This window comes from Oryctolagus cuniculus, chromosome 13, assembly GCF_964237555.1.
Source record: "Oryctolagus cuniculus chromosome 13, mOryCun1.1, whole genome shotgun sequence".
Lineage (NCBI taxonomy): Eukaryota > Metazoa > Chordata > Mammalia > Lagomorpha > Leporidae > Oryctolagus > Oryctolagus cuniculus.
In genome coordinates this window covers 18,792,866-18,861,285 of record NC_091444.1, presented here as the reverse complement: position 1 = coordinate 18,861,285, position 68,420 = coordinate 18,792,866, and the positions used below count along the sequence as shown (strand labels likewise).

Genomic DNA, 68,420 nt, shown 5'->3' with positions numbered 1-68,420 from the left:
GCAGGTCTAGGACCAACCCCTTCAGATCCTCGGTGCCCATGCCCTGAGCCCAAGATCCTGTCTCCAGAGCCTGAGGCAGCCTAAGGGATCTGCACCCAGAGCTCCTTCCTGAGGTCAGGGTGGGGAGGGGGTCGTGGCCTGGGCTCCCTGCTCTTCTGCCAGCCCAAACCAGAGCCCTGAGTTCCAGGCCAGGACAAACAGCAACTGCCAGAGTCCTTCCTGTCCCTAAAAGCCACTTGCTGCCTCTGGCCAGGCAGGTGGAGGGGGAGTGACCAGGTGGAGGGGGTGTGGCCATGTGGAGGGGTGTGGACAGGTGGAGGGGGTGTGGTCAGGTGGAGGGGGGGTGGCCATGTGGAGGGGTGTGGACAGGTGAAGGGGGTGGCCATGTGGAGGGGTGTGGCCATGTGGAGGGGTGTGGACAGGTGGAGGGGGAGTGACCAGGTGAAGGGGGTGTGGCCGAGTGGAAGGCGACACACGGAGGAGCCCTGAGTAGCCAGGCTTTTCCACTGCCACCGCTGTCCCTGGACCAAGATCGGGCACCTTCCTCCAGGGCTTAAAACAGCCTCCGGCGCCTTACGGTGTGGAGCTCGCATCACCCCAGCGCTGCTGGCGGGGGTCGTTATTTTCCCAGTTCCCAGAGGATGAAGCGGGGCAGGGGTGGGGGTGGGGTGCGGGGAGGGCGCAGACCTGCCCAGCGACGGGGCGGAGCTGGACACGGCCGCTGGCGCCGGCCCTTGCCTGGGGCTCGGGGTCCCTCTGCCGGCCGGACCCGAGCTCCCGCAGCGCGGCCCCGTTCCAGGCGCCAGGACCGGCCAGGTGTGGGCTCAGGGTTGGAGCAACGGGGATAGCACTCAGCCGAGAGGCCCCACATGGCCGGGAGATGAGCCGAGGGAGGACAGCGCCTCGGCTCTCCTGGGCGGGACTCCCTGCGTTGCTGGGGCCGGCGCACCTGCCCAAATGGCACCACCGAGTCTCCTCTCTGCAGGGGCAGGCTGCGCGGGATTTTTTTTTCTGACTTCCGACCCAAATCTCCTACACCAGCCCAAAGAGACGGGAGCCGTCCCACCTGCAGAAACCTGGGAAAAGACGTCTCAGCCCGTGAGAAGGGCTTAGACTGTCCCCCTGGGTCATTCCCTGGGCTGGGCAGGAGCCCTTGGCTCTCTCAGTGCCACCCCCTTCTGTCCCCTTACTGTGACTTGCTCAGTGTCCTCAGAGCAGGGTGCACAAGGCAGGCTTCCTAGGGGGCGCGGGGAGGAGTCAGTGGCAGGTCTCCCCCCCTGCCCGCCGCGTGTTAATGTTGGTGGACCCTGTTTTTCTGGTTCTTGTGCCTTCCCCACCCCCACACTTAAGTAATAGAATGGGGCGGGGGGGGGGGGACCCCAGGCCGGAGGAGCTCTGGACAGACAGTGGGGAGCGTCCCCCGTCACCTGGTCACCTCCTCGTGCTCCGACTCCCATCTGCAGGGCGGGTGGCAGCAGCTGCTTCCCCCCATCCCCGTGCCCTGACCCAGCCAGAGGACTGGCACAGCTGCTGGGAGGGCCCAACTGCTTGAGGTTTAGGGCTGGGAGGAGACAGCTGGGCGGGGGGTAGGGGAAAGGGCACCGTCCTCTCGCCTTGTGTTCGCTCACCCTGCAGCTTCCCCAGCCGATCAGGGCAGCCTGGGAGCTCTGCTGTCCCTCCTGTCCAGCCAGGGTGGGGTGGGGGACAGGCCCCCTCCTTCTCCCTGTCCTCTGCCCTGTAGGGCCTCCTCCCACCCCCAGCCCCCGCCCCTCCCCCGCCCACGTGCTGCCCAGCTGTCGCTGCCCTGAGCTGGGCACTGGGCTGCCTGGGCCGCTCATGAATCGCCAGCATTCACACCCTGACCCCGGAGCCTCCACCTGTTCCCCTCGCTCTGAGCGGCAGGGCTGGGTGGCCGCATCTGTTGTCCTCCATCCAGGACTCCAGGCGAGGAACTTCGCTTCAAAACCCCCAACTTCCACCTGCCCGCAGCGGGTGGGGAGACGGGGTCTGATCGGGGGCGCACACGGCCTGGAGGGGCAGCCCTTTTTCTGCCATCCCCGGCAGCCTACCCTCCGCGCGACAGAAGGGAAGAGCCCGGTCTCCCCAGGAGAGCCCAGGATTCTCTGATTGCTTGTCGTGGAGTCAGCGTGCGACAGTAAACAGAGAGACGCAGCAGTGGCAACGTTTTCCAGTGAATTCTTTACTAGACAAGTCATAGCTGAATGTAGTTTCTTTGATTACAAAAGGCAAAGGGAAACCATTGCAGCTCAGGCTCATATTCCCGTTGATCAGCCTGCCGCACCAGACTCCCCAACGCAGACCTGACCATGGCCGTCAGCTGCTGTGTGCCACTCCAGGCGCTTTTCCAGGCATTTGCATAATATAAGCGTATTCTATGATTATTATTATTGATAATATACAAGGGCATGTGTCCATAGATGCAGATGAAGTTTAAATACATATATATATACATATCCTCAGAAAATATAGAGCACTGTTGTGTGGGCTTGGGTTTTGGCTATATTTTTTTTACGTGAAAAATACATCACAAATATTCTGCAACCAAACGCACTAAGAAGTGCTCTCTGTGGCTCAGCACAGCCAGCTCTGTGAGTGCTAAGTCCGATTCCCAGCACGCACAATCAGGGTTTATTTAGCCATCTCTCTCTGCCCAGACCATTACACTGTTCCTCATTTTGTCCCATTACAAATAAGGCTTCCCCGTCCCAGGCTGGGGCCCCGCCCACCTGGTCTCGAGGGGTCTGTCTTACTCCAGTGCTCCTATCCTTTGTGAACAAAACCAGCCATCCTTTACTCTTTTTTTTTTAAAGACTTTATTTATTTGAAAAGTAGAGGCCGGCGCCGTGGCTCACTTGGCTAATCCTCCGCCTGCGGCGCCGGCACACCGGGTTCTAGTCCCAGTTGGGCGCCGGATTCTGTCCCGGTTGTTCCTCTTCCAGTCCAGCTCTCTGCTGTGGCCCGGGAAGGCAGTGGAGGATGGCCAAGTGCTTGGGCCCTGCACCCACATGGGAGACCAGGAGAAGCACCTGGCTCCTGGCTTCGGATCGGCATAGCGCCGGCCGTAGTGGCCATTAGGGGAGTGAACCAACAGAAGGAAGACCTTTGTCTCTGTCTCTCTCTCTCTCTCACTGTCTAACTCTGCCTGGGGGGCGGGGGGAGAAAGAAAGAAGGAAAGAAGGAAAGAAGGAAAGAAGGAAAGAAGGAAAGAAAGAAAGAAAGAAAGAAAGAAAGAAAGAAAGAAAGAAAGAAAGAAAGAAAGAAAGAAAAAGAAAAGTAGAGTCACAGAGAGAGGAGGAGAGACAGAGATCTTTCATCTGCTGGTTCAGTCCCCAAATGACAGCAACGGCCAGGGCTGGGCCTGACCCAAGCCAGGAGTCAGGAGCTTCTCCCTGGTCTCCCACGTGGGTGCAGGGGCCCAAGACCCCACTCAAACCAGGGGCCATATGGGATGCCAGCAGCAGCTTAACTCACTACGCCACAGCCCCGGCTCCACCTGCATTTCCAGCATCCCATATGGGCACCAGTTCAAGTCCCGGCTGCTCCAGTTCCAATCCTGCTCCCTGCTAATGTGCCTGGGAAAGCAGTGGAGGATGAGGCCCAAGTGTTTGGGCCTCCGCACCCACACCCACATGAGAGACCAGAAAGAAGCTCTTGTCTCCTGGCTTCATACTTGCCCAGTGCTGGCCATTGCAGTCATTTGGGGAGTGAACCAGTGGATGGAAAATCTCTCTTTCTCTCCCTCTCTGTAGCTCTGCCTTTCAAGTAAATAAAATAAATAATAAAAAGTAGGCTATAAATTTCAAACTACATTATGATTACACCTGTGCAGAGGTGGGCACACAGACAGGAGGGAACCACGCACAAGAGAAGCCAGTCGGGGCCATGGTCGTAGCAGACCTGTGGATGTGAGCGCGAGTAGCCCCTGCCTCCACCAGTATGGATTGCTATAGCGTTGTCCGTGCGATGTGCGACTCGGTGAAAGTGAGATAGCAACAGGAAGAAGGAAGGAAGGGACAGTGAATAAAAGAGAAACGAGAGGGGGAGCAGAACGTGGGGGAAGGAGTGAGAGAGCTGGGAGCACAGAGCTGGGAGCCTGAGCCTGGTGCTGAGCGCCGCGGTGTCAGCAGTGTCGGCTCGGCTCATCGGCCCAGGCTCTTCTTCCCGACCCCTTAGAAGGCAAAGTCTCCCGTGTGCACGGAGGGCGGAGTCGGTCCCCGAGCCCCCTCCCTCTCCTTTCCAGCGTCCTTTGAAGCTCACCAAAGAGCGAGGGCGAGCAAGCTCAGGACCACACTCTCAAGGCCCCAGAGAGACGGCGGTGTGGACAATGAGCAGCTGCCACAGCCGATCCACAACACCCAAGTCCAGACCTGCACCTCGGCCGGGAGAGGCTGGGCGGCAGAAGGCGACTCAGAGCAAGGGACGTTGGCCCTGGCACTGAAAGACACGCAGGAGGTTGTCAGGCAGAGAAAAGGGAGTAACCCTGGGTGGAAGGCACATGTGCAAAGGCAGTGGGGCTCCCACACACACATACCCCACAGAGACTACCATTCAAACTGGTTAGACACAGAGGCAAGCGCTGAGCCCAGAGTTTATCCCCAGCCAATGAGAACCCCTGGAGGTTGCAATCACTCTGCCGTGTCCTGTAGGAGGCTGACCTTTGAAGTGGTGAGGAAGTGGGCAGGGACGGACACTAGGGAGAGGGAACAGAGGTTGTGCTGTGCGGTCCAGTGGACGGAGCAACGCTGGGAGCTGGGTCCGCCAACAGAGTGGGAGTAAAGGGGTTCACTCAAGGCATCCTCGTGTAGAAACGACTGCGCTGCCTTCACTCCCCCGGCAAACGGCTTCTGGGAGCTGCCAGGGCACTGGCAGTCTGTGTCCAGAGGGCAAGAAGGACAGGCCACAGGTTCACCTGAGCAGCGCCAGGGCAGAGGTGAGCCGGGCACATGGTGGGCAGGACTTGAGGCTCGCGCCGAGGCTGGGGAAGTGGCTGCGGCTGACTTGCAGGTTTCTGGCACCTGGTGCACTGTGGCTCAGTTACGGCCCGAGTGGGTCCCCCCGGGGTTCTTGTGTGGGAATTCGGCGCCAGGGTGGGGCCTGGTGGGAGGCTCGGGTCACCGGCCCTTCTCTCCAAAGGCATCCAGTCGTTCTCAGCGGCTCCCAAGGGCCCCTGGTGAGCTCCTCCATGTGTTGTTACGGAAGAGCAAGCCAGAGGCGTGAGCCACGTGTCCCAGCGAGTGCTCGCTCCCGCCGTGGTGGCGTCCGTCCGCCGTGATGTGACTGAGCCAGCGCCACGCTGTTTGGATTTCCCACCTCCAGGGCTGTGAGCTGAATTCACCTCTCTCACGCATCAGCCCAGCCCCGGGCTCTGTTGTGCCTTCGGACAGGAAGCACCTACTTATTTCCCTCCACTCTTACCCAGTAAGGGACCCTGCTTCCGCGTCTTGCTGTGGGCCGCCCCGAGCAGTGACACCCTGCAGCCGTGGGTGACCATAAGGGCGCGTGTTTGGTGGAGGTCTCAGAGTTTGGTGAGCCTGACTAGGCTGGAAGTTTCTGCGTGTGTCCCCTGTCTGAAGCTGGCCTCTCTGGAAGGCTGGCCCCAGGCGCCACGGCAGACGTCTCACATGCACGGATTCAGTTACGCCCCACAGCAAACCTGTGCTTCCGCTAGTGTTCCCATTTCCCAAATGGCAAGACTGAGGCACAGAGAAACTGGGAGGCTGGCCGGTGCCATGGCTCACTAGGCTAATCCTCCTCTTGCGGTGCAGGCACACCAGGTTCTAGTCCGGGTCGGGGCACCAGATTCTGTCCCGGTTGCCCCTCTTCCAGGCCAGCTCTCTGCTGTGGCCAGGGAGTGCAGTGGAGGATGGCCCGAGTGCTTGGGCCCTGCACCCCATGGGAGACCAGGAGAAGCACCTGGCTCCTGGCTTCAGATCAGCTCGGTGCGCCGGCCGCAGTGGCCATTGTAGGGTGAACCAACGGCAAAGGAAGATCTTTCTCCCTGTCTCTCACTGTCTACTCTGCCTGTCAAAAGAAAGAAAAAGAAAGAAAGAAAGAAAGAAAGAAAGAAAGAAAGAAAGAAAGAAAGAAAGAAAGAAAGAAAGAAAGAAAGAAAGAAACTGGGAGGCAAAGACGTCTCAGTGGAAGCCTGGACGCCCATCCTCTCTGCGCCCTCACTGCTGAGCACGGGCCCGCAGCGGGGCTCCGTTTGCACGGGGCTGATTGAGCCGAGAGTGCTCTGCTCCCCAGGAAGACTCAGTGTCCACAGGGTTGTAGAAAGCACGGGTAGACCCCAGAACCTGCGGTGTCCTCTTCTGTGGTCAGCCCTGAGCCCTGAGGCCCCTGCTGAGGGTGGTCCTAGTGGGCGCCCACACGGAGATGAACCCGCACTGAGCACACGCGTGCCCCATCTCCTGTCCTCATGCTCTTCACTCTCAAATGGACCCACACCTGCCGTGGGTGCTGTGGGTCGGGATTTGGTGCAGTGGTTAAATCGCTGCTTGGGACACGGGCATCCCACATCGGGGGGCCTGGGTTCAAGTCCCTGCTCCACTTCTGATTCCAGCTTCCTGCTACCGCGCACCCTGGGAGCAGCAGGTGATGGCTCACGTCATTGAGTCCCTGCCTGGATTGAGTTCTGGGCTTCCGGTCAGGCTTGGCCTGGCTTCTGGGCTTTTGGCTTGGCCTGACCCGGCCGTAGCTGTTGCAGGCATTTGTGGGGTGAACCAGCAGATGGAAGATGGATGTCTGTGTCTCTCTCTGTCTCTCTCTTGCTGCCTTTCAAATAAATAAAAATATATTAATAAAGACTTTCTTTAAAAATAAAAGTGCACTTCTGCATAAATGGGATTGCTCCTACTGCTTTTTCCTAATCCACAGATTTTTCTGGCTAGCCCCACTGCTGTTACTAATTTGGAAATAATGGACTTCCAGTCTGAGGTGTCCCCGCGTAGTTTACCGATTAATCCTCTCCATAAAGACAGCAACAAATACTGGACAAGACATTTAAAACCTCTTTTAAAATGCATTAATACACTGGACAAGAATGAAAGGCAAATTCAGCATCCTGAAGCCATGGGAAAGCAGGTACCGGAGAGGCAAGCCTTCGACCAACCAGCTTCAATGTTTACAACCCTTGCAAGGCACAGGGGGCTTGGCTGTGGCAGGAGCCAGCAGGGGACCACACCCCCAGCATCAACCCATGAATGCAAAATACATCAGTGCCCTACCACCTTGAACCTGACAGTGAGTAGCAGGAAGGAAAGCAGGTCCCCTAGGGACTTGTCATGTTCTCATTGTCTGAAAGGCAGAGATGGGTGGGGGTGGATCTTCCATTTGTTGATCCACTTTCCAAGTACCTGCACCAGTTGGGGCTGGTCCAGGCTGAAGCCAGGAGCCCAGCTGCATCCGGGTCTCCCACATGGGTGGCAGGGACCCAAGTTCTTCAGCCATCACCACTGTCTCCCAGGGGCATTAGCAGGAAACTGAATCCGAAGCAGAGGAGCTGGGACTTGAACCAGGCACTTTGACATGGGACGCAGGCATCCCAGTGGTGACTTAAACACTGTGCCAAATGCCCCCCACCCCCCACACCCATGTAGGCTTGCTGCCCAAATTCACACTACCTTGATGGCTCTGGAAACCTGAAGCCAAGCCCTTGCTTTCTTGTGGTCCCGGGTCAGTGGTGCCCGCGGGTGTCTGGCAGACCCGAGACCTCTGCAGGGCAGGGAAACAGCGTCAGCTCCAGGCGTCGGAAAATCCCCGCAGGCGAGGCTCTGGGCAACAGGAGCGTGCAGTGGGAAATCAGAAAGCAAACACCGTGAGTGGGAGCCCACGGAGCAAAACACCGAGAGCACAGCTATTCACAACCAGCGCCACTGGCCTGCGGAGGACAAGGTTGTCACAACGGGGAGGGTGATGCTGGCGCCCGGCACACAGAGACCCGGGATGCTGCCAGCAAGCTCCCAGGCATGGGACAGCCCCCAGCAGAGACTTATCCGGCCCAGTGAGAAAGCCTGAGGTAGAAGAATCGCAAAGGTGCAGGGGCGGAGCCACGACCTGTGACGCCAGCCCCCCACAAGAGCACCGCTCAGCTTCTGCTCCAGCTTCCTGTGAATGCGCCTGGGAAAGCAGCGGAAGGTGGCCCAAGCCTGTGGACCCCTGCACCACGTGGGTGGAGTTCTAGATGCCTGGGTGTTTTTTTGCCCAGCCCTGGCTGTTGTGGGCATTTGGGCAGTGAACCAGGACATGGAAGATCTCTCTGTTAATCTTTCAAATAAGTAAAATAAATATTTAAAAATACAGAACCATCACAGGTGCATCGCTTCTGGATTGTATAATTCGGGGGAGGAAGTATGAGCATGAATTTAAAGACATAAAAGGGGAAATTTAAAATATGATGAAAGAGCAGAGATTCTATTTTTTTTTTTTGACAGGCAGAGTTAGACAATGAGAGAGAGAGAGACAGAGAGAAAGGTCTTCCTTCCGTTGGTTCACCCCCAGATGGCCGCTATGGCCGGTGCGCTGCACCGATCCGAAGCCAGGAGCCAGGTACTTCTGGTCTCCCATGGGGTGCAGGGCCCAAGCACTTGGGCCATCCTCCACTGCACTCCCGGGCCACAGCAGAGAGCTGGCCTGGAAGAGGGGCAACCTGGACAGAATCTGGCACCCCGACCGGGACTAGAACCCGGTGTGCCGGCGCTGCAGGCAGAGGATTAGCCTAGTGAGCCACAGCGCCGGGCAGCAGGGATTCTATTACTAAGCAGATGTGTGGAAGAACCAAATGAAATTTCTGAAGCTGATTTAGGTAAAACAATTGAAATCTCCATCCAGTGGAGCCACCATTTTTGGAAAACAACTTGAAGTCTAGTAAAACTAAAGAGAAACATAATGTAGGACTCAACCATTCATTCCTGGTAATAACCCGAGAAACTCAGGCACGCGTCCCAGCACACAACGATGTTCAGAACAGCACTGTTGAAAAGACTGCCGCTCAGGCCGGCGCTGTGGCGTAGCGGGTAAAGCCACCATCTGAGGCACTGGCATCCCATAGGGTGCTGGTTCAAGTCCCAGCTGCTCCACTTCTGATCCGGCTCTCTGATATGGCCTGGGATAGCAGTGGAAGACGGCCCTAGTGTTTGGGCCCCTGCACTCACGTGGGAGACCCTGAGGAAGCTCCTGGCTCCTGGCTTCAGTCTGGCCCAGCCCTGGCCATTGTGGCCATCTGGGGAGTGAACCCGAGATGGAGGGTCTCTCTCTCTCTCTCTCTCTCTCTCTGTAGTTCTGCCCTTTCAAATACAAAAATAAATATTTTTTGAAAAGACTGCCCCTCAAAAAAGGGGAAAAAAAGTAACCCAAATATGCCTAGAAACAGAATGAAAAATTGTAAGCGTACGAATAGCTCACAGCAGTGAAGATAAGTGAGCAGGAGGTGCCCATGTGGACCCACCTTCAAACACACTATTGCGTGCCGCAGCAGGCCCGACACGGGAGCAGCAGTGGTTAAAGGCGACCAGGCAAACCAGACCAGACACAGCCGGGCAGACCACGCAGAAAAGCAGAGACGGGGTCACAGATCGCGCGGGTGGGGGTTACCTCAGTTCTGTGCTCTCTCTGGGGAAGTACATTTCTGAATCGTGTTCCTCTTTTCTTCTTTTTTTAGATTTATTTGTTTGAGAGGTAGAGTTACAGACATAGAGAAGGAGAGTCAGGTCTTCCATCCGCTGGTTCACCCCATTTCTGGTTCACTCCCCAAATGGCTGCAATGGCTGAAGCTGCGCTGATCTGAATTCAGGAGCCAGGAGCCTCCTCCAGGTCTCCCATGCAGCTGCAGGGGCCCAAGGACATGGGCCATCCTCCACTGCCCTCCCAGGCCAGAGCAGAGAGCTGGACTGGAAGAGGAGTAGCCGGGACTAGAACTGGCGCTCCTATTATGGATGTCAGCACTACAGGCTGAGGCTTAGTGCGCTATGCCACAGCACCGGCCCCTCTGAATCCTGTTAGTTTCCCACCTGAATACCGGAGTGAGAAGTGCTGTACTGGAACAGATCTGAAGAAGTGACCCAAAGGGCAGTGAGAGAGACGAGGAGTGGAAGTATGGAGAAAGGGTAACTGGGGTTCTGGAAGCCCCGGGGGAGGGCAGGGGCAGGGCCCCAAATGTCCCAGAACTCAGGAGTGATGACTGCTAACAGTCGCCCCGCTGGGAAGCCCAGCCAGTCCGCGCAGCACAGAGAAAACACAACTCGCCCCTAGGTCTCGGTGAAGCCTACAGAATGCCTAAGCCTTTAAAGACTGAAAAGAAAGAAAAAATATTAAAATCAGAGATGGAAGATGTAAAACACCATTATCCTAACAGCTTTTTCCAGGGGAACAATGTCTTTAACATGGCTTAAAATCAAAAAGAAAACCTCTCACCCTACCCTTATACCTCGTGAAAGCGTCTCTCATTAAAGAAAGAATGGGCACAGTGGGTGCTGGTTTGAGTCCCAGCTCCTCTGCTTCTGATCCAGCACCCTGGGAGGCAGGAGATGATGGCTCAAGTGTTTGGCTTCAGCTTGGCCCAGCTCCAGCTGTTATGGGCATCAGGGAGTGAACCAGTGGATGGACAAGCTCTCTATAAAAGCAATTTAAAATATTTAGAAAAGCTTTTTTTTTTTTTTTTTTTTTTTTTTTTTTTTTTTTTTTTTTTGACAGGCAGAGTTAGACACAGAGAGAAAGGTCTTCCTTTTCCATTGGTTCACCCGCAATGGCCGTCGCAGCCGGCGCACCATGCTGATCCGAAGCCAAGAGCCACATGCTTCCTCCTGGTCTCCCATGGGGTGCAGGGCCCAAGCACTTGGGCCATCCTCCACTGCCTTCCCGGGCCACAGCAGAGAGCTGGCCTGGAAGAGGGGCAACCGGGACAGAATCCGGTGCCCCGACCAGAACTAGAACCCAGAGTGCCGGCGCCGCAGGCGGAGGATTAGCCTAGTGAGCCGCGGCGCCAGCCTAGAAAAGCTTTTTTAAAAACACTAATATGTCACATTTGTGAGAAATACAATTAAAGGCATACTTTAGTCTAAAATGTTTGTATTAGACAATTAATGTGTTAAGCATTCAACTTATGACATTCAAGAAAAAAACAAAACAGGTTAAACTCAAAGACAGAAGGAGGAGGAAAACAATGAAGAACCAAATTAATAAAACAGAAAAATAATAGAGAGAATCAATAATGCTAAAAGTTCATTTTTCCAAAAAGCCAGTAAAATTACTGAAACTCCAGCAAAAGTGACAAGTGAAAAACAGAAAATACAACTCAAAAATATTTGGAATGAAAAGAGGAAACAAAACTACATAGGCTACAAGGATTTTTTTTTTTTTTTTTTTTGACAGGCAGAGTGGACAGTGAAAGAGAGAGACAGAGAGAAAGGTCTTCCTTTGCTGTTGGTTCACCCTACAATGGCCGCCGCGGCCAAAGGCAGGAGCCAGGTACTTATCCTGGTCTCCCATGGGGTGCAGGGCCCAAGCACTTGGGCCATCCTCCACTGCACTCCCAGGCCACAGCAGAGAGCTGGCCTGGAAGAGGGGCAACCAGGACAGAATCCGGCGTCCCGACCGGGACTAGAACCCGGTGTGCCGGCGCCACAAGCGGAGGATTAGCCTAGTGAGCCGCATTAACCACCACATTAACAAATTAAGGGAGAAAAACCATCTTGCTTACTTCTGAAGAAAGTATTTGATTAAATATCCATTCATGGAAAAACCTCATAGAAAACTAGATGCAGAAGAAACCTGATAAAAGATGGCTTTTAACAGCTCACAACAAGCGTTCCGCCTAATGGGGAATCTTTGAAAAATCTTTTCTGTAAGATGAGAACAAGAAGAGAAGGCACGTGGTCACCGCGTTGACCTGGAAGTTTTAGGCAAGACACAGGAGGAAGAGGGGGGAAAGGGATAGAAAGGTTTAAGAACTGTTAAGAAGGAACCAAAATTGTTGTTTTTCATGGGTGAAAGAGTATTTATGGGGCAAATCCTACCTAATCCACAGGGAAACGAGTAGAAGCAAGCATCTGGCAAGGTTACTAGACGCAAAACCAATAAACAAAATTCAGTTTCACAAAATCAGTTTCATCTCCACAAACCAGTGAGAACAGGCAGGAGATGTAACTTTTAAAGCTATGGCATTCAAAACAACATAAAGGCAAGTAGGAATAAAACTCACAAGAGGTGTTAAGATTTTTATGGAGAAATATTTAAACCTTTATTGAAAAGCATTGAGGGAGAATTAGTATTTTGTGTAACAAACACTCGTGTAGAATCCACTACTTGTCAAGTGGTTCTAAAACTATGCAAATGAACCTCTGGAACACACCACGAGGGAGGAACTATTGCTCTAATCATCCCGCTCGTGGATGAAGAAACCGGAACCTGTCCCAAGGCCACAGACCCGCTGAGTGGCAGGGCTGGAACTTAGCCCAGGAGGTCTGGCTACAGAATCCACACGTTAGGCTCGTCGGAAGCTGTCTCTCTCAATGAGCTAAATAAATGGAGAGAAGCATTCTTCTTAGGTTTTGGAACACATAAAATTACAAAGATGTCAGTTCTCTCCAAAACTGATCTGTAGTTTCCATTGCAATTCCAACCAAACTCCCAGGGGTTGCCACAGGTTTGGGCGTGACATCTCTCCAGAATCAGGCCAACTTGTGGGGCCGCGGCCCGTGTTGGAGTCCAGGCTAGTAGGTACCTCAATAGTTCATGGAAACTGAATTGAGTTTATTTAGCTGCAAAAAGTTTTGGCATCCAGGCATAGTTTTTCATGACACACATTTTCCGTGAACTTTTTGAGGAGCTTTTGTCTGCATGGATTTCAAAAAATTTTTTGCGTCAAAATAAGCTTATCACTGCATTGAGCTCAAAGAATGTTCCATCATTTGCCTAAATGGTGCTTATGTGAGGCAGTGCTGCAAGGCACCGAGCAGAGGTTTAGCTGGTTATGGCTCAAAGCGTTGTGGTGCCTGGGTTTTCAATTTAGACATCGGAAGAACTCTATACTGCAAGTAGAGGTGACACGGAAACAGACAAGCGTTGGTTGGATCACGTTAACCTGCTCAGGACCTAGCTACCTGGCAGAAGCAAACGGGAGCCTTCTCTGGAGGAAGTTAACACCACACAGAGCTTTGCAGTCATCGGAAGCGATACCCAGCCGTCAATCAAACACTGAAAGATTAAAAGCAGCATGGCGTCCGGTCTCCCAAACTGGGGAAATCCGCCTCCCGCCAGCTGCAAAGCTGAAGAAACACTGTGGTCTATTTACACAGCGGAATTCTGCAGCGGAATGAAAACAAAATGAATTGCAGCACTCACAACACAGACGCAAGAAGTTGGTCCCACAAGGCGACAAGCGCCCGGTTCGATTAATAAAATATTCAAAAACACATAAAACCAACCCGTATGTCATCTGAGGACAGAGACGTGGCAGCTCTGCCGAGACAAGCAAGGGGGTTAGAAGCACATAACTAACGGTGACAGGCACCCCAGATGGAGGGGAATGGGATAAGGCCAGCCAGAAGCGACACCCCACGCGCTCTCTCTCACCCTGGGTCACAGGGATACGCGTGCGGCTGGAATTTATTTTCTACGTTATAATTTATAAACATTCCTTTCTACTTAGTAGAAGCCGGCCCAGCAAGTATAACTTTATGTAGGGGTTGCTTTCTCATCACGTGGTTCAAGATGGAAAGAAGGCCCCCGGTAGCACACTACCAGGATTCTCCAGCGGACAGACCACACAGGCCGTGGCGCTGTCCCCGGAGGCCCCTGGGAAAGCTCTCCCTGAGCACAGGCAGAGCCCCGGCCCGCGCGTTGGTCAGCCCAGGCTTCCGGGCAAAATAGCAGTAGCCGGAGGGCCCTCAGCAACACTTGTCCATGCCCTCCCCGCTCTGGGGGCTGGACTGTGAGCTCAGAGACTGGGACCAGCGTGCTCAGGCCAGGCTGGGACCAGGGCCCTCCTCCTGGCTTGCCGACGGCTGGCTTCTCCCTGAGCTCCCGTGGCATTCCCTGTGAGCGTGGTGTCTCCTGTCATCTGGGCATTAACCCCACCCTGGGGGCCCCCAGTCACGACCTTGGGCAACCCTAATGAGCTCTCCAAGGCCTCAAGTCTGCATCCCATCACTCTGGGGTGGGGAGGGGTGCAGCTTCAACAGCCGACTTTGAGGGGACACAATCCCCCAGTTCATAGCCCAGAGCCACCGAGGGCACCGAAGAGTCACATTGGCATGTCGACAGCGGCTGAGGCATGCAGGTCTTACGAAGGATATGGCTTTGGTTTTTGCTTCTAAGTTTTTGGTTATTAAATTTGAGAGTCAGAGAGAGAGAGAGAGAGCACGCACTCCCCTCCGCCGGTTCATTTCCCAAATGCCTACAGTGGCTGGGGCTGGGCCAGGGCCAAAGCAAAGATCTGGGAACTCAATCTAGGTGTCCCACATGGGTGACAGGCACCCAGTCTCTGGGACCTCCCCACCGCCTGCCTGGCTCTGCCTTGGCAGGAAGCTGGAATTGAACCAAGGCACTCTGGTGCGAGACGCGTGTTTTAACCATCAGGTTAAATGCCTGCTGTCTGGAGAATGTGTTTTGTTAGCAGCAGGGCTGAGAATGAAGACAGAGCCCAAGCAGCCTCACCTCACCCCCCTAACCAAGTTGGGGACACACTTGGCTTTGGAGACCCTGAAAGCCACTGCTTCTAAGCCCCCGTGCTCTGTGTGGTCGCTGTCTCACGGGCCCCTCGTGTTCTCTGGGCACCCTCCACCCGCCTCGCAGCGCTGGCCCTGCCGGGCTGAGCAGGGAGCACACCACTTCTGTGCAATTTCTGTAAATGGGCACTTCCTTCCAAGAGAACTGCTCCCCAGACGTTTCCTCGACATCTGCAATGATGGAGAATCCAGACACAGGCTTGGGGTGGGGGAGGCAGCACAGAAGGAAAGAGCTTTAACTTCTAAAGCAGAGAAAACAAAAATCCTGCCAGAAGCAGAGGAAGATGGGGAGGGAGGGGGCTGGGATGGAGGAGGCTCCTGCTTTGGGGCTCAGCACCGGGGGTTGCATAGAACAGATGGCTGGGGTGTACTGATAACTCACAACAGGCAGAGCTGGGATCTGTGAGATTCAGGAGGCTCGGACGCCACTGGCGAGGGCCCAGGTAGAGCCTTGACCTCCATGAGGGCTCCTGGAGGCAGGGCGCCGTTGTGGGGGTGGGCGGGTGGAGGAAGGGACCCTGCACAGGAAAGTTAGGGAGCCCTGGCCCCATCCTCCGAGACAAACGAGCATTCCTCCAGGGAGCCATTGCTGCCTGGAATAGTCACAGGCCCATTAATAATAATAAATAATGGCCGGCACTTTATTAGCGAGCTGGTGCCAGGCACTACGCTGGGTGCCTTCTTACCCCCATTTCCAAAACGAGAAAACTGAGGCTCGGCGGGGGAGGGGCGTACCCAGCTCAGGCCTCTGAGCTCCAAGTGCCGAAGCTCCCTGCCTGCTCTGTGTGGGAGGGAAGGGAAGCCACAGCCCAGACCTCTCCCCGCAGCACAGGCGAGAGCCCGAGGGGTGAGAGACTGGGGATCTGGAAGGAGAGGTGCAGAGGGAGGCTGTGGAAGGAGTGTGCAGGCACACACGTGTGCGTGTGTGTGCGTGTGCGCCGGGTGCGGGTGGTGTGAGTGTATGCAGAAGACCACGAGTCCAAGTGAAACAAGTACTCCCCAGCCCTGGAGGACAAGGCACCAGGCTGCTAAGTCCAATATGGCTCATCCACTCTGCCATCTGTCACCTCCGGCGAGTCACTTCCTCCCCCGCTTCTCCGTTTCTCCTGTCTAAAACGGGACGGTTGGTCCAGGATTCTCCCAGCTCTCATCACTTATGCATCTATGATTCTGCTGTGGATAGCGACTGGGGGTGGGGGCAGTCGGAGGTGTCAAAGGTCACAGGCCACCTCCCAACCCCCAAGGCCAAGAGCCAAGTCCTGGCAAGGACAGCCGACAAGAGCCACGCACGGGGTGGAAAAGAGTCAGCAGGCGCCCCGAGCACCACTGGCCACGCCCACACCCCTCCCCGGGCCATGGCGCTGTGCCAGGTGTTCAAACAACCCTGTCTTGGAATGAACAGAGCCCCAGGCATGGGGCACGCCCCTCCCCGCCAGGATGTAGCATCCCCTTGCAGGTCATCCAGCCCCTGACCCTGCTAGAGTAAAGCCTACACCCCTGGGAATGACGCCCTGGTTTCTCCCAGTGGATGCTACCAAGGGCCAAAGCACCAGGGATGCACCCGGGGGCCACAGAGCACGGAGCTGTGATGCTCAGGTCTCCCCCGAGGACAGCAATGGCCCTGACCTGTCGCCCAGCGCCGCAGCAGGGACTGCTCGGTGACATGCACTCTGTGGTTCAGCTCAGCTGATCACCAAGTGCCTGCTGAGCATCCGTGATGTCACGATGTGCACCTGCCGAGTGCCTGCGGCACAGACGCACGCCGAGGAGGAGCCGGCCAGCGCGGTGGTCTGAGTGCTGGACCTCGGGGAAGGGGAGTGTCCGCTGACCCCGGGGTGAGCCGCTGGGTTCTAACCCCGCCTCCACCTCCCACTAGCACCTCTAGCAAATTGCTTAGGCACAGCTCCCAGGCTGAGCACCACCTTCTAGGCTCATGGGAGGGACTAAGGCACTCGTCACGGTGCCCAGGAGACAGGAAGTTCCTGCACGCTGATGTGGATGTGGACGACGACAGGGCGGAGACCGTGAGGCAGTCCTACCCTGGGCCCCGGCTGCTTTCCTGACCACGCAACTCCGATCAAGTGACAGAAGGTGGAGAAGGCAGCTGGCTCTGGGTTGGGGAATCCAAGAAAGCATCGCTCCCTGCACTTGGACCGAGAGGTGTGGGCGCCCAGCAGCCGACACACAGCGCCTTCCGAAGTCTGCTCTCGCTGGGCCCTGGACCATGGCCTCATCGCCCCCACCCATAACTGTAGAAAAGCAAAGCACAGGCTTGGGGGGGGGGGGGGCGCAGCTGGAGATCTGAAGGCAGAGCTATGCGGGGAGCCCAGACAGGGAGGACGGGCAGCACGGGCTACCTGTGGGGACCCCGTCAGGGCTCTGAGGGCACAGGCGTGGCACTGGCCAAGGAAGAGTCCCTGGGCCTGGGAGCCAAGTCCACCCACCCCACCCAGACCAGCGGGAGGCCATCTGTCTGCAGAGGCAAGGAACAAACGGGTCGTGCCTGGTGCTGGGGGAATGCGGGCGGGCGTGGGGCTCCCGGGCTGCAGGGCGGGGCTCAGTGCTCCCACAGGCAGCTATGCAGGGAACGCGGCAGATGGCACCGCCCCACTGCCGGGAAACATTTGGTTCCTTGTCTCGCAGCGACTCACCAAGAGCAGGGTAAGGAGGGCTGCAGAGAGGCCAAGGGGGAGGTCAGGGCAGGGCAGGGGAGCCAGACCAGGAGCCAAGCAGCAAGGTCTGGAGAGGCTTCCAGAGGCCCTGAGCAGGTGGCAGCCGCATGCCAGCCCGGAAGGGCCCTTCCACAATGCCCGGGCCAGTTCCTTCCTTTCGCACCAGGACACGGAGGCCCCTGGAGGGTCAGCAACATATTGCGGGCAGCGTGGACTCACACGTGCACTTGCCACTCCCCAGCTGTGCGAGCCGGTGCCCCGCCCCGGAGTTCTCCTCTGTGAAATGGGGAGCCTGCCACCCGCTCCACCGACTGGCTGTGAGACAAGGGCCAATGCACACGGGGCCTGGGCACCTCTGCCAGCGCCCAGCAGGGCCTCAATCTCAAGGTCCCATAGAGGTTGACAGCAGAGCTAGAGCCAGAACTCAAGCAAACCCGACTCGACCCAGCCAGTTATGCTGTGTTCCCCCTTCCAGCCGCAGGGACGAGCCAAAGCCAAAGCATGCCAGGGGGAGCCCCGGGGGCGCAATGGTAGAGGGATTTTCTCATGACCGGAGCTCAGGAATGCATTACCCAGGGTTCCATTTTGGGTGCTTATTTAAGTGTGTGCCTGGGATGGATTAAAGGCTGGGAAGGAGCTAAATGTCATCGCGATGATCTGTTCAGCCCACGGATGTTAGCATCTCACCGACCAGAGGCAGGGCTGGTGATGCAGCTCCCAGAGCCCCAGAGCGAGGACAGGCGTGCGCTTGGTCTCACTCAACCGGCACTTACTGAGCACGCGCTCTATCCAGAGAAACTGGCTTTCTTGGGATGCTTCTGCCTATGAGGACACAAAGGTGCCAAGATACTCAAGGAAGAAAGGTGGCACAGCTCACAAGTGGCAGAGCCAGGACCCCCGCCACCTCACCCTTCTCCAGGAGAGAGAAAGGAGGAGGATGGGGCCTAAGGCCCCAGCACAAGGGCGTTAGAACGCCCCAGCTTGTCCCTTCCTGGAGGCTGACCTGAGACCTCAATCCTGGAGCTGCCCAGCCTGCTTGGTGCTTGCTGCCCAGGTGTTCCCTTGAGCCCCCTGGACCTGCACCCCTGTCTGCACCTGGAGAGACGGACAGAGGAGGCAGCATGGGCCTGTGGCTCAGACACACTGCTTGTCCTTAGAGAACCCACACTCTTCCTCCTCCCCAAAGATTTATTTATTTATTTATTTATTTGAAAGGCAGACTGATGCGGGTGGGGGTGGAATCTCCCTTCTGCTGCTTCACTCCTCAAATGGCTGCAATAGCTTGGCCCAGAAGCCAGGAGCCTGGAACTCCATCTGGGTCCCTACAAGGGTGGCAGGTGCCCAAGAACCTGGGCCATCTGCTGCTGCTTCCCCAGGTGCGTTAGCAGGAAGCTGGATGGGAAGTGGAGCAGCCGGGACTTGAACCAACACTCTGATTTTGGATGCTTGTGTCACAGTGGTGACTTGACCTGGTGCACCACAACACCGGCCCCAAGCCCTCTGTCTTCAGGGGAAACACAGCCTCTCTCCCAGAGAGCTCCCAGGATGATAGAGTGACAGAAGAAACACCACTTCTGCTCTCAGGAAGCTCCCAGTCCGATGGGCGAGACATAGACAGAAGAACGGAGATTCAATAATAATGAGGAGGAGCCACCACTGTGGTGTAGGTTAGTCCTACACCTGCAGTGCCAGCATCCCATATGGGCACTGGTTCGAGTCCCGACTGCTCCACTTCCAATCCAGCTCTCTGCTATGGCCTGGGGAAGCAGTAGAAGATGACCCAAGTCCTTGGGCCCCTGCACCCATGTGAGAGACCCAGAAGAAGCTTCTGACTCCTGGCTTCGGATTGGCACAGCTCCGGCCATTCCAACCATAAGGGGAGTGAACCAGCGGGATGGAAGACCTCTCTTTCTGTCTCTCCCTCTCACTGTCTGTAACTCTACCTTTCAAATAAATAGGTAAATAAATCTTTAAAAACAGCAATAATAGGGACCAGTGCCATGGCTCACTTGGTTGATCCTCCGCCTGCGGTGCCGGCATCCCATATGGGCGCCAGGTTCTAGTCCCGGTTGCTCCTCTTCCAGTCCTGCTCTCTGCTATGGCCATTTAGGGGGTGAACCAACGGAAGACCTCTCTGTCTCTCCCTCTCACTATCTGTAACTCTACCTCTCAAACAAATAGATAAATAAATCTTTAAAAACAACAATTATGATGAGGAGCTAACGCTCATCGAGGGCTGAGCTCGCTGGATCAATACAACCACCCCTGTGAGGCCGACACAGAGGCGCAGGGAGGTAAAGTCGCTCAGAAAGATCACTGAACTAGGACGGAAACTGCACAGTCTGGCCCTGGGCTCTCCCAAGTAATGAGGAAGACAAAGAGAGCTCCTGGGAGGAGCTCAAGGCCCAGGGACACAGGTCCAGAGCGTTCCAGTCTGCAGGGGTCAGGGGGGCAGGGGGCAAAGGGGGAACAGGGGGCAGGAGTGAGGGCAGTGGGGTGGGAGCCTTCCAGGAGGAAGGCAGGAGGGCTGGGAGGAGTTTGGCCTGAGCATCTCAGACAAGTCCGTGAACCTGCCAGGGAGACAGACACAGAGACCACCCAATGGGAGAAGCCGTGGAGGAGGCTCCTGTCGCCAAGTCTGGGATGAGCCAAGAGCCGGGGAGGGAGCCACAGGTCAGCAGCACACAGCCCTGCCCCCAACCTGGGCGGGGGGGCACTCAGCACAGCTCCGGGAATCCCACCTGAATGGGACTGGAGAACACAGGGACCCTGAGCTGGGCTTTGGCGTGGACAGATCAGAGTTTCTGCTCTGAGCTCTGGGCCCTCGCCGGGAGGTTGGTGACACTGGCGACTCTCGTGGAGTTACGGTGAAGATGAAGTGAGACACAGTTTATACAGCACCCAGCACAGGGCTGAGTTTTCACTTAACTCAGTAGGGAGCGATTCACAGGTTACACACAAACCTCATTTCCAAATATCTGGGGTTTTCCAGAAATTTCTATTATTGGTTTCTCGTTTAATTCCATTGAGGTCAGAGCACAAGCTCCCTATGTCAATATTTTTAGATTTATTGAGACTTGCCTATGGCCTCGCATATGATCTTGGTGACTGTTCCATGCGTACTTGAAAAGAATGAATATTCTGCTGCCATTGGGTAAAACCTCCTACAAATGTCAATCGGCAACATTGATTGACAGGCAAGTCCTCTATTTCCATATTGACCTCATCTACTTGTCCTATTAATCACAGAAAGAGCGGATACTGAAAGCTCCAACTAGTTTGGGATTTGTTTCAGTCTTTTTAGCTTTGTCAGTTTTTGCTTCATGGATTTTGACGACTGCTGATCGGGTGCAGGTAGCCGTAGGGGATGAACGTCTTACAGATAAGCCGATCCCGTAACCCTCAGGCAGCGTGCCTCCTATCCCGGCATCGCACTCCTCTGACATCAGCAAAGCCAGCCCAGGCCTCCTCCCATGGTATTTGCTCTTCCATCCTTCCACTCCGGACCTCTCCGTGTCTTTGTGTGTCTTGTCGGCTTCTCGTAGACAGCTTAGAGTTGGTTCTTGCATTTTTTTATCTTTTCTTTAAAAAAAAAAAAAAGATTTGTTTATCTACTTGAAAGGCAAATTTTAAGTGAGGAGAATCTTTTTATACTTAGGGCATGTTTAATACGTCTAGTGCCATTCATTCTTGTATACGTATCTAAGTTTCTATCTTGTATTATTTTCCTCTGCTTAAAAAAAAGTCATTAACATTTCTAGTAGTGAAGAACTAGGTGCTGAATCCTGCCAGCTGCTATTTTTTTTTTCTGACAGGCAGAGTGGACAGTGAGAGAGAGAGACAGAGAGAAAGGTCTTCCTTTGCCGTTGGTTCACCCTCCAATGGCTGGCGCACCGCGCGGATCTGAAGGCAGGAGCCAGGTACTTATCCTGGTCTCTCATGGGGTGCAGGGCCCAAGCACTTGGCTATCCTCCACTGCACTTCCCGGGCCATAGCAGAGAGCTGGCCTAGAAGAGGAGCAACCGGGACAGAATCCGGCGCCCCGACCAGGACTAGAACCAGGTGTGCTGGCGCCGCTAGGCGGAGGATTAGCCTAGTGAGCCGCGGCGCCAGCCGCCAGCTGCTTTTTGAAGAAGTCTTTATGTAACCTTGAGTTCTCAAAGGCTATCTTCCTTTTAACATTATTTATTTTTATTTGAAAGGCAGAGAGAGAGAGAGAGAGAGATGCTTCCATCTACTGGTTCACTGCCAAAATGCCCACAACAGCCAAGGCTAAATCAGGCCAAAGCCTGGGTCTCCTTTGTGGGTGGCAGGGACCCAGTTACTTGAGCCATCACCTGCTGGCCCCCACGGTGTGCATTAGCGGAAGGCTGGAACGGTGACGCCAGGCGCTGACAGGGGATGTGGGTGTTCCGAGCGGCATTGTAACTCCCTCCTGAGAGACACACCCACTGCCCTTGACGTCGGGTTGGCAGGTGCCATTCTAGTGCCTTCTGGCCTTCACAGCGTCTGACAAGAGATCAGCAGTGGTTCCTGCCTTTGTTCTTCTAGATCTAGCATCTCTGGCTGCTGCGAAGTTTTTCTTAAAAAAAAAAAAAAGATTTATTTATTTATTTATTTGAAAGTCAGAGTTACACAGAGAGAGGAGAGGCAGAGAGAGAGAGGTCTAACATCCAATGGTTCACTCCCCAATTGGCCACAACGGCTGGAGCTGTGCCAATCTGAAGCCAGGAGCCAGGAGCTTCTTCCGGGTCTCCCAAGCAGGTGCAGGGACCTACTGCTTTCCCAGGCCATAGCAGAGAGCTGGATCGGAAGTGGAGCAGCTGGGACTCGAACTGGCGCCCATATGGGATGCCAGTGCTTCAGGCCAGGGCGTTAACCCACTGTGCCACAGTGCCAGTCCTGAAGTTTTTCTTTTATCACTGGTTTTCAGCAGACTGATTACAAAGTGTCTTGGTTGCCTTTCCTTGAGTTTATCCTTTTGGGGGCCTTTTGGAGTGATTTAGGTCTGCGGGCTTACAGTTTTCATCAAATTTGGAAATTATGAGGCCATTATTTTAACATTTGTCTGCCTCTTCTTGGGACTTCAATTACATGTATTTAGTCCTCTTGGTATGCTATTATTCCATGGTCACTGGAACTTTTTGTTTGTTGCTTTCTTCTTAGTGTTTATTTATCCATTTTTATTTATTTGAAAGACAGTGGCAGAGACAGAGAGAGAGAGAGGAGAGAGGAGAGAGAGAGAGAGAGAGAGAGAGAGAGAGTGAGTGAGGGAGAGAGAGGTCTTCCATCCACTGGTTCACTCCTCAAATGCCCACAACAACCCATGCTGGGCTGGGCCAAAGCCAGGCGTCAGGGACTCAGCCTGGTCTCCCACATGGGTGGCAGGGACTCAAGTGCTTGAGCCACTCCCCACTGCCTCCCAAGCACAGACCTGCGGTCAGCAGACCTCCCTGGGTCAGAGGGGAGTCGCCAGTCCTCTCAGACGGGGCACAGTGTCCCAGGCGACAGCTTCCCCCTGTGCCACAGGCCTGCCTCGTGTGGGCTTCTCCCCCATGTTTCAGCACGCGTAGTTCCCACGGCTTCTATCTAGATTCCAGCCTCTTTTCCTGCAATGTTTAATCTGCTATTACTCTGTCATGAACTTGGGGTTCTGCCCCCTCAAAATTCACATGTGGAACCCCCAGCCCCAGGGTGATCGTGTTGGGGACGGGGCTTTTGGTGAGTGGTCAGGTCCTGAAGGTGGGGCCTTGGTTTCATGGAATCAGAGACCTTATATGGAGAGACAGCAGAAACCTCTCTCTCTCTCTCTCTCTCTCTCTCTCTTTCTCTCTCTCTCTCTCCACACTAAGGAAAGTCCCCATGATTATGAAAACAGCCATCTGCAAGCTGGGAAGAGAGCCCTCAGCCTCAAACTTCCCCAGCCGCAAGCTTCAGCCTGCAGAACGCCAGCCTCTGGTGTTTCATGATGGAAGCCCGAGCAGACGGATGCATAATCCCATTCAGTGAGATTTGGATTCCCTTTTGTAGCTTCCATTTCTCTCTTCACTGCGTTCACACTTTCACATGAAGCCTTGAGTGCACTGAACACATTTGTAACAGTCACGTTGAAGCCCCCGTCTCATAAGCCCATCACCTCCACCACTCCTGAATCTATTCCAGTGGGCTCATTTTTCTCCTCATTATGGGTCACGATTTCTCCTGCTTCCTGCTTGTTTGCTACTATTTGATTGGATGACTGACAATCTGAATTTTATACGACTGAGTGTTAGATTCTATTATAATCATTTGAAGGCTGTGGGACTTGGTGTTGGCAGGGAGTCCGATGCTTCTGAGGCTCATTTTTAAACCTTTTGAAGGGAGACCCAGAGTCGCGCTTGCTTTATTACCAGGCTGTGAGTTGTCCGTGGCCCCTGTTCCGTGCCTTGTGGCTCCAATGAAGCCTCTCCCCCTAGTGAGTAGAAACAGCAACAATTCCTGGCCTCTGAGAGTCTAGGGATTGTTGAGGTGGGGAGGAGAGCAGGGATTGAGAGGGCTGTGGGACAACTCAGTGTAGAAGGGTAAGAGATGAGAAGGGGCTGGCACTGTGGCCTAGTGGGTAAAGCCCCCCCCCCCCCACTCCCCAGCAATGCTGGCTTCTCATATGGGCGCTGGTTCAAGTCCCAGCTGCTCCACTTCGGATCCAGCTGCCTGTTAATGGCCTGGGAAAAGCAGCAAAAGAGGGCCCAAGTGTCTGGGCCCCGGCACTCACGTGGGAGACCCGGAAGACGCGCCTGGCTCCTGGCTTGGGCCTGGCCAGCCCTGGCCGTTGTCCTCATCTGTGCAGTGAACCAGCGATGGAAGCGCTTGCTCTGTCGCCTGCTTGCTCACTCTCTGCATCTCCCTCTCTCTCTTTAACTCTTTCAAAATAAATAAGTAAAAATGTTTTTAAAAAAAGAGTTCAAGGCCAGCGTTATGACATAGTGGATAAAGCTGCTACCTACAATGCTGGAATCTCATGTGGGCGCCAGTTTGAGACCCAGCTGCCCCACTTCCGATCCAGCTCTCTGCTATGGCCTGGGAAAGCAGTGGAGGATGCTCCAGGCGCGGGCCCCTGCACCTCATGGGAGACCTGGAAGAAGCTCCTGGCTTCAGCCTGACCCAGGCCTTACTGTAGTGGCCATTTGGGGAGTGAACCAGTGGATAGAAGATTTCTCTCCGTCTCTGTCTCGCTCTTTCTCTATCTCTCCCTCTCTGTAATTTTTACTTTCAAACAAGTAAATAAATAAAAATAAATCATCTTTTAAAAGAGGACAAAGACTAGGAAATCCCTCTTAAAGGGTGGGCAGAGGTGGAACTCAAGAGAAAAAGACAGAGGAGAGGGAACAGGGAGGAGAAATGTTGAGAAGAATCAGAGGAGCAGCGGGAGATGGAGGAACGCGGAAGCCGAGAGAACACAAACCTTCCAGGTGAGGTGAGCACAGGTGTGCAGAAGCCCCTGGCGCTGGACCCTGCTGAGGGTCCCTGGGGGTCCTGGAGGAGCCCTTGGAACGACCCAGGGGTGGCAGAAGCCAGTGAGTGGGTGGGAGGTTAGGGATCGGGAGGAGAAAGCGCCTGCTCCTCTTTCTAGAACCTCCGAGAAGACGGGAACCTTGGGGATGGAGCTTGCGGGCCCAGAGGGGGAGACGAGCAGTGCGGAGGGGGCCAAGCAACTGGTGGCTGGCAGGGAAGGCACCCACACCCCCATTTTAAAGACAGAAAATGCAGCCTGAGCCAAGGGAAGAGCCTAGCTCCAACCTCCCAGCCTGGGCTCCCCGGAGATCCTGCCCCGTGCCCTTGGCCCCCGACCTTCCCTGCCAGACGCAAGTTCGCTTTGCTTCAGCTAGGCCTCCACCAGCCCTGCAGACACCCCAGGAGGTGGGGAATGCGGGGAGGGCCCAGCGCGTTCTGGGAAGGGGTGGCTGTCGGAGGGATTGGGGAGGAGAGGACAGAGCCAGGAGGAAAGCAGCGGCACCGCCACCCAGGCAGCAGCTGCTCCCAAATATGTCACAACTTGTCAAAGAGGCAGAAATAGAAGCATCCCGGGAGGAGGGGGGGGCTCGGGCTCCCGGACCCACGGAGCGGGCAGGGCTAGCAGAGGGGGACGGGCAGGGGGCCGCGTCCAGGGTGAGTGTCACCAACCAGGCCAAGGGCTCCAGGCGGCCGGAACGGGTCGGGGAGCAGCCCTCTTGGAGCCTGCTGGTCTCCCTACCCTGGCCCCTTCCTCCAGGCCACACGCTGAGGGTCTTCCCTCCTGACCCGGATTCACAGATGGGGAACCAGAACCAGCGGGGAGACGCGCCGGCACCGTGCTGAGTCCTTTCCCGGGGCTCTGTCCCCTGCTCTGCCCCGACTTCCCCACAGCACCAAGGACTGGACAGCCTCACCCGCGGCAGGCCCAGCGCCCAGCCCAGGGCCCATGGCGCCCTACTGGTGCCCGACTGGCAGGTTCTCTCCTGGGTCTCTGCAGCCCCCTCCCCTTGATCCCACGCACTTCCCAGACACAGGCCCTTCCGGCCCGGGGCCCACACCGTTCCCCACCCCAAAGCCAGAGATTCTTGAAGAATGAGCCTGGCTCCGAGCTCCAGATTCCAGGCAGGGACGGGATTTCCCAGTGGTTATCCGATGCCCGGGCCTCCCGTGGAAACAATGCGTGGCCTCCAGGGGCCTGGGGCCCGCCCTTCCTCCGCACCTCTCAGCCCCATCCCATCTGCTCTGAACCTCTCCCCACCTCCTCCCCAGCGCCCCCTTAGCACCCCCACCCGGCTCTCCTCCTGCATCTCCTTTCCATGTCCCCACCTGGCACCTCGCCGATGCCTCCAGTGCCCTCACTGCTGCCCACCTGTGGGCCCAGGCACCCCTGGGGAGCACGCACTCACCCGCGGCACCTTCCTCTCCCTCCCCGCCCCGGCTTCCCCCCACCCCCCCAGCCTCAGTGCCGGGAGAGAAGGCACCTGGATGAAGCCCCCAGGCCTAAGCTAAGAGCAGGCACTTCCACCACTAGCTAGTCCTCCGCGTGCCTCGAGCAAGTCACCCCCCACCTCGGAGCCTCTGTTTGCCCCCATGCAGGGGCAGAAGGTGGGCGAGACAGCCCTGGAGCGCCTTGTGGCTGTGACAGTCTGCGGTTCTGTGAGCTGTTCTCACCCCTGCCACGAGGCTGCCACCCACACAGTCAGCCAGCCCGTGTCAGGTGTGAGCATCCGTGCCCCACGGAAATGCACATGAGCTCCTGCCACCCGCCCCAGCCGGGCCTGGGTGACAGCACTTGAACCTCGGCCGGGGGGACACAGAAGGCAGGGCCTGCTTGGAGAAGCCAGAGGCCCCCACCCTTCCAGACCCTGCTTCTTGCTCCTCTGTTCCCACGCATGTGAGACTCTGGAGTGGGAGGCGTGCTTTGAGTCTCGCCCAGGTCGGCGGGGACTGGAGGATGCTGGGCCAGAATTCTGTGTCCGGGTGTGCAGCAGAGGGCCGGGAAGGGGCAGGGAGCAGGTGAAGTGGTTTGAAATCCAGCTGCTCCTATGCAAATGAGGTCAGCCCAGCATGCAAACAGACAGTCAGGGTGGGAGAGCCCCCGGTGGAGGGAGCAGAGCCGCTGGAGGAGGCGGTTACAGGCGGGCCGGGTGGGGATTAGGGCCGGACGCCCTGCTGTCAGGTTACAGCTGATGGATGGCCGCTGGTGGCGGAGCACAAAGGCTATTCTGTGCTTGGCACCAATGTGTTCCCATCCATCAGAGGGCAGCTTCTGGGGGTGGAGGGGGTGCTGGGGAGGAGGACCAAGGCTCTAGGTGCAGCTCCGCTTGGCTCAGAGAGCTGAACACAGTGGGCATGGGCCCCCCACTGAGGTTTGCAAGAGCAGAGTGTCCGTTATGTGTGGTCCTGTGGGACACGCAGGGCCCGTGACATGCTCCCTGGCCACCTCGCTCAGGCCAACATGGGCACATCTGCACACAAGGACTCGCAGAGACCCGGACACATGAGGTCACCCTGACCCCCAGCCGTGCCCCCTCAGACATGGGTGGGGATACAGCCTGGGGCGGACAGAGGTTGTGGGTGTCCCCTGCTCTCGCCCGGTTTGCTCCCAGCCAGGACCCAGAAGGTTCTTGCTCAGGAAGTCTGTGTCTGCGGAGAGGAAGCAGCGAGTGGACCGATCCCGGCTTTTACCGCGGACACTGTCTCCCTCGGGAAGACGGCTTCACACACGCACCTGCCTTCTCCAACTGTGCGCCCGCTGAAGGCGGAGGGATCACGCCTCACCCTCGCCAGGGGCCCCGCGGCTGGCACATGGCGCCCAATGCTTGTTTCTTCATTGAAGGAAGGGAGGGAGGGAGGAACTCTGGGTTCTCCCTCTTCCTCCCCTGCTTTTGTGGGCCTGGAAGCCATGAGGACAGCCTGGGGGAGGACAAGGGGGCTAAGGGTGGGACCCAGGAGTGAGAAAACAAAGCAAGAGGGACTCAGACTCATTGGGAGCTTCTGTGCCAGGTGCCCGTCATTTACAAAGCAACCATGCACCATCACCCTGCACACGTGCACACACTCACATGTGCAAATGCACACACACTGGGCAGGCTCTTCCTTTCTCCTGGTTTCGTGGGGAGTATACGGGAAATCAGGCTCCTTTTTTTTTTTTTTTTTTTTTTTTTGACAGGCAGAGTGGACAGTGAGAGGTGAGAGAGTCTTCCTTTGCCGTTGGTTCACCCTCCAATGGCCGCCGCGGCCAAAGGCAGGAGCCAGGTACTTATCCTGGTCTCCCATGGGGTGCAGGGCCCAAGCACTTGGGCCATCCTCCACTGCACTCCCTGGCCACAGCAGAGAGCTGGCCTGGAAGAGGGGCAACCGGGACAGAATCTGGCGCCCCGACCGGGACTAGAACCCGGTGTGCCGGTGCCGCAAGGCGGAGGATTAGCTTAGTGAGCCGCGGCGCCAGCCCAGGCTCCTTCTTGAAGCCACAGCAGGGACTGGAGCCCACGGCAGCCGCGTGCCACTTCCTATCACACTGGCAAGACCTCACCGCCCCTGAACACGTGCGGCTGGGTCACCGTCTCACCTCGCCTCGCCAGCCTCTTCCTGGCTCCTCTGAGGACGGCAGGAAGAAAGAGCCAGGCCTCCAACTCCATACAGATCCCACCTCCCCAACCCCCAGTGCCCACTGCTTTCTCTTCTGTCCTGGGCGTGGGTTTAAACTTGAAGTGGGTGTCTCATCTGTCACAAGACAGGGGTAGCGGGATGGATCAGCCTCACTCACGGGGGCCTGGGGAGAAACCCGGGATCAGAGTCAAAGACAGGAGGCAGGCTACCACTCAGAGCCACGCGGGGTGCCACGGCTGTTCTGTGATGTCAGCAGAAGTCGGACAAGGGCCACCTGGAAAGGGGATTTGGGCACTGGGGTTGGGTCAAGTGAGGTGTACCGGCTGGTAAGGTGGGAGGGGGTAAGGTGGGGGGTCCCTCCAACCCCAACCCTAGGGCTGAGGCTTGTTCACTGTAGGTGCCCCAGGTCTGCCCACTGCACCAGGAGAAACCGACCCTCCAGAGCCAGAGGCATCCGTGGGCTGAGACACCAGAGCCTCAGAGCCTCCCCTGCACCTGCCATCTGAGACCTGAGATTGATGGCTCAGACAGGAGGGGGCCGCAGAACCCGGCCCGCCGGCCAGGGGAAGTGGGTGTGCAGTGGGGTTTGCGGGGCTCTGCTCGCTCCTCTTTTGCTCCCCCACCCACAGTGGGGGCCCAGCAGGGTTCTGGTGTCTGAAAGAGGGCAGAAAACAGTTGAACACGCAGAGACGGGTCCAGAGGTCGAGGGTGAGGAGAGGGAGGCCACACCACTGCGGGAAGCTGGCGACGTGGGGGCTGTGAGTTCTAATCCCTGCTTGGACCCTGACCCCTGCCCCAAACCCAGGAAGTCTCCCTTGCCTCGGCCCACCCCCAGCCACGTGTACCCGAGGATTTCAAAGCCACTTTGGAAGCCCAGAAGTTGAGCCTTCTGCCCCTCTGCGTGGGTCCTTCCTATCCCTGGACAGGAGTCCCCACCACGCCCAACCTCTGGGGTCGTCTCTCCAGGGGCTCCTTCTACCCACACGGGGGCCCAGGGGCTGTCAGCACACGGGGAGGTGGGTGAGCTACTCTTCCCCACCCCCTCCTCCCCTGGCACCCAAGGGCTTCTCCGCGACCAGCAAGGAGGCGCAGGCGGGCCGCCCAGCCAGGAATAATTGAAAGGAGCAGATGAGAGGGGGATGTGCCTGCCCCACAGGGGCTGCCGAGAAATGAAAACTAATCAAATTACACCCGACGGCCTCCCGACCCGTGCACAGGAGCCGGCAGGCCAGGGGCAGGCGGCCCGGGCGGGGTGGGGGCCATGGGGGAGAGGGAAGGGGACGCACATCTAAGCCCCTGAATACGTCTTGATGCGCAGCAACAGCTTAGAGGGGCTCAGGTTTCCGCGGCGTTGGCTATATTTATCTCTGGTTCCATGCCAGCGGGGAGGGTTTAAATGGCACCCAGCAGTTGGCGTGAGGGGCTGCAGGAGCTTGGGGGCTGGTGGCAGGAACCGGTCTCTTCCGACCCCATGGAGCTCTATGAGACGTCTCCCTACTTCTACCAGGAGCCCCGCTTCTACGACGGGGAGAACTACCTGCCCGTCCACCTCCAGGGCTTCGAGCCGCCGGGCTACGAGCGGACTGAGCTCAGCCTGAGCCCGGAGGCCCGGGGGCCCCTGGAAGACAAGGGGCTGGGGACCCCCGAGCACTGCCCGGGCCAATGCCTGCCGTGGGCGTGCAAGGTGTGTAAGAGGAAGTCAGTGTCTGTGGACCGGAGGCGGGCAGCCACGCTCAGGGAGAAGCGCAGGCTCAAGAAAGTGAACGAGGCCTTCGAGGCCCTGAAGAGGAGCACCCTGCTCAACCCCAACCAGCGGCTGCCCAAGGTGGAGATCCTGCGCAGCGCCATCCAGTACATCGAGCGCCTGCAGGCGCTGCTCAGCTCGCTCAACCAGGAGGAGCGAGACCTGCGCTACCGGGGCGGTGCCGGGCCCCAGCCAGGGGTAAGCCGGCAGCCAGGGGACCCCCACAGGGGGAGGGGGAGGGGCAGGTGCCAGGTGGCGTCTCCGGGGCCCTCATCAGAGCTGGGCTGTCCAGCCGACCTCCTGTGCCCCCAGGAGTTGGGCGAGAGATGCGGGTGGGGTGGGGGCAGCGTGGCGAGGGTCCCTGGAGCAAGCGCACAGTCAGCTCGGGGATCAGCAAGGTCCGATCCGAAGGCTGGCACCAGATCCTAAAGGGCCAAGCCAAGCACAGCAGAGAGGATGGGCAGGGCCCGCACCCCACCCCATCCCGAGGGGCAGCAGGCCTGTGGCAGGGGCGACCCTGGTGGGGCCGGACACTCTGCCTCAGTCACCAGACCAGAGCGTCCTGCCAGCTGGTGTCCTGGGAGGGCCACATCACCTCCCCGGATGGCAGCAGCCAGGCCCCTGTGGGTGGGAGGGGCACTGGCTGTTAGGAATATCTGGCAGGGGTGGCCTGCGCCGGAGGTGGGCCAACCTGGGGTCCACCCTCTGTCCCCACCACAGACGCTTCCGCCCACTGTGACTAGCACAGACACACATCCGCGGGTGGCTGTGCCCTGACCTTGGGCCCTCGCCCTGTCTAGCAGGTGCCCAGCGAATGCAGCTCCCACAGCGCCTCCTGCAGCCCGGAGTGGGGCAACGCGCTGGAGTTCGGTCCCAACCCAGGAGGTAAGTGAGGCCTGACCTGGCAGCAATCCTGGCTCGGTCCCCGAGTCCCTTCCTGGGCCAGGTTCTCCCCTTACCTGATTCCTTGTTCCTGTTGCCTTCCTGCGGCTTCTCCGGGGATCCAGATGGTGGGCTGGGAGGGCCTGGGGTCCCTGCAGCTTCACCGAGCCAAAGAGTGGCCTCCTGCAGCTCCCCAGCTGGGGCCTGGCGCTGACCTCAGCAGAGAACGCCCCGGCCCCAGGGGTCCCTGGGAAGTGCTGAGTCAGTGCTGCAACACTGGCCCAGCAAAGGGCAGCTCCAGGCCCCAAGGAGACACCACGCTGGCTCCTCTAAGGAGTAGCTGCTTCCGGATCCTGGACCCTCCACCACCCAACACACACACACACACACACACACACATGGCTTTGGGAGAGACGAGGGCCAGGACGTGGGGCTCAGCTGCCTTCTGCCCTGGAGACCCCCTCCTTGCCCAGGTAACACCGCCCAACCCCCTTGCAGACCATATGCTTGCAGCCGACCCTACAGACGCCCACAACCTGCACTCCCTCACCTCCATCGTGGACAGCATCGCCGTGGAGGACGTATCTGTGGCCTTCCCCGATGAAACCATGCCCAACTGAGACGCTCTGCCGGGCCGGGTGTCGGCGCCAGCCCCCCAGCTGGACGCAGACGCCAGCGCTTCTGCAGCAGGGGCCTCCTGAGCCAGGCTGTCCTGATGCCAGGGAGCCAGTCCTGGGCTTGCCGCCGGCAGGCCACCCCTCCGCATCCCCGTAAGGCTCACGCGCCGCCCAGCAAGGGAAGGGAGGTCCTCCTCTAGCTGAGTCCTTGGGGCCCAGGATGTCCCCTTTCCAGGGAGACAAAGCAGGGGACCAGAGCGCCCCCTTGTGTATGCCCCCAGCTCAGGGGCAAACTCAGGAGCCTCCTTTTATCAACACACAGCCTCTAATTCCACCCCACCCCACCCACCCCGACCAGCCACGCTGCCTCCTGTTCCGGTCTCTTCCTGCCGCCAGTGGCTGGGCTGGGCCCGCCCTGAGCTGCGGGAGCAGCGGGGAGGTTCAACCCTCTGCCCCCAGGTCCCCGGGGCCGAGCTCTGGCGGTGAAGACGGGAACGCCCCAGTGGTTTTATGTTTTCTGTTGTGTTGCGTGTGTTGTTGTAAAGCTGCCATCCGACCAAGGCCTCCTGGGCTGACATGAAGCTGCCGGGCACAGGCGGGGTCGGGCACGCGGCTCTTGGGTGATTTTGTTTGTGAACTAAGCAGTGTGTGGTTTTGCTGTTGTTTTGTATTTTTCTTTTTTTCTTTCTCTTTTTGCTAACTTATTTTGGATTTCCTTTTTTAAAAAATGAAATAAAGACTGGTTGCTAGAAAGGCGTCCATGATGATGTCGTGGGAAGCGGGCAGGGAGGAGAGGAGGGCCCCGCCCCTTCCCACCCCACCCTGCAGATGCTGGAGGGGCTTCCACAGATGGCCGTGGGTGGGGGCCCAGAGGCACCGCCTCACTGTCTTGCTGGCCGCCACTGGACACCGGGGACTCCTGCCCTTTTGCCATGTTGTACCTAAGCGAGTGTAAACCAAGGAGCACCACACATTGATAAAATTTGATGGTCCTTTATTGGCGGCGGCGGAGAGTGGGCTCATGCCCAGAAGAACTCTCGACCCTGAAGCCCAAAGCAACAGGGTTTATAAAGGCAAAAACCACAAAATCAGGAGGGGAATACATGGTTGCTAGGATCGGGGGGAATACATGGTTACCAGGGTCAAGCTGACCTAAAACCTATGAGAAACTAGTATCAAGTATAATATTGACAATACCAGTTACAATCTTAACAATTTTAATTATAATCGACATTAATCCAGGTATTGGTTTTAATCACATGTAGGACATAGACACATTACATTTTTTTCATTAACCCAAGTGCAGCCTATCCACTCCCAAGCTTGAGTGATCACGCTAGGGGGTCTCTATGCTCTGCCATGAGTGATGTAGTGGACTGCTATTGTCCAACTGTTCTAGATCACAGTTTCAGACCAGAGTCTCATGGGGTGGGGGGCACCTTCCCAGAATGGAGTCTCAGGTTCTCCAAAATGGAGTCCGTACTGTCAAGGTGCTACTTCAGCCATGACAACCGCCGGGGGGCGCTGGTGCCTAGGCTGGGTGAAGACAATTCCAGAGGGAACCTGCAGAGCTCTCAACTGCACCCTAATTCACAGGTGTGCTCACCTGCCCACCTCCTTGCAGCTGCCCTGGCTGCGTGCTCCGTGCCCTGTGCTGCCTACCGCCAGGGGGTGCACAGCTGGGGAGGGTGGGGCTCCTCTCCCCCGGGGACACAGCCCCAGTGCAAGGAAAGAGGAGGCGTTTAAATCAGCCACTGTCTTTTCCTTGCAGGCCAGAGAATGTGTTCATGTGCTCAGCAGTCCTGCTGCTCCCTGCAGGCAGAAGGGGTTCTGGTCCCCACCCAGGGTGCAGAGCGCGATGGAGACTGTACTGGCGGAGAGGGAGGGGGTGAGCAGAACCAACAAAGGAAGGGACGCTGAGGTCCTCAGCCTGGGGCTGCTCCCTGCTGGCTGGCTGAGGTACGGGTGTGTGGGAAGGCTGGGGACAGAGATTACTGGGCTTAACTAGGCAGTTACCAGGGGCCACACCTGGAGCAGACCAAGAACACCTAGTAAAAACTTTATGAATTCCAACTGCTTCCGGCTGAGAGTACGAGGTTACTTGCGAATCGTTAAGTCTCAGAGCCATTACTGCAGTCCGGGGCTCAGCGTGTGCCCCATCGCGGCCCCTCCCTGTTCAGTGCATGAGGACCCTGGACAACTTTCCCGGGAGCCAGGCTCTGGCGGCCATGCCCAGCCGGCGCCCCCACAGCTGCCCTCCGGACCCTGCTCCTGAACACTTGGTCCCTGGAGTTTGTCCAGAAACTGCCTAAGGAAGAAAAGGAGAGCACAGCTCCCGGTAAGCTCCCAGGTCAAGGGAGTGGAAGGGCCTCCCCAGGGCCTGCTTGCCACAAGTGAGCAGTCGGGGCTGGGCCCACTGGGCTTCCGCTCTTTCATGAGTTTGCAGTCTTGCCCCGTGGGCGGCTGGAGAGGAAGCCCGAGGCCTTCTCCCTGACCGGAGCTGCCCCTGGGGATGAGGGCAGCACCCAGGCTGGCGCTGATCACCCACCCAAAACACCCAGCGACACAGCCTCCCCTGGGCTCGGGGCTCTGCTGGGCACCTCCCCAGCTCCCAGGGAGGCTGCAGCCCTGCCCACCCCTTGCCCTCCTTCTTCCTGGGGGCCAGGTCGGCCAAGGAGGTGACGGGCGCTGGGGCTGCGCCTGGGTACCGCTGGAAGCTGAGGTTCATGGCCACGCTCTGGAAGGCGTGAGCAGCCCCAGCAGGGGCGGCTGGGGTCCAGAGACCCCCGCCATGTCAGCTGCCGTCTGCTTACTTTCTCACAGGCCCGAAAGTCTTAAAGGGAGAGAAAAAAAAAAAAAAAAAAAACAGCTGGGAAGGGCACAGGAGTGAGCTTTGCCAAGCAGGCGCCCAGACTCGCTCATTATTTTAACAGAAAAAAAAATGATCGGCGCCCAAGCACTGGGACTTCCTTAAATGAGCAAGTTCTTCACCTTCGCAGCACAATTACACATGCAGCTCCAGTTAATGAGTAATGAGTGAGGTTCTTCAGGGAAATGAGCCGAGATCATTCTTCAGAGGAAGCACCTACAATAAACCGGGTTAATCAAACGGTGCCTAATAACGGACTATAGGGAATCCGCTAGAATGAAAAGAATTATTTGAAATTGACACACCAATTGCCGGTATGAACGGGAACTTTCGAGTGTTTAGATCACTCAGGGGCTTGGTGCACGCGGATAAACAGCCCCAGGTGTCTCACGTCTCCAAGTAACCGATGTGGCCGACTGGAAACCCTTTCAAAGGGCTGCAGTAGCAGATGGTTGGGCCAATGGGAGAGGACGGGAAAGGAGAGGAACCCCTCAACCCAGGGTGTCTCCCGGACAGAACCCCAACCCCAGCCTGTGCCGTCCCTGGGACCTCCCTACCTCCCTGGTTTCTAGGCTCCAAGCCAGAGCAGAGGAGCCCAGGAGACTCCAAGAGGATCCGCGGTTTTGGCTCAGAGAGCAACGCCCGGCCTGGGCGGGATCCAAACCGCTACCCTTTGGCGATTCTGGCTGCACCTCACTCCCGTCCTCCCTCGGGCACAGGCGTCTCACCCCACTTGGATCACTCCCAGAGGGGACAAAAGAAAGGGTTCTCGCAAGGAAACCGGACTCTCCTACGAATGCCCACAGAAGTACCATGTGGGGGTCTTATCTCAAGTTCGGCACATCCAAAGCCAGACTCACATCTGCACAGGAGCTGCTCCCTCTGCAACCCCCAGTCCCAGTCCCAGTGGACGGCAGTGTGAGGAAGTGGTTTCCCTGGGGCCCTCCAGACCTCGTTCCCACAGCCGGGTGGTCACCAAGGTTTCAATTCTACCTTTGACGGTGGGGAGGGAGGGAGGGGACCCCAGGGCTAGGTGCTAGGCCAGAAGAGGCTCAGTGTCTGGCCTCTCCATGGGGTCTCAGACAACCCTGCGAGACGAGCGTGGTCACTGATTCATCCACACGTCTGTCTGGGCACAGAGCTCAGGAGACTGAGCTAAGGGGTGTCCTGGCAGCACCGAGTGCAACAGACGGGCGACAACTACAGGGCAGCGCGTGCAGCACGCACGCAGTGTCGGGGGCTCAGGAAGTCGGTTTCCACCCAATTCCACTGGCAGCTGGTAGGCAAGGCCCCCCAGGGGATGCCGCGAAGGCTCGGACTGCAGGGCAAAAGCAGCTGTCTTCCAGCCACGGGGCTGGCTGGGTACAAGGTTTCTGAGTTAGGCAGACTGGACACCGGGGAGCATGTGGGCACGAGGCAGCCGGGTCACCCATGGGCTGGCCCCTCCCTTGAGGTGGTGGGGCGATGTGACCAGGGGCATGCGTGGAAGACACAAGCAGAGGCAAAGGCAGAGAGTGACGAGGCCCAGCAGACAGGCTGCACACTCCATCTCGGTCTCCGCGCCAGGTTCCCAACCCAGTTTACCAAATTCTGGAATTTCCTTCCCAGAGAACAGCAGCCCTTCAGGTTGGAAAAGCAGCCGGGTGTGTCCGGGGTCGGAGAAGAAAGACAAGAGGCCATCTGTATGTTGTCTTAAAATCAGGTTTGTTTATTGGTACATACACATCCCCACTCTCCCCCGCACCCCACTCCTGACGCACGGAGCTAATACAGTACTGGGAAGGGACCTGATGAGACACGGGAGGCCGTGGGGAAGGCTCGGGACACTGGCAACTCTCCAGAGGAAAAACCAGCTTGACTATGAGACAAGGGACTCACGAGGCAGCAACCCTCCACCCGGCAGGCGCCAACTTCCCTGCAGTGCCTCCCAAGGGGCCCCAAACGGACCCGGTTGCCCCTGCTGCTGACTTACGTGATGGCCGGAGACAGGGCTCATCTCTCACCTGGGGGCAGATGGCCATCTAGCGCTTCCCTCTGCCAGTCTCAGGGACCCTTAGCAGCCACTGCCCGGGGACAGGGGTCATCTGTCCCCATTCCACTTACTCTCAGCAACTCCTTCCCAGTAGCCTGGGGCAGCCGGGGCAGGACACAGGAGAAGGGCAAGGGCAGGTGGCTGCCTTACCCAAGCCTAGGAGCAAGGCCCCTCTGTGGTCCACCTCTCCTCCGTGGACAGGTGGAAGAGGCCACAGTGCCCTGACACAGCCCCAGGCTCCGTGGTTCCTCCCGCACAGGGTGCTCTGTCTCCCCTTGGAGCACAAGGTGGCAGTGCTGCACACCAGCTGCTCAGGCCCCGTGGGGTGGGCGAGACCACGCTGGTCCAGGCGTTTCTCCTTGCTCCCCTCTCACTCTGGGCCCCACCAACCGACCCTGAACTTGGATGCTGGGAAGGACGAGGAGCGGGTGAGACAGGGGGACTGACTGGGAACTGAATTCCTGCTGCCCGAACCTCTCATGCTCTTGGGCTCCCACCAGGCTACGGGGAAAGCAACGGAGCTGATGGGGGCTGGGCAAGCTCAGTGGCTTCCAGACACACCAAGAGCCCAACTGGGGGACAAGCAAGGGAATGGCAGCCCTCACCAGCTTTGGACCTCCAGGGCCTGGACGTGACTGGCTGAAGAAGGGCAGTCTGATCGTCTTTCTCCCACACCTGATTTTAGGGTCAATGTATACGGAACCCATGCATCAGGTTCCCTCGGAAGGGCTACGATTACTAAAGAAGTGAGGAGGGGGAGGGACGCTGGGAACAGAGCCAGCAAGCACCAGGTCAGACCTGTCCTGCCCCAAAGCCAAGTTCCACACCCAACAGCCCCTAGGAGCCCCCCCTACGGCTGCAACAGGGCTCACTGCCATGACCTCTTGGGCCACTGCTCTCCCTCCAGCTGGCCTGCCTCTACACCCACCAGGCAGCGGGCTCTGAGCTTCCCCATCTCCATCCAAGGGGCCAGGAACCACAAGGCCAAAAGGCCCAAGCAGATCAGAGCCCGGGCGTCCTTTCCCAGAAGGCCTCTCCCTTCCCTGGCCCAGGGTCCACTGCAGCCCAGGCTGGGTCCAGAAGAGGGGGAGTCACATCCATCTGGGGCTGCCCTTCCTCGGGTGCTCCAGGGTCCCACGCAGGGACTCCCAGGGCCTCTACACCGCCAGGAGACCCCAGCCTCATCCCCTGGAGACTTACAAAGGACTTGGGTGGCACTCGGGGTGACAGGATGCCAAGGGGGTGGACTGGTATGTTCTGAGATCCGGGGCAATGGCATGCCATGGACCAGACGGAGCTGCAGAGGACGGGGCAGGAGCAGGAGAGGCGAGGGCCGGCCCAGTCCATGACACCCCGGCCGCTAGTCCCGGAAGGCAGAGAGCATGTGTCCATAGAGATAGTGGGAGTGAGCTGAGAGAGAAAGAGAGAGAGAGGCGCTGTGCTGAGTGTCGGGCAGGCCCTGGGGGGTAGGCAGGGGCTCTGCAGCGACCTTACAAGCGCACAACCGGACCAGATCAAGCAGGAAGCGGAAAGGGACAAGCCAGGCAGTGCGGGCGAGCGAGCGGGCCGCGGCCGGAGGCGGGCGTGTCGCGGGGCCTGGCCCACTTACCCCGAGCCACGGGCACACCCCCGTCAGACCCGGGGCGGGAGGCTGGGGGGTCAGCAGGAGTAGGTCCGCACCGTGGAGGTCTCCAGTCTCTGCGCCCCCGCCGTCCCGGCTGGCAGGAGTCGCGTCGGCGGGAGAACAGAGCGGCGGGTTAGTGCGCACACCGGGAGCGCAGCGTCAGCCGGGAGCGTGGGGCCGCCAGCCTCCGGCCTCGCCCTCTGCACCTGCCGGCCCTGCGCGCGGCCCAAGCCAGCCTGCTACTCACCTTCGGGCATGATCTTCTTGGGCGGCGCCGGCGGGGGTTGCAAGGGCCCGAGCGTGGACACGCGGAAGCCCGCAGGGAGGGTCTCCGCCGAGGCGCTGAGCACGCCGCCGTGGTGGTCCCGCGGCCGGAAGCGCTTCCGCCAGGAGGGCGCGCGGCGGAACACCTTGTCCTCGCCCTGCACCGCGGGACACACGTTGGGAGCGCCACTCTCCCTCCCTGAGGCAGGGGTGGCACGTTTTGCCCCCCCACCCCCACCCCCGCTCTGAGCCCTTTGTTAAGGAGGGGTGGGGTCACGCATGGGATGGGCCAGGCTGACACCCAGAGGCCCCCGCCACCACCCTGCCAGCTGCGGGTGCGGCCCCTTGGGTCTGAGTCCCCCACCTGCAGTCTCCTGTCTCTCCCATCTTCCCCCGGGGCCTACTGCTCAGGGACCTATTCCAGTGGCATCGGATGCCGGCGCCCTGGGGCTGCCACGGGTTGGGCAGGTGACCAGAGAAGACCTGGCAGCAGTCCCCACCATCTGCGCCCTCAGCCAAGTCTCCCCAGGAGCCACCTCTACCAGAGGCAGCCCCTCTGCACGGGCCTCCCCTCCCTCACCCTGCAGAGTGCACCCGGCCGCTTTGCGGCCAGGGCCGGTCTCCCTCCACGCCTCTGTTCTCACAACTGCGCGGGCAGGGACACCAACCCACCTGCTCTCAGCTCCACCCTCTCAACTGCAACCCTCTCAAGTGTGTTGGCGGTGCCCCGCGTGGGCGCCAAACGCTCTCCCGCACGCGCTCTCCCCCACAGTCTCCCTTCCTTCAGGGCAGAAAGCTGATCTCGGTGTTCCGACCAGTGCGCGCCCAGTCCCGAGTGGCGCCTGGAGCCCCATTGCACTTGAGACCTGATCAATGACTGGATGCCCCGCTGGCCTCGCGAAGTCCTGCTCCTCAGCTCATCGCCGCCGCCCAGAGCCCTCCCCCAGGCCTCCCCAACTTCCAGCGTGGGCACCTCTCTTCCTCCCCTCCCACTAAGAGGCTCCTTCCGCTCCCTCCTCCTCCCTTTCCTGGCGTCCGGGTCTCCAGCAGGGAGAACTGGAGGCAGCCTTCCAGAACCAAGAGGCAGAACTGGCCGGAGGAAGGGCAGCAGGAGACAGCGTGGGCGGGGGCAAGGCAGCCCCCTGGCTCCCTGGGCTGGCTCCCCCAGCTCTCACATTATTCCCAGCACCTAGCTTCTGCTGCAAGCTTCCTGTGAGAACCAGTCCTCCGTGGCCCCACCACGGCTCCGTGACAACAGGGACACTGCCTGTTTACGTTTCAAGTCCCTCATCTCCAAGCCAAGGACAGCGCAGCCTCTCAGGATGGCCGTTAGCATAGTGGGAACCTTCTGGTACCACCGTGCCCAAGGCCTGCCCCAGAGGAAGCAGTCAGGATGTTTCTGATAGGACTGAAGGACTAACTAGTTCCTCAGTTAGGAAGCAGCGCACTAATATACAGGAATAGGAGTCATTTTCCCGACAGCAGCCAAGCAAGCTAAGACGCAAGGTGCGTGGGGAGTAAGCAGGAGGGTCCCCAGCCTGCAGTCTCCTCTGTCTCTCCCATCTTCCTTCTGGGGCCTACTGCCCACTCTGGGAGTGGGGCAGAGGGGAGGAGGGCCTGGAAGTGTCTCTCCTTGACTGGGAGATACAGGGAACTTCAGAAAGTTGGTGTGAGGGAGGCAGGCACTGGGACACCCACATCTCATACTGCAATGCTAGTTCCAGTCCCGGCTGTCCCATTCTTCCACATGAGCTCCCTGCTAAGGCACCCCAGGGGAAGTGAATGGTGGCCTGAGTACCTGAGGCCCTGCCACCCCCGTGGTGGGAGACCCGGTCGCAGTTCCTGGCTCCTGGCCTTGGCCTGGCCCAGCCCTGGCTCTTGCAGGCATTTGGGAAGTGAACCAGCAGACAGAAGATCTCTCTCTCTCTCTCTCTCTCTCTCTCTCTCTCTCTTTCTCTCTCCCTGTCTCTCCCTCTTTCTCTGTTCCTCTGCCTTTCAAATAAATCTTTCCAAAAAACTTCAAGAAAAAATATGATTAAAAAGTAAGAGTTTTTTGGTGCAAAAAATTTTAAATCTATAACTTTTTTGGAGCACACATTTTCCACAAGCATTTGATAAATATATTTATATAGCGATAAGTTATATGTGTGTACGTATGTATGTGTATATAGGTATATGTATGTGCATATGTGTGCACACATGTACATATATATATATATATATATATACATTGTATTTCAGAATACCGCTTTCTGCAGAGAAAATCTAACCTCCCCCAACTTCTGGGGGCTCCTGAGTGTGCCCGTCTAAGCACAGCAATCATTCTGTAAAGGTGGCGTTTAGCCATTTAAACCCAACTAGGAGACAACAATCTGACTGAAGCTAAAAATAAACAGAGTCTGGACTTTTTTTAAGCTGCCGGGAGCCCAATCAGCTGAAGCAGACCTGACAGGCGAGGGCAGGTGGGCTGCTGACAGGAAAGTGCGTAGGGAGGGTGAGGAGGCAGGGCGGGCGGGCGGGGGGGGGGGGGGGGGGGCTGTGTCCTCAGGAGCCAGGTGAGCCCAGGTGAGCGGTGAGGCTGCCAGAGTCTTCCCCACACCGCAGGGGAGGGCCTGAACATCAAGTCCAAGAGACTCTTCCCTCAGTGACCAGAGGGGACAGAGAGATCCAAGATTGAGGCTCAAGAGAAGGCCAGCAGGAGCAAAGCCGGGCCACGCGTCTGGCTGGCAGAGCACACGGAGGCTCTGTCACCTGACGTCCCCGGCACCCACACCCACGCAGCGGGGCTAAGTCTCACGGAGCCTGCAGCAGCAGGGCTGGGCTCACAGCACTAGAGACGGGGCCAGGAGAGGAGGAATAGCGTACGGTCCCAAAGATGCGTGCGTGGGGAAGACCCTCGCCTGTGCGCTCTGGGACCAGGCACACAGCTGGAAGATGCTACGAGAACATCACGTAAGCGCTTTCAACTCTTGTACAAAGCAGGACTCCACAGAGACCTCTCCTCCACTCACTGTATGTAGCCCTAGGCAGTTCCTGCGAGGCCCGGCCTGCCCCCAACACCTGCCATCACCCAGGTACCCTCTGGCTCTCCTGCCCTCAGCCCGCCCAGCCATCATCAGCCAGCGAAGCCATGAGCTTCGGTCAGCAAAACAGCAACCACCAATCCCTGAGGCCCCTGATCCACAGTCAGCTACTCACATCGTCCAGCTTCCGGTCTGTGCCCAAAGCCAACAGGTTGTTGAATTCTCTCTCCATCACCTGGCGTGCCTGCAGAACACAGGCAAGAGGGAAAGGCGGGGCGGGGGGAGGGTAGTGAGTGACCTTTATGTCACGTTTCACCTGTTGCTTCTGGTTCAAGGACAGAGACAGGGCGGGGGTGGAGGTCAGTGCACTGAACACACGAGCGTCCCTCACACACCTTCCTGAGGCTGCTCGTTCCAGCAAACCTCGGCGTCCTCTCTGACGGAAACTAAGCATTGGGAGTCCTTTCAGGGGTGCAGGTTAGAAACACGCAGTGTTTTTAAGAGCAGGATCGCAGGGCAGGACTCACGTCCCGGAAAAACACACTCAGGGCCGGGGCTGTGGCATGGTGGGTAAAGCCACCGCCTGCAGTGCCGGATTCCATATGGGCACCGGTTCTATTCCCAGATGCTCCACTTCCGATCCAGCTCTGCTGTGGCCTGGGAAAGTGGTGGAAGACGGCCCAAGTGCTTGGGCCCCTGCACCCGCGTGGGAGACCCAGAAGAAGCTCCTGGCTCCTGCCCTCAGATCAGCCCAGCTCCAGCCATTGTGGCCATCTGGGGAGTGAACCAGCGAATGGAAGACCTCTCTCTCTCTTTCTCGCTCTCTCTGTCTCTCTGTAACTCTGCCTTTCAAGTAAATAAATAAATCTTAAAAAAAAAAAAAAAAGCAAGGAAAACACACACTCTGTCTACCACAGGGAACTCACGCCTGCCCACCTGCCTGGCGGGGTGGAGCAGCGTGTGGACTATGAACAGCGCGAACTCTGTGTGCGTGCTGGATTCAATCAGTGCACTTGACAAGGTCCCACACCTTCCTAGCGTGGTCCCACACCACGCTAGGAAGATGACTCAGTCGTGGATATGGGGGCCTCCCGGAGATCAACTCATTAGAAGTTGTGAGAAGTGCAAGCAACCGGAACTGCCACCCAATATTTTTAAGCACTTTTAATGTAGCATTGCATCGTGCGTCAGGCAGCTGCGAAGCTACAGAAGGGGTCAGGAAGATAAGGAGGGCGGGGAGGCAGCAGAGCAGCGCCGGCTACTGCTCCCAGCAGGCCGCCAGCCACAGAAACCACGCGCCTCCACACGGGAAACAGGAGGAGGAGAGCCCTTTCCGGGTGGGTAAGGACCATGGTTGTCGGCAGTGGGAATGCAACATCACAGTAATGATCTGAAAGGAGAAGCACAGCAAATGTTCCAGGAGCTGGAGCTGGCGCTGTGGCACAGCAGGGTAAGCCACCACCTGCCGCGCCGGCATGCCACAGGGCGCTGGTTCAAGACCCGGCTGCTCCACTTCTGATCTAGCTCCTTGCTAATGCGCCCGGGAAAGCAGTGGAAGATGGCCCCAGTGCTTGGGCCCCTGAACCTATGTGGGAGACCTGGATGAAGCTCCTGGCTCCTGGCTTTGGCCTGGCCCGGTCCTGGCTGTTGCAGCCATTTGGGCAGCGAAACAGCAGATGGAAGATCTCTCTCTGTCTCTCCCTCTCTCTCTGTGTGTGTGTGTAACTCTGCCTTTCAAATAAATAAAATAAATCTTCAAATAATTTTTTCCAGTAGCCAATGGCACCACTCCTCTGGGTAGGAAAGGAGAAGATGACAGGTGCAAGATGGCAGGTGGGAACCCCAGAAACTCTCACAAGGGGTGTGTGTGTGTGTGTGTGTGTGTGCAGGAAAGAGGCGCAGGCAGTACCAGGCAGACACTTGTAGGGGAGCTGCATCTGGGGGGGATCCAAGCTCCTGGAGCACAGGTGGGGAACGTTTTTTCTGCCACACGCCATTTGGATCATTCGCGGGCCACACACAATGATCCACTGAGAAGTGAGCCTGCTGCAGATTTATAGACTCTCAAGTCCCACCTGGGTTGTTTGGCAGGACCGGACCCAGTGGCTCCGCGGGCCTCACACTGCCCAAGGGCCGGCCGTGCTGCGGCCGCCTTGGAGAATGGAGGGGTCTGCACTCCCATGGTGACCAGCTGGACGGGGCGCTGCAGAGAGGGCCCTGTGTGCAGCCATCACCCTCAAGAGGCCAACACCACCCAGAATCAGGAGTCACACAGCCCTACCCTCGCTCAAGCCAAAACGTGTCTGCTTCCGGAATAGCTCCAGAGGCTGCATTTCACAAATGACCCGACAGCTGCAGACACGAGCAGCTGAACCCACGAGGGCGCAGGGGTGCAGGGGCACAGGGGCGCAGGGGCGCAGGGGTGCGTCTTTATGGGGAAAGTCTGAGAGCGTCAGGACCACTCTGTCAGCAGAGCTGAAGGCTGGGGCCCGGCAGCAGTACAGTCAGAGTTGATGGGATTCCCGGAAGAGGTGAGAACTGGTGAGACCAGAACCTCACTCACCTCCCTTCCACGGGAGAGCTTCAGGAAGCATTCACACAACCGGGAACCTTCTAGAATCCACTGCCCACAGGAGGCCAGCGAGGCCACACACATAATCAGGTTCTAAAGACTCTAGTCCCTTCCTGAAGGACAGCTCCCCAACGATTACGAAATGTCACTTAAGGACTGGGCTAATCTCCCAAGCTGTTGACTGGAGACAAAGCCCCGGCGTGCAGAGGCTCTGTGCTGTGCCCCTAGGTATCTTTAGCTTCCTCAAGTCTACGGCCAGGAGAAGACCTGGGGGAGGCAGACAGAGGAAACCCGACTGCCTGCTAGGCCAGGTTAGAGGGGCAGGTGGAGGAAGGGGAAGGCCCAGGAGCGTGGCTACGCGCTGGGGTTGGGAGGAGAGGGGGCCCACAGCAGCGGGCGTGGGCACAGGGAGGGTGCTGGGCGTGCAGGTGCAGGACACGTGTTCCCCAGGAGCTGGAAACTCCGAGGTCTGAGGACACTGCAGGCCCTTTTGGGACAGGTCCCAGATAGGTCACGCCCAAATCCCTAAGCCGGAGACAGAGAGAGAGAGAGAGACAAGGCGCCCACCTGGGTGTTCTGCGTGGGGATCTGGAGGACCAGGGCCAGCGTGTTGTGGTCGAAGTTCTCGTCCAGGGCCAGCAGCGCGCCGTGCACACCGCTCTCGCGCAGGTTCCCGGCGTAGTCCCGAAGTCCGATGGACTGGACCCAGTGAACCACCTGGTCATTGGTCCAGACCAGCACATCTGGACGAAAAGGGACAGAAAGAGACCAGTGTGGCCCCAAGGGATGGAAACAGAGTAGCTCCTCCCCTACCTTTGCACATCCTCTCCCTCCTCTCACTCCACCCCTGCCAGCCTGCAGGCCTACAGTCTCCCAGCTCACTCCCCAGGGCCCCGGCCCAGGTAGCAACCCCGCCCCCGCCCAGCTCACCAGGTTCCAGGAGCACAGTCCTAGCGCTGCCCTAGGGGGCCCCTTGCACTTGTCCTGTGTGTGGGGGGGGCATAACTGACTGCACACGGCCCAAGTCCCCCCATCAGACTGGGAGCACCCCAGGGCTGAGGCTGTATCTCCCTCAGAGACGCAGCATCCCTGAGGCTCCGGACGCTTCCTTGGCACAGGGCCAGAGCAGGGGCCAGCGAGGCGGACTGCGCCCATCCCGCCTGGCGCACTCACCCTTGACCTCGTGCTGGCTCTCCTCCCGCCTCTTCTCCAGCTCCTTGCGGTCGTAATTGAGCCGCTTCAGACACATGATGCCATACTGCAGACTGGTCCTGCAGGCACACAGCCACGCTGAGCTGGAGCCGCCAGCTGCCCCGCACCCGCACCCCGCACCCCGCACCCCGCACCCGCACCTGCCCCAGCAAGTCCAGACCTGCTGCCTCCCAGGCCCTCACACTTCTCCCGCTCCTGTGGCTTCCTCAAGGCTGCTTCTCTCTCTGCAACAAGTCCCTCCCTCTCCAGGCCCTGGAATGACACAGACCCCTCCCACCCACAAAGTATACACAGGACACGTGCCATTGTATCCCATTTCACTCAGGGTCCTTAAGTTGGCCTACAGGACGCCACATGGCCTGTGTCCTCACCTGTCCGAACTCCATGGCCTGCGTTCTCACCTGTCTGAACTCCCGGCCAACTACCCTCCCTCTCACTGTCTCTGCTGCAGCCACATCGAGACCCCTGCTGTTCCTCACACACAGCAGGTGGACTAGGTCTGCATGCCTCAGGGCCTTTGCACTGGCTTCTCCCTCTGCGCAGAACACTCCTCCCCAGTTCTCTGACCAAATGCCACCTTCTCAGTACTACTCTCCAGGCACCTCGTTTGTCAGACTAAAAGCGGCTCCGTCACTGTCATGACCCCCAGACCACATTCCCAGTGCCCCCTACCCTGGCTTAACTTTTCCCCTAGCACTTTCTATCTCTCTCTCTCTCTCTTTTTTTTTTTTTTTTTTTTTTTTGGACAGGCAGAGTGAACAGTGAGAGAGAGAGAGACAGAGAGAGAAAGGTCTTCCTTTGCCGTTGGTTCACCCTCCAATGGCCGCCGCGGCCAGCGCGCTGCGGCCGGTGCACCACGCTGATCCGATCCGATGGCAGGAGCCTGGTACTTCTCCTGGTCTCCCATGGGGTGCAGGGCCCAAGCACTTGGGCCATCCTCCACTGCACTCCTGGGCCACAGCAGAGAGCTGGACTGGAAGAGGGGCAACTGGGACAGAATCCGGCACCCCGACCGGGACTAGAACCCGGTGTGCCGGCACCACAGGCGGAGGATCAGCCTAGTGAGCCACGGCGCCGGCCAGCACTTTCTATCTCTTGACATAACCTTGTCCTGACTGCTCTTGATGTCTCTCCCAGCTGCCGTGTGAGCACCCCCAAGGCAGGGAACTTTCTGGTCCTAAACCCCAGCACAGAAGGCACTAAAGGCACTTAATGAACTGAATGACATCATTCAGGAATGACGAGAGCCCTTACCCGGTACCAGGTGCACAGTAAGCACTCAATAAGAACTAAGCCAGCCGGAGGTCTGCAGATTCCCTGGGCCATCAGTGCAAGCTGTCCCCTTCCGGCCTCCTTGAGAGCATCACCGAGCCGGTGCCTGCCACCTCCGGGGACAGGAAACTCGCCACGTCTACGGCAGCACACACCACCCTTGCTCTGGCTTCTCTGGGTTTTTCCATCTATGGGGACGGACTGGAAGCTCCCTCCCGACCCGACTGCTCCTGGCCATCCTGAGGCCGCTGCTCTGTGAGACTAACTCATCGTGCACACTGCTCTTCTCCACCCTGGGCCTGGCACAGGCTCTCCCTCCCAGCTCGGACGCCACTTCTAGGGGCCCCTTTTGGCTCAAGCCACCCATTCATCGCCCAAGCCCCTGGCTTCAGCCTGGGCCCAGAGGAGGAGGCACAATTGCAAATGCCTCCAGTCCTCAGCTCCTGGGACTTGCGCAGCTGCGGCACACAGCACCCATGTTAACGCCTTTACAGTCACATCAAGGACTAGCGGTGACGATGACACTCCCCGGCCCTGGACTGCCACGGGCGCCCAGCACTGGCACCACTGGTAGGGTGGCACTTCTGATCTCTGTGTGTGCCTGCTCCCCCAGCTCCACGGAGCGCCGTGCTCCAAGGCAGACAGCTCCGGGACAACCGGCTGGCTGAGGACTTGGTCTCTGTCTTTGTAAGACAGGAATTTTAAAGCATCCCTTGCTCGTCAGAAAACACACGATTTGAAAGATGGTTCAAAGACGCAAGAATGTGCTTATGAAGGGTGCGGCAGAGCAAAAGCAGGTGCACCCCTGGCGGGCGGGGGGCAAGCCGTGGAGACGCCTCAGCCGCTCCGATGGCCTGGTGACTCCGAGCTGCCTCTGGCCGCGCGTGCAGGCCGGGGCTCTGTCCTAGGGTCCGCATGCAGGGGTCACGGGGAGGATTTCCACACTCCCAGGTGGGGCCGGGCAGGCAAATCCTCCATCAGCCCAGGCCTGCTCCCCCGGCGCCGTCAATCACTGAGCAAGGGACAGGTGCAGCTGAGCCTGGCAGCCTCCAGCAGAGACAAAAGAGGCTCCCTCAGCCCCACTTGAGAGGCGGGGGCGGCAGGGGTGAGGGCACACAGGCCCTCCTCACAGGCCACCTTGGTCCCCCTGCACGTCAGCCCCTTGTCACGGGAGGTGACCCAGGCCCCTTCCTCGTGACCTGGAAGACATGCTCAGGAACACTCACAGGCCCGCAAGGAACCCTGGCTCAAAACGCAGCCTGTGCACCGGACCCTCAAAATGTTCAACGGCCGGCGCCACCAGCGCCCACCTCACTCCACCTCCAAGGCCCGCGTGGCGGGGGAGGGGCGGCGCCACCCCAGCCCCCCATGCTAGATGGTGTGGACACAGCTTTTAGTTTCTCAATAGAAGCCAGAAAAGCGAGATTTCATACAAAAATCTCCTTCTTCTATTAAAGGCAGCAGCAAAACTCATTTTTAGAGCATCTGTCCACGGGCTGCCCGTCTGGGGTCTCTGGCGCTACGCTCCTGAGCCAGGAGGAGAGTGGGAGAGTTCCGCGGGTCCCACGCTGAGGGCGGAGCCGCAGGAAGACCTGGCTGCTCAACGTGGAAACCGCGAGACCCCGAAGCAGACTCAGAGGCGGCCTGAGTCTTCTCCGGGAAGGCTCGCAGAAGTCAGCAGAGCAACGCGGACAGGGAGTCAGCCCTGGGGAACCCCGTGGAGCAGCGGCAGCTGAAAAGGAAGGCCGAGAGACAAAAGGACCAAAACCTGCAACGTCCAGAGCTCAGAAGGGCGACTGCCCACAGGGGGACCTGCTGCCACTCAGAGCAGCGGGTGCTGGAGCCGGCGCTGTGGCGCAGCTGGTAAAGCCGCTGCCTGCAAAACCGGCATTCCATATGGGCGCTGGTTCGAGTCCCGGCTGCTCCACTTCGTGACCAGCTCCCTGCTGACATGCCTGGGAAAGCAGTGGAGGATGGCCCAAGTCCTTGGGCCCCTGCACCCATGTGGGAGACGTGGATGAAGCTCCTGGCTTCAGCCTGGCCTAGCCTCAGCTATTGTGGCCATATGGGAGTTGAACCAGTGGATGGAAGATCTCTCTCTCTACCTTTCCCTAACTCTTTTGTTTTTTTAAGATTTTTTTTTTTTAATTTATTTGAAAGGCAGAGTTATAGAGAGTCAGAGGCAGAGAAAGAGAGAGAGAGGTCTTCCATTCTCTGGTTCACTCTCCGATGGCCGCAACAGTCAGATCCAAAGCCAGGAGCCAGGAGCTTCTTCCTGGAGAGGCCCCCCCAGGGCTTGGAGAAGCCGTCCACAGGGCAGGGCCCGCCGCCAGCCCGGCTCACCGATGGAAGCTGTCCACCATCTTCAGGTGCACCCGCAGGTCCTTCTTGGTGAGGTGGTCCAGCATGCGGGCGTCCACCAGGCACTCCATGAAGTAGCTCCGGTACTGCGGGAGCCCCAGGCTGGGCAGCCACTCGTTGCCAATCCACTCGTGGTTCATGTCCCCGTAGGCCAGGGTCTGGGGGAACAGGAAGGGGGCTCTGGGTGAGGAAGAGGCCCAGCTGGCTTCTCTGGTTAGGAGGAAAAAACCCACCCTTCACTCCAGAGGGAAGGCGTGCGATTCCACAGAACCTCAGCTTCCTCTCTCTCAGAAAGGGCCGGCAGTGGGGCACTGTCAGTGGGACGCGCTGAGACGCCACCACGCCCCGGTTCCCCTCACGGATCGGTCAGCTACACTAGTGAGCAGCCAGCAGACGCTGCAGAAGCCGTCCTGTTGGCTCTGAATGCGCATGGGGGCTGGGAGCAGCCTCGCCTTCCCGGTTCTGCCCGCTGGCCCCGGGGCAGAGAGGCCCTGTCACAGAGGCCCTGCGGGGCAATGCACTCCACCCCACGCGGAAGCTCCAGGCTGGCCGGCGGCGGCAGGCAGTGCCCAGGATGGCCTGCTCCTCTGCTGCCCGCCCCAGGCAGGGCCCTGCCGGGAGCAGGTGCTCCAGGGCCTGAGTCTTTACAGCCGCCCGGCATCACTGTCCCTGCTCTAGAAATTCCCTGTTGTTAACAGCTTTCAAAATCCAACGGCTGATGCACGCAGAGCTGTATGTAACGTAAGTTCCCTAGTGAGCATAAAAACCCAGTTACCCTCTGTGGACGCCGCTCCGGTTAGGAACCAGAACACGGTCCACTCGGCCACATTCACCCCTCCCTTCCACTTCCCCACTCCGTCTCCCACTGCCCCGCCAAGAGGCGACCACCAGGCTGAGTTTTCTATCATTCCCTTGCTTTGACCAAAAAAAAAAAAAAAAAACAAAAGGTTTTCATTGTTTTTCCTGCATATCCCATTGTATATTTTTCTCAACAGTATTTTCCTCATTTTGCTTGTTTTTGAGTTTGAGTATCAAAGTCTATGAATCCCTGGGATTTCCACTTTCCACCTCGTATTTCTCAGACCCCTCCATTGTCTCTGCTGAGTGTGACTAGGCCACAGTAAGGGTCTGCAAAAAGCTCACGGCAGGTGCATCCCCCCACCCCCATGCCAAATCTATGCACGGCTTTCAAATCCTTGGCATCAAAATAAACACTCGTTAACTCCATTTGCCATGAATGTTCGGAAGCACCCCAGCGAGAGATCTGCCCGGTCTCCCGTGGCTGGGGTGCTCCCTGTCAGTGCGAACAGTGCTCCACGCTGCACTCAGCGCCACAGCACCCAGCACTGCTGAGACTGCTCTGGGTTTCAGGACCACCCCGAGGGCTTTGCTGGCTCCGTCTCTAGGTAGAGATGCCCACTCACTGAATGAATGAAAGGCCCCAGACAGCCAAGGGGAGGAAGACTGAGCACAGGCTAAGCCTCGCTATTCCTGCAAAGAGAGGTGGGCCCAAGGGAAGAGGCGGAGCCGCTGGGAGCACAGCCCCCCAGGTGGGGTTGGCCAGTGTCCTGCTGGGGAGGGCCCGAGGGAGGGACCTGGGCAGAGCCGGTGAGAGCCGTTCTGGAAAGGGAGGGGAGGCTTACCTGGGCCCAGCTGCCCTCCTCACTGTCCTAGCAGGAACGAGCGCAGCAGTCGGGGGAAACAGGCAAAGTCAAGAAACCCAGCAGCCTCCACTCCAGCCCCACGGGGACCCGGAGGAGCAGCCGCCCCGGCCGCCGGCACCGGCCTGACTCGGGGACGCATGCTGGTGCGCGCACTCGTGTTTGTAGTGAGCGCAGAGCACACATGTGTGCGGCAGAAACATGGGCCTGTGCCTGCCAGGCCCCACTGGAGCCAGGCCACATGTGGGAGCCCCCAACCCTCCTGTTGCTCCACCATGGATCAAGGCCAAGGACGGGGACTGAGGCTGCGGCCCCCTGCCTGGCGTGGCCCTCCCAGCCCGCCTCTTCTCCACCAGTGGCCCCAGAAGAGACCGCTGCTCCCACACCAACCGCTCCCAATCTCAGCTCTCTCCCCACAGCCCTCCACCCTGATGGGAGAGCCCAACCACACCCCAGGGATGGCAGCCTTGGGTCAGACCCATCACAACCCCCATCACCCACAGCCTCCTCGCAGGAGCCACTGGTCCTCATCCCAGGGCCAGGGCTAAGGGCCAGACTCACTGTTTTAGGGGATGTTGCCAGAGTTTCCATCTCTTCATGGGTGACCCAGACATTCCCAGAAGACTGCAGGCAGAGAGCAAACCCAGCTGGTGCCCATGGGTCCCATCAGGCCAGGAGCCCACGGGGACAAGGTCAATGCCCCTCCCCAAGTGCTCCCTTGGGCCCAGTCCTGGCCTCTGCATGCTGTCCAGCTCCAGGCAGCCTGATGGCCAGAGACACATCTGTGGCTTAGCACGGTGCCGCGTGCATACAGCCGTGCTCAGGAAAGGCTGCCGGGGTGAAGGTGAACAAAGGGTGCTGATCTGCAATGGGGCTGACCCCATTCGCAGTGTCCAGGGCCAGGAGGTTTTACTCTGGGGTCCGAGGGGCGTTCTGCATTCTCGTGTTGAGGCTACAGGACCAGCAGAGTCCACAAATGCCCTACCCTCTCTGCGTCCCCCAGCCTGACAAAAACGCAGAGCTCCAGAAACCCCATCCTGGAAACTCTGCGGGGACCTGAAATTGTCAGCAGTGGATGGAGGGGGACATGGACCCCAGGGGTGGTGGGCGGCAGGCAGGGAACCAGGCCTGTGGGATCCACCCAGAATGCAGGCCACTCCCTCTCAGGAGCCAGGACCTGAGCCCCCAGGGGGATGGGAAAGAAAGGGCAGGGCCCAGTGTTCCCATCTCCCCCGGAGCAGTGGCGCCAGAGCCCCTGCAAGTCCTGGGCACAGGGAGGCTGCTCACCGTCCTGGAGGTGGGCGGGGCGGAGGGGCTGGTCAGGGACACCATCTCCTGGATGGCCAGCCGCAGTTTGAGCCGGTGCAGGGCGTTGCTGATGCCGATCTCCCGCTGGATCTCCGTGTCCGACAAGGCGGACATGATGGCGCCGCTCTTGACGTTGGCCCGGCAGGCTGCCACGTACCAGGCAGGCATCCCCACCCAGAGCTGCAGACATGGGCACGGGACGGGAGACAGGTTCAGCCCCTTTCCCCAGGGCCCGGGCCCCACAGCAGAGCCCAGGAGCTGAGAAAGCTGGAGCCGGCTTCATCCAACCCCTCTCTCTCCCACTCTGCGGATGCCTGGGCGGTGAGGGGATTTTCTTGGGGGCGTCTAGGAGCAGAGTCCAGTGGCCTGCGGAAGTCGAAGGCCCCTTCCTCACACTGGGCTACCCGCAAGGCATCAGTAAGGAGCACCAACTCTGTCCTCCGGAGTAACGGAGGAGGTGGCGCGTGCACTTGGCAGGGGAGCCACACACTGGGAAAGTTCTAGAACACTATCCCCCCCCCCCCCCCCGCGCCCTAGCATCCCTCCCTCCAGGCTTACCTCCAGCCAGGAGACCACGGTGGGGCCGTCCCACTGGGCGAAGGGCGTCCCTTTCCTGCGGGCATCTTCAAGCAGCTGGTGTCTTGAGGCAGAGGACAACAGACTCACTGGTCCCTCCCTGCCACCCCCCAGCCCTGCCTCCACCAGAGGTCAGGAGCTAGGCCTACGCCTGAAGCAATGCGACACCAAGAGGCGGGGCGGAACCCAGGGCGAGGGGCTCCCACGGTGCTTGCCCCTGCCTGGCACACACACTGGCTTCAACAGGCCAGCCCCCCTCCTCCCTGCCCCTGCGACCTGGCTGGGCTCTGGCAGTTGGCCTGGAGGGAGGGGGGAGGGCCTGGGCCCACACGTGGAGCCTGGCCTGAGACTCTTACTTTTTCCTCAGCCGCCGGTCCTTCTCTGCCTGGGTCCCCAGCTTGGCAGGCACCATGGGTTCCTGCAGGCTGAGCTCGGGGTCCGTGAGCAGGACTGCGAGGGAGAGGAGGTGCATCAGCAAGCCCTCTGCTGCTCTTCCAGCGGCCTGGGCCACAGGCCGGGGGGCAAAGCAGCAGGAGGCTCCCCAGCGTGGGACAGCCCAAGAGGACCTGAGGGGACCCCAGCACTCCTGGAGTGTCCATTCCGCAAGCCCCTTTGGGGAGGCAGTCCCAGGTGGCATCAGGAGGACCACCCCAGCCCCAAGAGTCTCCCCCAACCCATACAGCTTCAGCAGTGGAGGTGTTTTTCACCCAGAGTCATTTCACCCTAGAATCCTAGGTAGAAACTGTCTCTCCCGCAAAGGGAACCCAGAGAGCCAGGCACAGAGACGCTGCCGTGGGCCGGGGCGGGAATTGGCACAGGGCAGTCCTCCCTGCCTGCTCCCAGGAAGGCGGGATGTGCACTGCTCTTTGATCAAGGAGCTGCCCGAATCGATGCCGGAGTCCTGTCCAATTCGTGGCCAGGGGCAGCATCTTGGCAGGGGGCGGCAGGTGCAGGGACCCCAGAGAGGGAGCGGCATGGGGCGCCCAGGAGGTCCCAAGGCTTCACCCAAAACACCTCTCCCTCCTCTCAGACCGCTCGACTTCCCCTCCCCCATGGGCTGGGGAGGAGGAGCCTCTACCTCATTCCTGGCCAGAACACCCCCATCCCAAGGGCCTCCCTCTTCCTCCCCCTCCCCCTGCAGGAGCTATGTTCTGATTCACACGGCTGTGAGGTGGGGGAAGGTATAATTATGCATTGGGGCTCAAAGGTCCCTTTCTTCTAGGTGATAAGCCCCCTTCCCCGTGCCCTGTGTGACATTTGCCAGCATCCCCGGCTCAGGGGACCGCCACGCCACCTCACACTCTGCCCCCACCCGCCCTCTTTCTTCCCCAGCTGGAATGAGCAAAATGGCCTCAAAGCTCTGCTCTCCACCCCCACAACCTTCCAGTCTCTCTCACACAGCCCCCACCCACCCCTTACACCTTCTCTCTGGGCCTGAGCCTGGGCCATTTCTGCCGCCCCCCACCACCACCCGCAGCTGAGCCCCGAGTCCAAAGCAGCCCTCTCTGGCAGCCCACTCTCTGGGGATCGGCTCCCTCCTTCCTCCCTTTCACCACACACTGGGCTCCAAAGACACATGGCTCCAACGCTGCCCCGCAGTCACCCGGCAGTGTGTGTGTGACCCACAGTGTGTGAGATGACGGGAGGAGCAGGAGGGAGGGGCAGGCGTACAGCACACGTGGGCCCTGCTCCTACCACCTGCCAAGGACACACTAGCACTTGCTGCGATCACGGTGGTGATAACAACGCGCGCCTTAGCCCAAGCACTTTCTTGAATTTAAGGTCCACGCAGCCACAATTAGGTGTTCTAATATTTTGAGCCCTGGAGGCCAGATGTGGTAGAAATAAGTTCCCATCAAGAACCGATTCTCCTGGCCGGCGCTGCGGCTCACTTGGCTAATCCTCCACCTGCGGCGCTGGCACCCCGGGTTCTAGTCCCGGTTGGGGCGCCGAATTCTGTCCCACTTGCTCCTCATCCAGTCCAGCAGTGGAAGGCAGTGGAGGATGGCCAAGTGCTTGGGCCCTGCACCCATATGGGAAACCAGGAGGAAGCACCTGGGTCCTGGCTTCAGATCGGCACAGCATGCCAGCCGTAGCAGCCATTTGGGGGGTGAACCAACAGAAAGAAGACCTTTCTCTCTTTCTCTCTGTCTTTCTCTCTCACTGTCTAACTCTGCCTGTCAAAAGAAAAAAAAAAAAAAAAAGAACCGATTCTAAAGAACCGAGAAATGGGCCCTGCACCGGCTCTGGGCACGGTGACTGCAGAGCCCTTCGGGCCGGGATTCTCACCGCTGCGGGAACCTTCTCCGGCAGGCGAGGCAGTGGTTACCCAGACAGGGCTTGGCACGGGCAGAGCCCAGGGCTCCCACCTCACGGCAGCAACGCACCCCACCAGGACACAGCGACCACGGAACCCCGGCTCTTCCAGGGCAGAAACCTGCCTGCCCGGGGCTTCCTCCCACCTGGCCCTGGCAGGTGGGCAGGCAAGGCTCCTGGACTCCCCTGTGCCCCCCAGGCCCCACCCTGCGAGGAGGGGCACAGAGACCATGGCCCGTGGCTCCATCCCGACTCAGCTGGATCAGCCTGCCCTTCTCCTTCTTCCCAAACAGGCGGCCGATGGACGACTTGATGCCCTTGCGCTTGGCGCCCTTGTGCAGCGAGTCCTGGCTGCTGTTGCTGCTGCTGGGGTTGCTGCCCTGGTCCTCCAAGGCGCTAGGGGGCGACAGCCAGGGGGGGCGGGATAAGGAGACACACTCTTACACCACAGCAGGAGACGCGCCAGTTAGACTGCAGGGTCCGCGCCGGGGTCGGGAAGAGGGGGTGCGAGCCGAGCAGGTGGGAGCGTCCCTCCAGAGGCGGGGGAGGGGTGGGCAGCCCAGGGGTGGGGCCGGCCCCCCCTGCCTACCTCTTGCCTTCTTCCTGGCTCAGGGCGGGGTGGCCCAGCCTCTCCAGCCGCAGCGTCCTGGGTGAGGAAGGAGGAGAAGTCTCACATTTTATGGTGGCTTTATCCTCTCGGTTCTCTTCCCGAGACACTGGCGACTGAACAGACAGTGGAGCCGTCAGGGCATAGAGGGGGCGACGGGGGGCCTGCCTACCCAGCCCAGAGACAAGTGGGGAGGCCTCGCGAGCTGACTCAGCGCCCAGGGCCCCCGCGGGGAGAAGCCCAAGGGCGGGGCCCGGGAGCGGTTCGCCTGTTAGTACCTGGGTCCTCGGCAGCACTCACCAGCAGCTTCCTCCTATGCTTTCTTAGGTCACTGGGCTGGAAGAGAGAGTGATGGGTGAGCTCGGACGCGCCCTCTGGGTGCCCGGGTGCCAACCCACGGGGAGCACAGTGGTCTGGGGACGGGAAGACAGGCCTGGAGAGACTGACGGCAGGAAAGGGCTGGCGGGGACCCAGGAGTCAGGGCACCTCTGAGACAGCACGGAGCGGGCCCTGGGGCAGTATCTTAAGATATCTGTGCCCATCCCAGGGAGAGGGTGAGCAGAGCACGCCAGCCCTGTTCTAGTCCACGCCGGGGTCAGCACACGGCACAGGACGGAGACTTCAAGGCCCAGCTGACGCAGAGGCAGCCCAGTGTCCCCAGAGACCCCCGCCGCAGAGCCCGGGGCGGGCTCTCACCAGGGTCATGACCCCCATTCGGTCCAGGTCCTGGGCAGCGCTGCGGGAGCTGAGCTTGGGTGTGGAGCGGCCGCTGAGCGGGGGGGACGCACTGGCCAGGGACAGGGCGGTCAGAGAGGTGGGGATGGAGCCCCTCTTGCGCAGCTGCGTCAGGTTCAGGGCCTCCATGCTGCCACTGGTCACGCGCGTCTCAATCTCCTCGGCCCGAAGCTCCGTGGACTCCTTCTCCTCCTGGATCATCCTACGAGGCAGGCGAGACTGGCCCTGACCACCAGCCCAGCCAACACGGCAGGGGGCAGTGCCCTGTGACCACACACAGAGGGTGTGCCCAGGGAGACCTTGCTGTGCCCAGAGTCCCCGGGGGGCAATCAAAACAAAGGCACACAAACCGCAGGAAACCAGAATTCCTGAGAAACCAGAATTCCTGCCGTGGCCTTAAGCCGCCCTGCAGGGCCTCAGTTTCCCTGCAGGGGTTTCCATCAGCGGATCCCAAATGCCAGGACTGGTAGCTGAAGCCGAGGCCCGAGGGGCTTGTTCTGTCCCACAGGAATGCTAGCAGGGGTGTGCACATGGTGTGAAGAGGCGTGGGGTACGCTGAGGGGGACCTGCCCATGTCCTGGGAGCTCGTCCGTGCTACTCCAGGGACATCCGATGTTGGTGTCTCTTTGTGCGTCGGTGTGCATGTATGTGAGCACATGTGTGCAGGCATGTGCATGTGTGTGCTTGTGTTCTTTAGAACTGGTTTGTGAAACCCAAGTCTGCAAATCAGTGAGCCAGGCAAGTCCCATAGCCAGAAAGCTCGGGTATGGTCTAGATTCACCCTTGCTACTTGTCAATAACATGCATGAACTCACTAAAAAGACAGGAGGAGGGGAGGCTGGCCAACTCCCCCAGCCATTGCCTCCTTAGGGACAGGAGGCAGGGAACCGTGTAACCAGTTGAGTTCTGGCTCTATCACTTACTGTGTGGCTTTGGGCAAGCCACTTAACCTCTCTGAGCTTCTGCTCCCTTGTCTGTAAAACAGAGGTGATGCTGCCTACCTCAGACACCAGGGTGGGACGGACAGTGGCATTTACACAGCGCCCCCTGAGCTCCCTCTGTGTGCGGGAGCTACACAGTGAGTGACAGGACCATCCCTCTCCCCAGCCCAGCCACCTCGCCAGCCTGGGGCCTGACCCCCTCAGGCCAGAACTGGGCCAGAGCCTTGCCAGAGGCCCCCAGAGGTCTGCAGAGTGTGGCAGGAGACGGAGTGGGCAGAGTTCTGCTCACCCAACACAAAAGACCCGTCCCGGGCACCTCCACGGCCCTCGGCCCTGCCCTAACCTGATCTCCTCGTTGATGGCATCCAGCTGCTCCTGCAGCATCATGGCCAAGGTCTGGGCATCTGAGTGGCCGCTGGGGGAGACGACGTCCACGGAGCCCACCAGACCCCCTGGCTCCTCCTCATCCACGTCGGAGATCTCAGGGTCACTGTCAAAGGCAGGGGTGGCCGTGGGGGCCAGCACCCCTGGAAGTGAAGGTGGCTCCCAGTCCTTAGCAAAGGCAGAGGGTAGCGGAGTCACAACCGGACACGTGGGTAGCAGGGCTGCCGGCGGCCCGGGCGCCTCCTGGGAGCTTTCGAGAAACGCGGAAACGCGGTGTCTCGGGTCCCGCCCCCAGACCCACTGATTCACAACCTGCCTCCCAGAAAGCCCTCTGGATGGGTTTGGTGCTTTTCTTTTCTTTTTTTGCAAGCTTACAACTACAAAATTCTGCTCTCACTTGTGGAGCTTTGCTAGCCGGAGGGCTAAGGACAGACCCCGGAAGCAGTCTGCCTTGGTCTGAGTCTCAGCTATGCAACCATGGGAAAGCTGCAGCTACTGTGCCTCAGTTTCCTCGTCTGTACAACGGGGAGAGGGTGAGCCCCTGCTGCTTAGGTCACCGCACGCATTCAGTGAGGAAGTGCGCGTGAGCCCAGGGCGCAGCATGGCACAAACCACTGCGCACAGGCTGTGCTGTTCGCACAGACTCATGGAGGGTGGCGAGATGCAGAGAGCAGGGGAAGTGCAGCACCGGCAGAGCCTTCTGGGAAGCCTTGAGAGGCGCTCTCCCACCCGTGCTCCGACCAGAGCCCTCGCTTCCCCCGGGGCCCTGTCCCAGCGGCTGTGCGCCTCAGGCTCAGTTCCTGGCAGCCGCTGGCTTCTGACAAGGGAGGAGAAAAAGAGGTGCCCTCAGACTGTGACTCCCCCATCAGACCCAGGGTTTCTGAAGAGCAGAGACAGATCTGCCCCCATCAGACAGGGAGTTCCCTCTCACTCAGTCCTCGCGGAGGACCCAGGCTCAGGACAGAACACGACCACTGATTACGGGGCCACGCAGGAATCAGACGTCCCCGAAAGACAGACGTCAGCCCTTCCCTGTCCCTTCTCCCCTCCCTCGGCGGACTCGGAGAGCAAGAACCCACAGCCGCTTCTCAGAACACCCCAGGTGCCATCCACAGGGCCAGGTCACGCGTCACCGCCCCCACAAACCACAGCTTTTGTTCCAGAAAGCTTGCCAATCCTTTCCCCCGCCCCGAGCACCAGAAACACATGCCTTGCACACCCAGGCACACGCACACACGCCTCACTGGGGCCTCAGGGACTGGCTGCACGCCCGCCAAACCCCTACCTCTCACCCACCAGGAGGCCGAGGTAGGGGCAGAGGGACACAGCTGTTGCAGCTGACAGTGGCCCCAGCCCAGGGCTGCAGCTGTCGTTGACATGGGGGTGGGCAGGGGAGGATTTGCACCACACGCCAGCCGTCTGTGTAACTGGAGCCAGGCACGCGGCCGAACTGACCCCAAACTCCCTGGGGAGACCCCCCCCCCATACTCTTCTCTTCCTCCCTCACCTTGGCCGGCTCTTCCCTCAGCGCCGAGTAGTGGCGATGCAGCCCCGGGGGCGCGTGGGTGGCTGTGGTCAGGGAGAAGCGCACGTCCGCTGCACTGCCCATGTGTGACCTTGAGAGGCGGCAGGGGAGAGAAAAGACAGCCCTGAGGATGGGCCCCAGCTCACACCCGCTGGGCCCCAAGAGGCCAGGGCTGCTGGGCTCAGAGCAGTCTCGGTGGGACACAGAGCTCTGGGGAGTGCTGGAAGGGAAGCCATCAGGCCCGTTTGCTGGTGCTCGGGGGCTCAGAAGCACCCAGGGGAGAGAGTTCCAAGGCCCAGCTTTCACCTTAGCATGTAAAAAGGGCCTTCCAGTGGCAACAGCGGGCTCACGGGGCAACTGGTGGCTTTTCCAAAGCTGAGCTCCCCAGCAAAGAGGTATGGAAGCAGAGGCTCCCTGGCCACGTGACCAGCACGGTGCGGGAGGACGTGGATACTGGGGAGGGCAGCAGGGAGGACGGCTTTCACTCTGGGGGTCTTTGCTTCTTGGTCTTTCCCCCGGCCACGGTGCTCAGACCTCCCCATAATCCAGGTGGAGTCCTGGGCTGCGTTTTCTATACCACCACCCCCAGGAAGCACTGGAGGTCCTGGACACCAGTCAAGGGCAAAGGTTAGGGGTCACCTTTGGTGCGCAGTGGGTTAAGCCACCGCCTGCGATGCCAGCCTCCCATATGAATGCCGACTTGTGTCCCAGCTGCTCCACTTCTGACCCAGCCCCCTGTGAACATGCCTGGGAAGGCAGCAGAAGATGGCCCAAGTCCTTGGGCCCCTGCACTCGCGTGGGAGACCTGGAAGAAGCTCCCGGCTCCTGGCTTCAGCCTGGTTCTGTCACGGCCATTGTGGCCATTAGGGGAGTGAACCAACGAATGGAAGACCTCTCTCTGTGTCTCTCCCTCTCTCTGTAACTGTGCCTTTCAAATAAACAAATAAATCTTTAAAAACAAAACAAAAAAGGCCAGGGAGACCCTTTGCCTGTCCCAAGGTCTACCCCAACCCTAAGATTTCAGGACCCTCGTAATTGGCCCTGGAGTACTAGAAGCAATGTTTCTTCCCCGTGCCTGGCCATCTGGGAGCCCCTGAGGGGCAGAGAACAGGAGAGCAGGTGAGCTTGGACCATCTACGAGGCAGCTGCAAGGGGAGGAAGCTCAACCCAGTTCCATGACGGGTCCAGTGAGGCTACAGCCGAAGCCAAGAATCCCCAACATTAAGGAAAGCAAAAGGCTTGGTGCACTCTGGGCCGTGTCTTACTTGCTGAGAGGGTGTCCCTCTGGTCAAGCCACAGGAAGCAACGGGTAGGAGGAATCCCAACTCCTATCATCTGTCTCCACGCCTGGCCCTATAGGTAATCCCTGGTTAACTTGACAATGGCCCTCAAGTGTCCACCACCCCGGGCCCCTGGGCTGCTAATACCCTTTCCCTAACTCGAGCACTGCCTCCCACACACATGGACGCCTGGACGCGTCTCCTGTAGCCCTCCTTCCTGGGAGCTGCTGCCACCACAGGAGACCAAAGGGCGCTGCAAGGGCTCTGCCTCGAGTCTGGTTTGGGGAGGAAACGGCCTGGAGCCACGCGCCCCGAGTGGCAGCAGCCACACAGGTCTGCATGAACTTCCCCAGCCACTGCAGGCAAACAGGAGGCAGGCTGGAGGTCTGAGCTCAATGCCGACTGTTTCACAAAACGGGGGGTTGGGGGGAGCCAGCGGGGCCCTCAAAGGTGGGCTTGATTCAGGCATTAGGTGGAAAGCTACACTCGGCATCAGGAAAAGGGTGCCACAGCAGGCGAGCAACGAAGCACCTCAACGTCCAACACCCCCACCTGCTACCCGAACCCCCGCTGCCTGCTACCTGAACTCGGCCAGCAATGGTAAAGATGGAGTCCCAAAAGAACTAGCGTGAGTGGCACTCTCCACGCGGCCTTGAGGACACGGGGCGCCTGGAACTCTGCAGACGCTTCCCCAGGGCACGCCTCCGCCCAGGAGGGCCAGTGTGCGAGTCTGGAGCAGGGGCATCAGCTGGCCTCGTGGCATCCCCCTCCTACTCTGCCACGTGGCCAAGCTGCCCAGGCCTCAGTGCCCCACCCCAGTTAGGGGAGGACCCTGAGGTCCTGGGCGGTCCTTTGCGGGAGGAAGTCTCCTTCCTGAGGCTTGCACCAGGACCCAGGCCCAGCACGCCCGGCCGCCCGCGCTCCAGTACCTGGAGTGGATGCCATCCACAAACGGCCCCCCTCGACCCTTCAGCTGGTCCACCTCTTGGCGCAGCTTCTCAATCTCTTCGGACAGGCGGCCCTGTGCCAGGCAGACCCCAGGGAGGGGAGAGTGGGAGTCAGCCAGGGACAGAAGACAGCAGAGTTGGGGAGACAAAGGGCTCCCAGGCCAAGCCCCCGGATGACGCCAAAGAGAAGCGGTGGGGTTGCAAAGTGAGCAGGGTGCTAGGCAGGGGGGCGGGGCCAGCAGAGTGTCTGTCTGCACAAGGGCTCTCCTGGAACAGGTCCGCTGTCCCCACAGCAGTACACAAACGCGTGGCCCAGCAGGCTGGGCAGCAGGAGGCTCGCGGGTGCCCACCCGCCCCCACCCCGCCCTGGCCGCAGGACCTTTGCTGACTCCTGCCATTAGCAGGGTTAGAGGCCCCTCCAGACCTTATGTATGGGGGTCGGCCCATGCTATGCCTGTGCCTGTGGCCGCAGCTGTGTACCTGCAGGGAGTGGTGTACCCAGGGCTATGGCCACGGTGCAGAGCAACCCGGGAAGGTGTGTACAGGGGCTCACAGTCACGCTAACAGTGCGTGTCCGGACTGGCTACCTTGTGGTGGTGCTGTTCCTCAATCTGCCGCTGGGAGCTCTCCAACTCCTGGATCAGCGAGTTCTGGGGGACAGCGGCTGTGAGCCAGGCTGACTCCACCCCTGGCAGGCTCCACCCACATCCTCATCTTTCCCCGCCTCCTCTGGCTGTCCCGCCCTAACCCCGCCCACTCAGGCCTGGGCTCCACAGTACCTTCTCTTCCAAGGCCGCCATGCGCTCCTTGAGGTGGAGCTGCAGGCGCTCGTTGGACTCGCTCAGGAGCCGGTCCACGGTGTCGGACAGCCGCTTGTTGTGGTCCTCATTCATCTTCTCCCGCTGGCGCACCTGCACGGCCAGCCCGCCTCGCACCAGCCAGCTGGGCCCCGCAGCCCACCCAGGGGCCCACCACGCCAGCTGCAGCTCTCGCTCTCCCACTTGCTCCTCCTCATTCTCCGTCATCATCCCCCACCCACCCCCGCCCGCCGGGAGCCCCCCTCCAGCTCCCCTGACCGCCCTCTGGGGCGAGGGTCCTAGCCAGGCCCTTCCTCCTTGCCCCTTGCACTGACCACCCTGGCAACCCTCACCCGGGCCAGCTCCTGGTTCTTCTCCTCCAGCTGGCCCTCCAGCTGCCGCAGGTGTTCCTCGATGTTGCCGTGCCGCTCTTCAGCCTAGAGACAGGGAGGGGTCAGCCCATAGCATCTCCCCCGCACCTGCTGCCAGGTGGCCTTGGGGATCGCAGCCTCAATGAAGCTCAGCCCTCCACCGAGCGTCCCAGAGCAAACTGCCCTCACCACTGCCTCCCTCCCCATGCACACAGACCCCTGGCAGCCCCTCCCACCACCACCGTCCTGCCACAACCAGCCTTAAAACACCCTGGAGCTAACGGCTCCAGGGCCGTAAATCCTCCCCAAGCTTCCAGAAACAACTCCACCTGGAAGCACGAGCTCCCGCCAGCTCCTCTCTGCTTCTCGGAATCGCTTCCGACCAGGAACTGAAGCCAGATGGCCTGGGTCCAGACCCTAACCCGCTCTCTGACCCTGTACACGTGACCGAACCTCATGTGCCCCAGCTTCCTCAACTGGGAAACGGGGAGACCGACACCTACGCCCGCTGGCCAGCTGCAAGGGCGACGCGAAGTAATCCATGGCTAGCACTTAGAGCTCCACAAGCCCCGGCAGTGCCACCCAGCCATGGTCATTACCTTTGTCATTAAACCAGCCCAGGTAGACAGGTCTCCCTTTGTGTCCCGTGTCTGCAGAGACGGAGAGCCCACTGTCTCTGCTGACGAGACACTCCAGACGATCACACATCTTAGTCAGCACACCCTTCCCTAGCACCCCCACCCGCCATGACGCCCTAGGACGCATGAGTCCCTGAGCCTGCCCCTTCCGGGCAGTCTCTGGGGACACTGCAGCCGACTGCTCAGCACCCCACACACAGCACCCTGCCGGAATTAAAACCCAGCCCTCCCTTCCCAGGGGCTGCAAAGCCCTTAGCGACCACCAAGTCCAACATCAGCATCCCTGAGGAAAGGACATTCAGTTTAGTTTAGTGAGGGGGTGACTTTTCCCCGGCCACAGAGCCACTCAGTGTCTCCTGGGGGGACAGCCAGGCCACGGGCCCCAGAGCACCTAGGCTACCACACGGGCACATGGGCCAGCCTCGGTCCTGCACAGCCCCCAGGGCCCGGTGCTTACTAACCACTGGAGTTAGGAGTTAGGAGTTAGGAGTCCTCTGCATGGCTCAGGGTAGCTATGGTGACCCTGCATCAGGACCCCGGAGGCCCCAACCTGCTGAAAACACTCCCAAGTTCTTCTGATGGACACGCCCGTGTCCAAGCGCACGGTGTACCCTACTCTCCGACAGCTTCCTGTGTTGACGGCCTGTGCGCTTTTCAGGAATTACTGAAACGTTAACCCTCGATCTACAGTGCTTCAAATTGGTTTTACAAATAAACGTGCTCGCCTGCAGCCCAGGGGACGTAGAGATGTGGCCCACACCTCCTCTCTGGTTCACCTTCCCAGAGAGTAAAGTCCTCATCTGCCCACGCCAGCCCCAAACAAAAGGAGGAAGGAGCCACACGGTGAGAAGACAACATGAGGACTTCCGCCGGCATCGCCCCTCCTTAGGGGCCGGTCACACCCCCGTGGAGGGACAGGGGTAGGAGTACTCTTCCCACTGCCAGACAGGCAGTCACGCAGTGCGGGTGTCTGGCTCCCGGCCCAGTGCGCCTCCCTCTCCCTCCCCCACTGCCCGTGTGGCTCCAGCAGCGTCCAGGACGCGGGGACAGGGCAGGGCCCAGCCTCGGGCCCACTTGCCTTGGTGAGGGCTGCAACCCTCTGGGCCAGCTCAGCCTCCACTTCTGGCAGCGTCTCCGCCTTGCGCATTGTCTGCTGCAGCCTCTGCTCGGCCACCTCCAGCAGCTCCTGCAGGTGCCGGGCCTTCTCCTCACACTGGGGGGGGGGGGGGGGGGGGACAGGGACGGGGAGGGGTGGAGACGTGACTCAGAATGGAGCACAACGCCCCCCGGCCTCAGCAGAGAGCAGGTGACGGGTCAGAAGCAGCAAGGGACCATCTGGGTCCTCGGCTGTCCAAGATGCCTGACTTCCCCTGCCCCGAGTTGACCTGCAGGACCCCAGGGGCTCCTGGGCCCCCAAGCGACATTTGGCTTTAGCAGGATCACGGGGACCTCGAGGGTCAGGCAGGATGCCCACCGCACCCCAGGGGGAGGCCTTACCTGGCGGTGCAGGGACTCCTTGTTGGCCAGCTCGTTTTCCAGTTTGTCGTTGAGGTCGTGGATGGACGTGGCCTCCCGCTGAGCAGCCAGGTAGCGCTTCTCCAGCGTGGTGATTCGCTCCTCCATGTCCTCTTTCTGGGCCAGAGCCTGGGGGCAGCACAGGGGACAAGAAGGGAGGTCACCAGCCCCTCCCCTACCTCCCCCTCTATGCATCTGCCCCCAACACCGGCCGGCATGATACCCCCCTCATCCCTCCTCCCCACGCCGGACCCGCCAGGCATTGGGTCTTAGCTGCCCCGGCCCTGCCCCGCCCTCCGCCCACACCGTCCTGAGCGCCAATGCCTGCGCCCATGCGCACCTCCCGCAGGTCCCGCTGGTGCTTGCCGCTCAGCTCCTCCGACTTGATGAGGTCCCGGCGGGCTGTGCCCAGGTCCTCCTCAAGTTCAGCCACGGTTGCGGTCAGGGTGACCAGTCGCTCCCGGGCCTGGCTCAGCTCAAAGTTCTGCTTCTCCAGGAGCTCCTGCAGCTCCTCCACCCGGCCCACGCCATCCTCGGGGGACAGTGAGCCATCAGTCTCCAGGGAGCCAGGGTCACTCACTCCCCTGCCCCACCCCGGAGCAGATCAGAGCTCTGCCCCCCCAGACATCACAGCACACCTCCAAGTTCACCTTCCTTCCCCTGGGGGCCCAGGAACTCCCCCTCCACACACACCGCAATGAGCAAACACCCTCGCTCTCCCCTGAATCCTGCAGATCAGCACTTTCTGGCCTTGCCTGCTGTCTCAGTTACCTCTCGTAACCCAGAAAGGGGCCTGGGGGCTGGGGGTGGGGGGACAAAGAAGGAATCCTGCCTGCTGCTGACCCCTGAGCTAGGGGCCCCGCAGAGCAGAGGCGGACAAGCACATGGCATGCCCAGCGGTACGCTGGGCACCAAAACAAAACTCTCTTTGCAGGTGAAATGGGAGGGAGAAAGAAGAAGTGGGAATAGTGGAGAAAGCCTCAAGTTGAATTCAAGCAGTTGCTCTACTGAACTGAGGCAGGGCAGGGCCTCCACTCCGTATTCCTGGGGGGTACGGGCAGCTCCCGGCACCCACCTTCCACAGGCGCTTCGGCTCCATGTCTGCCATCCCCTCCTCTTCTGCAGCTCCATCCCGGACCCCTGCCCCCTGCTGCAGGGCGGACACCTGTAGGGCACATGAGTCCTGGAGGCGAGACCCTCCCACACGTTCCAGACTCTTCTGCGGCCCCACCTCCCAGAAAGAGGTGCCGGTCTAGCCTGGGCTTACGGCCCTCAGCCACAGCAGGGAGAAGCCCAGGGAGGCGCAGAGCCCAGAACTGAAGCAGTCTGGGCGTCCAAGAGCTGCAGGGCGCTGACCAAGGGGCCCAGGCAGTTTACCTGCTGGTGGGCTCCTGCCAGCTGCTCCTCCAAGGTCGTCACTCGCTCCAGGGCTGCCCGGAGCCGCTCCCGCACCTGCCCAAGGGAAGGCGAGATAGAAGAAGGGAGGGGACCCCTCTGCACGCAGGGTGGAGGGGTGGGGCCTGGTCTGCTGCTGTCAGCCAGGGAGGAAAGTGAGAGGCCTCCCAAAGACAAATTTCCATAGGGAACCCAACAGAGGACCTTGAACTTGGGTCACCGGTGGGACGGAGTGGGCTCTGAAGCCAGAGGTTCCCCAAACGCTACAAGCAGACACCTGAGGGAGGGAGGGGAGGCCGGGCGGGCAGGGGAATGTCGTGGAGACAGTACCTTCTCATCCAGGGCCTTGTGGTGCTCAAACAGCGACTTGAGGGCCTTCAGCACCTCCACCTCGCTGGACACGCCCGAAGGCGACTGCGCCTGGCGCTTCACCACGGTCACCCGCAGGGACCGCTCATGCCGGGACACCAGGCATTCCAGATGTTCCAGAAGCAGCTGGCGGGGAGCAAGCGAGGGCCAGAGGAGAGTTGGGAGCCCATGCCCTGGGGGCTGCACACGGGGCCTACCTGCTCACCGAGTGCGCATGAGGACACGCTGGAAAAGAGCGTGCGCGCGCGTGCACACACACACACACACACACACACACACTCCAGGCCACGCCCACTCACCCTGGTGTTGTTCCGCTCTGCTTTCAGCTCCGAGATCTCTTCCTCCCGCTCCAGAAGCTGCTCCCGACACATGCTCAGCTCCCGGGTTAAGGTGGCAAATTCCTGAAAACCCCAAGGTCCCTCAGGGCTTGGGGATGCAGCCTCTGGGCACTGTCCAGCCCACCTGCTGTGGAGGGCTCCTCTCCCTCATCCCTCACCTCCACCCCTCCCCGGCACAAAGCTCCACCCCCACTGCAGGGCCGCAGAGCTGTGGCCAGCAGGTGCTTCCCCAGGGAAGTCCGAGTGCAGACCAAGCATGCATCAGGACACGAGGGAGCCGAGGTAGACACAAGAGTGAGAGTCCCTTCCCCTACACACACTGGCCCTTCCCTTTCTCCTGCAACTCAGCGACACTCGGCTTTAGAAAGTGATGGAGGGGCCTGTGGTAGCAGGGAAAGCCGCCACCTGTGTCGCCGGCACCCCAAACGGGCACCAGTTCAAGTCCCGGCTGCTCCACTTCTGATCCAGCTCCCTGCTAATGTGTCTGGGACAAGAGCAGAAGATGGCCCAAGTGCTTGGGCCCCTGCTGGAGACCCGAATGGAGCTCCAGGCTCCTGGCTTCAGCCTGGCCCTGGGCCCACTGTTGTGGCCATTTGGGGAGTGAACCAGCACATGGAAGAGCTTGCAAACAAATACAAATAAATCTTTAGAAAAGAGAGAGACAGAGGGTAGATCTGCCCCCTGGTTTGGGGAACAAGGTCCAGACAGGAGCGGATGGGTATCAGAGCAAGAAGAGAAGGGAGTTTTGAGTATGGTGTCGGAGTCGGCACCCAAGAAGTTTCTCCCACCTGTCCCCCAAGTTCCGCAGGCTGCGGGCGGCCGACAAAGCAGGCGGAGTGGAGGCCCCTGCCTGATGCCCCAGCTCCGCCCGAGCTTCAGCCCTGGTTCCTGGAGGCCCTGCTCACTCGGGCCAGGGCTACCCCTGATGCCAAAACCCTTGCCCTGACCTAATACCCACGCATCTCGTCTCTCCTCGGCGGGGGGGGGGGGGTGCCCACTGCCCCCCACCTGCCCCAGGAGGAGCAGAGGGGTAAGAGGCTGGCCCCACCATCCCAGGCCCATCCTAACCTGTTCCCCACAAATTCTCCCATTCTAGAACAGCTTCCAGGTGAGGGGCCCACCCTCCGTGGCTGCCCAAGGCCTGCGAGCAACTGGGCAGAGGCTATGGCCCACCCGACACTGCAGCCGCCCTCACACACCGAGGACTCACAACCAAGGGAACAATTCCCAAAGCAACCTCTGCTCGCTGCCAGCAAAGGAGACTGGGAGGGGCCGGCATTGTGGCACGCTAGGTTAATCCTCCACCTGCGGCACCGGCAACCCATATGCACGCCAGTTCTAGTCCTGGTTGCTCATCTTCCAGTCCAGCTCTCTGCTATGGCCTGGGAAAGCAGTGGAAGATGGCCCAAGTGCTTGGGCCCCTGCACCCATTTGGGAGACCAAGAAGAAGCTCCTGGCTCCTGGCTTCGGATCAGTGCAGCTCCGGCTGCTGCAGCCATTTGGAGAGTGACCCAGCGGATGGAAGACCTCTCTCTCTGTCTCTGTCTCTCTCTCTCTCTTTCTCTCACTGTCTGTAACTCTACCTGTCAAATAAATAAATAAAATTAAAAAAAAAAAAAAAAAGGAGACTGGGAGACAAGAGAGGGAAGGGATGAGGGACCAGAGATGCCACAGCGTGAGAAACACGCGACCTCTGACCCCATTCCTGCGTGGCTCAAGGCCATGG

General features: G+C 59.3%; 2 protein-coding genes and 2 long non-coding RNA genes across 8 annotated transcripts; 2 read left to right on the top strand and 2 right to left on the bottom strand.

Annotated features, from left to right (window-relative positions):
• Positions 1-20,395: 20,395 nt before the first annotated feature.
• On the bottom strand, positions 20,396-31,979 carry LOC103351002 (uncharacterized). The gene is made up of 3 exons (XR_518841.4): positions 31,696-31,979; positions 31,223-31,392; positions 20,396-20,998 (listed from the first exon to the last, which is right to left on the bottom strand). It is a non-coding gene; the product is annotated as an uncharacterized lncRNA (long non-coding RNA).
• MYOG (myogenin) lies at positions 29,760-32,515 on the top strand. Of its 2 annotated transcripts, none has more exons than XM_002717584.5 (3): positions 29,760-30,461; positions 31,067-31,148; positions 31,644-32,515. In XM_002717584.5, exons 1-3 carry the CDS (start codon positions 29,916-29,918, stop codon positions 31,763-31,765), a joined length of 750 nt encoding a protein of 249 aa, XP_002717630.2. In that variant the 5' UTR covers positions 29,760-29,915; the 3' UTR covers positions 31,766-32,515.
• A 1,335-nt stretch (positions 32,516-33,850) lies between these two features.
• LOC138844920 (uncharacterized) lies at positions 33,851-42,460 on the top strand. The gene is made up of 3 exons (XR_011381345.1): positions 33,851-34,100; positions 36,240-36,333; positions 42,200-42,460. It is a non-coding gene; the product is annotated as an uncharacterized lncRNA (long non-coding RNA).
• Positions 36,315-66,757, bottom strand: PPFIA4 (PTPRF interacting protein alpha 4; the record flags this gene model as incomplete). 4 transcript variants are annotated; one of them, XM_070055107.1, is given in 29 exon segments in its annotated part: positions 36,315-38,073; positions 38,273-38,381; positions 38,535-38,709; positions 41,750-41,818; positions 44,714-44,889; positions 45,320-45,417; positions 48,974-49,149; positions 50,635-50,661; positions 51,214-51,276; positions 51,940-52,140; positions 52,519-52,600; positions 52,893-52,986; positions 55,082-55,248; positions 55,442-55,575; positions 55,760-55,795; positions 56,156-56,396; positions 57,479-57,687; positions 59,027-59,135; positions 61,254-61,345; positions 61,859-61,921; positions 62,051-62,182; positions 62,422-62,505; positions 64,156-64,290; positions 64,575-64,721; positions 64,933-65,124; positions 65,668-65,757; positions 65,970-66,044; positions 66,318-66,482; positions 66,656-66,757. In XM_070055107.1, coding segments are annotated over 28 exon segments (3,393 nt in total), but the record flags the coding sequence as incomplete, so codon positions are not given.
• Between the last annotated feature and the right edge of the window lie 1,663 nt (positions 66,758-68,420).

Excerpts from the sequence above, each read along its gene's own strand:
- MYOG (XM_002717584.5), top strand. The coding sequence starts at position 29,916 with ATGGCACCCAGCAGTTGGCGTGAGGGGCTGCAGGAGCTTGGGGGCTGG. Across the intron at positions 30,462-31,066 it reads GTGCCGGGCCCCAGCCAGGG|GTGCCCAGCGAATGCAGCTC; the intron begins GTAAGCCGGCAG and ends CCTGTCTAGCAG. Across the intron at positions 31,149-31,643 it reads GTTCGGTCCCAACCCAGGAG|ACCATATGCTTGCAGCCGAC; the intron begins GTAAGTGAGGCC and ends ACCCCCTTGCAG.